The following is a 72,089-nucleotide window of genomic DNA, read 5'->3' on the forward strand; positions in this document are numbered from 1 at the left end:
CTAAACAAAGGTGCGTACGTGACACCGAGGATGTTGACGGACTGAGTGATCTTTATTCATGCATGTGCCAATTCCGAGCCATCCCGTCATCATGCCCAGTAGGTCACCAAAAAGAGGTACAAAAAAAAACAAAAAAAAAAACACCTATCTACTTCAGATCGAGGTCAAATTACGTTAAACGGTTTCGAACAGTCCCTAGTGGTTCCACACTTTGTGGCACAGCTAAAAGTGCTTTCATTCCAGAGTTGTGAGATTACGTTCAGTGGTTTTGCAGCCCCACAGTGTTCTTATAGTAGGGCTAAAACGACCAGTGGGAGGTAGAAGTGGTCAGATTTGTCAAGAACGTGGTCCTGTTACTCATTGGACTGCGATCTACCGTTTTCGAAAGCGAAATATGTGGGATTCAATGCGCCAAGGGAAGGGGAGATTTCAGTGACGCCCTTTATTCCTTCCATGAGGCCTTTTCGCGCCGATTCTCAGTGGCGGTGCGTCTGATACATTTTCCTCGCCCACTCATAAGAAAAATGCGTGACTTTTACGGTAGGTGTCGCGGCTATGTGGTGCCTGTGTAACATCATATCATCATTAACATACCTTACAGCTCATATGAAGTTCTGAGCCGTCGCCTTTTTTCGTATCTGTCGACACCCCGCTGTTTGGAGCGTCGCCCAGCTGAAGTGTGAAGTCATGGGGCGCTACACTTTTGCACGATTATAGAGAATGGTTGTAGGCACTTTTGAGCCACATGTAAAACTTACGTGTCTCAGGGGGAGACAATTACGGGCTTTCGAATATGTGATCCTTTAATTATCTTACGCAGTGCAGTTTTACGATGCGCTAGTTGCCTGATGAAGCCGTGTCGAAAAATTCAACGTCATTTTCTCGAAAACTCTTGAGCGTTGGTATCGCTATTTTCACCCTTCTTTCAGAATACCAGGTTTCGACTCTATCAGACAGCGACTTATGGTGGGTTCCCCATGTCAGATACACGATACGCAAACATTTAGAATTGTGTCTCATCCTTGCGCAGAGAATTTACTTCATACGCAGACAGACTGGGTGCACAGCTTCTGAGGAGGGAAGCGATGAATAGGAGACTAATGACCTTAGCTGTTTGGTCTCTTTATAACACTCCACTGTGGACGTTGAAGGAACCGTAAATTTAATATGGTTAACTGTTTAGTTTTGTTTATTTCTGTGACGTACCATTAAATCACGTTCCAGTGTAGTGAATGTTTCAATAAATTTTAGTTAAACGTAGATCTGTAAAGTAAACTTCTCAATCCAAGGAACTGAAATTAAATTACAGTTACTACATCTACATTTACATCTACATATATACTCCGCTAGCCACCAAGCGGTGTGTGGCGGACGGCACAATTCGCCCTATAGTCATATTTCCCCCCGTCTGTTCCACTCGCTATTCGCGCGAGGGAAAAACGACTGTCTGAACGCCTCAGTACGAGCTCTTACTTCCCTTATTTTTGAATGGTGATTATTGCCCGATTTGAAAGTTGGTGGTAACAATATATGCTCTACATCCTCGGTGAAGATCGGATTTCGGAATTTAGTGAGCAGCCCCTTCCCTTTAGTGCGTCGTCTATCTGCAAGTGTGTCCCACTTCAAACTTTCTATGAGATTTGCAACGCTCTCGCGATGGCTAAATGTACCAGTCACGAATCTTGCCGCTCTTCTTTGGACCTTTTCAGTCTCTTGAATCAGACCCAACTGGTAAGGATCCCACACAGACGAAGAATAAGACTGGACGAACTAACCTATTGTAAGCTATCGCTTCAGGATTCTACCACTAAACCGCAATCTATAGTTCGCCTTACCCGCTACTTGTGTAATCTGATCATTCCATTTGAGATCATTTCGAATAGTCACACCCAGATACTTGACGAACGTTACCGCTTCCAAAGACGGGGCCCTTAGTTTGTATTCATACATTAAAGGGGATTTTAGCCTTGTTATACGCAGTAGATTACACTTACTAATATTGAGAGATATCTGCCAGTCATTGCACCATGCATTTATTTTCTGCAAATCCTCATTGATTTGTTCATAATTTTCGTGTGATACTACTTTACTGTAGAGTACAGCATCATCGGCAAACAGTCTAAGACCGCTGTCAATATCATCAACAAGATCGTTTATGTAAATCGTAAAAAGCAGAGGACCTATGACGCTGTCCTGGGGCACACCTGAAGTTACGCTTGTTTCTGTTGAAGTCACCCCGATCAGGACGACATACTGCTCCCTGTCTGTTAGAAAACTTTCTATCCAACCGCATACGACATCGGATAGACCGTAAGCGCGCAATTTTTGTAGCAAGCGACAGTGTGGAACCGATTCGATCGCCTTTCGAAAGTTGAGAAATATGGCATTAACCTGGGAGACGGTATCTAGAGCCTGTTGTATATCATGCACAAAGAGGGCCAGCCGTGTCTGGTATTACCGCTGTTTCCTAAAACCGTGCTGGTTTCTGCAGATGATCTTCTCAGAGTCTAGAAGGTCATTATGTCTGAACACAATATGTTCCATGATTCTACTTCAAATCGATGCCAGTGAAATTGTCTGGTAATTGTGTGCATTCGATTTTCTACCCTTTTTATAGACTGCTATGACCTCGGCATTCTTCCAGTCCCGTGGAACTTTCCGCTGTTCCAATGATCTCTGATAGATGATGGATAAGAATAGTGCTATATTTGTAGCATAATCAACATAAAATCTTACGGGGATACCGTCTGGGCCAGATGCCTTCCTGGCGTCTAAGGATCTTAATTGTTCTGAAATCCCAGATACACTACACACTATGTCAGCCATCCTTTCGTTTGTTCGATAATTGAAAGGGGGAATGGTGCCGCAGTCCTCTACCGTAAACGTGTTTTTGAAAGCTAGGTTTAGAATTTCGGTCTTCTGTTTATCATCGTCAGTTACATTACCCGTACTGTCTGCAAGAGAAGGTATTGAATTATTTGTAGCGTTCATAGATTTTACGTACGACCAAAATTTTTTCGGGTTATTTTTAGAATCTGCAGATAAAATATTGCTTTCAAATTTGTTAAAAGAATGTCTCATTGACCTTCTGACAGCTGCTTTCATTTCGCATGATTTCTGTTTGTCAGTGGGGCAGTGACTACGTTTAAATCGACTGTGCAAAATTCTCTGCTTTCAATATTGCGGACCATTAACCTTCAAGTCAAGGTGTGTTACAAAAATGGCTTCAGGCTGGTGACTGGCAGCAGCATCAGCCCATGTTTTAGGTAGACTGATCAGAGTCACTTATTAAGACCTCTCGATGTCTGCTTCTCGCTTCAGTACCTCACATTGTAACGTTGTTGCCTGTACTAAAACAATCTCTAGGCGCTACTCTACCTTGACGTATTTACACGTTAGTACCATAATACAGTAACATGGTGCTTTGCGATCTTCAGATAATATACTAATATAATCGACATTACACCCACGTGGTCTCATTTATCTTTGAGTGTGGAGAATTTCTCGAACAGCTGGTACCACACCACCACTAAGCCAATATTTTGCTCTTCGTACTTGAATGATGCCTTCGTCGTCTTGTTCCATTATGAAAAATAAATCAAAAACGGTTACTTTACGCTCACACTGCTAACTTTCGGAGATAAAGCACGTCTGGTCGAGGGTTTCCAAAAATTACAGCTTATTAACTCACTTATACATTTTCATCCTGTGTGTTGGACGTAATTATTTCCATCGTTAAGTATGTGTTAACCACTGGGCAGTTCAGCTGCAGTGCATGTTTACACTTATCCGTATATGAAAATGTCTTTTTTTGTAAAAAAAACAACGGTTTGAACCTTAAAGCCGATTCAGGGTTGTTCCTTTATTGTTTTTCGTTTAAATAGGTACTGTCTACAAAAGGTCATTCTACATTTAGCGGCAATTCTATTTCATTAGTATTCATAATCAGTCTTGCACATAAATGATGAGAAATATTACTCAATTCGTTACAACACGGTGACGAGCTTCCTTCAGTAAATATATCTGGGTTATTCCGCACTTGTATCTGCGATTATTATACGGTGGCAATGAATTCTAATTAGTTACGAATTTAAATTACAATTACGTTTCTTGGCCTGACCATCTGCAGATGGGCTATCTTGCGTCTAACCCTCCCGTTATTCCTGTCTCTCTCTCTCTCTCTCTCTCTCTCTCTCTCTCTCTCTGCCTCCCCCACTGCCCCCACGTCTCTCTCTCTCTCTGTTTGTCTCCTTGTTTATCTCCTTCACCCCTTTCTGTCACTCTGTCTCTCTTCCTGCCTCTGTCAGACACCAATGCCTATCATATTAGACGCCTTTGTAAATCTCTGCCGGCCGCGGTGGTCTAGCGGTTCAGGCGCTCAGTCCGGAACCGCACGACTACTACGGTCGCAGGTTCGAATCCTGCCTCGGGCATGGATGTGTGTGATGTCTTTAGGTTAGTTAGGTTTAAGTAGTTCTAAGTTCTAGGGGACTGATGACAACAGATGTTAAGTCCCATAGTGCTCAGAGCCATTTGGAACATTTTTTTGTAAATCTCTCAAATGCGAATTACTGCTAGGTCTAGTGGCACTTTGTGATGAATGTCTGGCTTAATAACTGAATTAAAGCAAGGCAGTGGCCTTGCATTGTTTTCGGTCGCGCTGAGGCTCTATGTACGGAAACGGTCTTCTGCAGCTGTTTCTTCGGTCTGTTCAATCGTTGAAGTTATATACAACGGTCAAAGGAACAGTACTCGTATGTGTGGCTCGACGCGGATACACTGAAAACTGTGAGTATAATTTCTCTATAGCCTGAGACTGCCTTAGTACTTATGATGGCTTGGGGACCATGCGTGCTTTTAATGAACGAAGGACTGGCAGTTAACTAAGTGGAGGAAGCTGTACTAAATCTGTCTCGGCACACCATATGCGGAAGTAGGAGGTAACATCTCACATAAAAGTACAAGAAATATTGATAACATTACGCATTTAAAACAAGAATAAAGGAAACTTCCTGCCAGATTAAAACTACGTTCCTGACCAAGACTCAGTTCGGGACCTTCCCCTTTCGCGGACAAGTGTTCTAACGACTGAGTCACCCAAGCGCGACTCATGAGCCGTCCTCACAGCTTTTCTTCCACCAGTATCTCATCTCCTACCTTAGCAGGATCTCTACCCGGGGTGGCCGAGCGGTTCTAGGCGTTAAAGTCTGGAACCGCGCGACCGCTACGGTCGCAGGTTCGAATCCTGCCTTGGCCATGGATGTATGTGATGTCCTTAGGTTGGTTAGGTTTAAGTAGTTCTAAGTTCTAGGGGACTGATGACCTCAGAAGTTAAGTCCCATAGTGCTCAGAGCCAATTGAACCATTTGAAGGATCTCTACCTTTGCAGGACAAGTACTCCCGGAAAAGTATTAGTCCTCCGATTTCCGCAGGAGAGTTTCTATTAAAACAGAACTGCCTGGGTGTAGTGTTATTCATGTGAAAGTGATCAATATTTTCGCAAATGTTTGCGAATCATGGAAGTGAGGCGGGACTTGGACACCAGCTCAGTATTAACCCATTGGGATGTGGAAATCCGTCTAAAAACCGTATGTGGGTTGGCCAGCACACCGACCCACGCCGTTAATAAGACAGGCGGGTTCGATCCAGGGTGGCACACCTCACGTGTACTGAAGCCACACTTTAACACGCACGGCTACCAAAAGGGGTGGAGTGATCGGAATAACCTCAATGAAAAATACATAAAACGAACTAGAATGGATAAGCATCCAGTAAAACCACAAGCCAGAAAATACTAGTAGTAATACAGAGCACAAAAAAAAAAAAAAAAAAAAAAAAAAAAATCCGTATTTTACATTGATGTGCTATTGTCAAGACTACAGTACTCTGTTTCACGATAATGTTACATAACATGTAAAATACAATGCCCTATTATTTGGTACTTCCGCCCCCGGTAGCTGAATGGTCAGCGCGACCGAATGTCAATCCTAAGGGGCCGGGTTCGATTCCCGCTCAGGGGCTGGGTGTTGTGTTGTCCTAATCATCATCATTTCACCCCCATCGGTGCGCAAGTCGCCGAAGTGGCGTCAAATCGAAAGACTTGCATCCGGCGAACGGTCTACCCGACAGGAGGCCCTAGTCACACGACATTTTATTTTATGTTCTAAAAGGAGCTGGCAACAAAGACGGCCGGTAACTTCCGTGTATTCGGTCAATAACAGGAGCAGGTTATTAGTTTTATCAGTGCAAAGAAATAAAAAATATGTAAGTATACTATCAAACAGTACTTATCGATAAGAAGTTGATTGCTAAAATTTCAGGTCTCTCCTCTAATCAGACAAATGAGCTTCGTAATCAGACAGTTTGATTAGACGTTCAAAGCATGTGATGTGGCATTCCCTCTCGTCGAAGGTGCAAAGGACAGCCTCTTGTAATTAGAGAAGTGGCTATATAAGAGGCGGGGAATCCGCTGCGGGGCACCTCGTCTCCAGACTCGCAAAGGTCCATCATGATGAGGCAGACCGTGCTCGTGCTGGCGCTCGCAGCCTGCGTTCTTGGTGAGTGTCCAACGCTCTCTGTTTTGCTGTACATTTAGTTGTACGTTAGTAATCTGTTGTCAAGACATGTGGCCCTCTTGCTGCTCAATGCGTAGTAGCCGCTCTTCTGCTTTCCAGTCCCCATCGTTTCCAGGGACATTGTAACCACTGTATGTCACACTCCATATTATTTAGATGCAAGGAATCGAATTGGTTAAAACACAAAATTCATTTTCAGGAGGACGATGGTTCAAACTGTTGTCTGGACATCAGTATTAAAGTTTACCGTGATTTCTCTAAATCACTAAGGGCAAACGTTGGAGTGGTCCATTGAAAAAAACACAGCTGGCACTTTTCCGACTCTTCTCCAATACTACTAGCATGTGCTCTGTCTCTAACGGCCTCATCGTTGACGAAATGCAAAACCCAAAATTCTTACCTTCTCAGCCCTAGCTCTCAGCGAGAGCAGGTGTGCAGGATAATTGCGGAAACGACTTAGCGGTAGTGGAGTCGGTTAAAAATGCCACCCGTCCAAACAATGCAAGCTCTATCGTTACTCTTTCCACTTTTTAATTTATCACTTACTTAAGTCATTCTAAGACATTAATGACTGACTGAAAAGGGGCCCGATGAGAGATTTAACTGATCGTGTGGAGAAGATTTTTATGGCACTGGTCAAACGAATTGGGGCAGTAACGATGTTATTTCTCGATTGTTTTATGTAAAGAATCAATGTTTAGAAAAAACTTCAGAGTAGACCACATGCAGTGTAATATGAATGGGCTTTCTGAATTCTTTATTTGAAAAAAAGTTTTAATGGTTGTACTGAATTGAAAAGATCTAATAGTATCCGATTTTGAAAGCTCTTATACAATCTCAAATAAACCGTTCTACACAACATTTTGAAAAATAACTATGGCATCAAATACTTTTATTTCCTTTTTCTCAGAAAAGAAGACACATACTACCATTAAACAAAGTATCTGGTTTGAACTCGTGTCGAAAGAAAGTTAACATTTTGTGACCAACAATGTACTGGAAAATTTCGTAAGTTACAAAGTAGAAGTAATTGCTCACAGTACGGTAATTTTGATTATGAAATGTTCAATAGCAGGTCACCGAACTTTAAATCGAATGACGTATGCATAGATACGATCTTGTCGAATCATGAGTGGTCTCGAAATTCTACGCCAGACACACATATACTTCCTTAATTAAAGCACGAAAACTACGATAGAAATGCAAGTAAAAAATGATGAAGAACAGCACTCGACGTCCCATTTATGTTTGAGTTTTCAGCATGTTTAATTTTTAAAAAAGATTTTAAAATGGCAGATTTTGATGTTATTTACTATCTCTCAACAACAAAATTTAGCAATGCTGGGGATGAGATCAAATCTATCTCGTAATTTTTGCCACATGCAAAATCGGTGGAGACAAAAATGTTGTGATGGAGTCGTTGGGACTAATTTCGTATATGAAGTTGAAGTATTGCTAACGTGGGAGAGATGATGTGTGGAAGGAATGCATCTTGTAGAATACCATTGTCAGCTTACTGTAACAATTAGGTGGGCTGCTGATTTGATGATGTCAGGTGGTAGCTTCGTCTCCAGTGCATAAGAAAGTTTGTTAAACAACTTTTATCGAAATTTAAGAGAGACTGAAAAAGGGGAAAGCAGGGAAATAATTAAAATATATAAAAATATACATAAAGTCCATTGTGTCTTCAGAAAATCTTTGTAAAAACTTTAGTGTCTTTAGCCTTACGTCATGAGGGAGCTGCTCAGAAATGACACATTTTTATAGGTTTCACTTTAACTATGTCACTGCAAAAATACGTAAGCAACGAAATAATAATGAAACACTATATGTGTTTTTCCAAGTACATGGGACAAGAGAAACCTACATATCAAATCCCACAGAACGTACATTTGTGGTCACATTATGTTCTAGAAGATGGATGTGTTTAAAAGTACGATCCGCCTGCATGACCAAGGTCTTTAACTGACGCCCGTGTGGCAGCGCTCGAGTTGGAGGTAAGCTGGTTCGAATGCTGATGCTGGTTGAGATTTTCGATCCGTATATTTGGCCAGAAAGGGAAAAGAGAGATGTTACTGTAATGATACTGAACATGAGTCTTAGCGTCAATGTCCTGAATTAAATTACAAACCACTCCGCAGTGTCTCGTGACGTGAGAGAATGTGGCTCAGGTGATGGTGTCCGTCCGTCAGTGGGGACGTTAGTGTTGGCGACCTCGCTGCTGCTGTTCGAGATTTGGTTGATTTGTGGTGCGCTCCACTGCGCGGTCATCAGCGTCCGTACAAATTTCCAATTTTTTTCACAGTCCAATTTTTTATACAGTCTAATCGAGCCACTGTCACGAACGATGATGATGATGAAACGATGAAAACACAAACACCGAGTCCCCGGGCAGAGAGAATCCCCCAACCGGCCGGGAATCGAACCCGGCATCCCGTGATCCAGAGGCAGCAACGCTAGCCACTAGACCGCGAGCTGCGGACACCGCTATTTGGGAGGAGTAGGTTATTTGCTGGCATCGGATTTCACTTTCTCCCTTCCCTCATGATCATCATCATCATGATTAACACAGAACACAAACATAACGTTACATTATGCACGGATTCATTACATTCACCTACACTCTAAAAAATACATATGCGGCACAACTCGCACATATCCGCTAGGAAAGACGCCAGTGTGCACGGAGGCAGAACACGTTCTGCGACAGGCGGCTGAATTAACATCGACCGAGCGAGGTGGCGCAGTGGTCAGACACTGGACTTGCATTCGGGAGGACGACGGTTCAATCCCGCGTCCGGCCATCCTGATTTAGGTTTTCCGTGATTTCCCTAAATCGCTCCAGGCAAATGCCGGGATGGTTCCTTTGAAAGGGTACGGCCGACTTCCTTCCCTAATCCGACGAGACCGATGACCTCGCTGTTTGGTCTCCTTCCCCAAAACAACCAACCAACCAATTAACATCGTGATTTACGTCAGTCAACTATGACACACATCACCTACATTTTTAAAGTATTAAGATTATTTCTGTCGTCAAAGAGGGAGGTTGTTTGCATGTTAATGTTTTGTTTGTGTTAATACCACAATGACAATGGTTTCTATTGTGTTGCAGCGGCTGAGCTGCCCATCCGCCGTCTCCCACACAGCGGGCCCCACAGGAGGTTCGGCCTGAAGCACGGCCGCATCGTCGGTGGTGCAGATGCCACCCTGGGTAAGTCACTCCAATGGCGCCTGTCTGTCTTCTGATGTACTAAAACGTGAGCCGTCAAATGCAGCAGGTGGAAGAGGCTTTTGCATGTGAACGAACTGAGTTACCATAGCAGTGTGTGGTTGTCGTACTTTAATAACGGGGAAGAAAGAAAAAGAAATCGACTGAAAGTCTTTGAAATACGACGTCTGAGGGACTTAAACGTCAACGGTATTGAATGTAAATGGAAAATTTAAATTTTTCGTGAGGGTTTCCGGAAAGTGCAGCGGATCCTAAATAAGATCTGTTAAAACTTCCTTTCATTTCAAGCAACGAAACAAATTGAAACTGGGAAAATATTATTCATATTGGCACGAGATTGCACTGGTGCGGTGCATCCGTTGAAGGAACAGCACACAACACACTAGTGCGGCCCATTCTAGAGAACAGCTACAGCCTTACGTCTATTAGCAGGCACGGAAGGAGATCACCGGAAGATAACGGTATAGCCTGTGGATCAGCGTAGGAGAGATCTTAAAACGGAATTTTCGACAGGCAAGAGTCGTGATTCTCGCGAATCTGTGTTAGCTGTATTTCGGTAGACTTTACAACGGTTCAGCTATTTCCATGATATATCATGTGTAGGATGAAAAAGAGATTAGTGTGCACGATGTAAGGTGTGTTCTTTTCAGTTTTTGTGGTAATTATTTGCTTGGTGCCCACGTGAAACCAGTCTGCTGTCTGTCGTATCAGAGTTGGGCGGAATCTGCTTGATCGCCACTGACTGATTTAACGGGAAAAACCGAACTGTGCTTAGTTTACTCAACTGGTTTTCAAAGTTGCGAATGTGTACCCTGTGGTGTCCTAACAGGGCCTCCTTGCGTGTATTATGTTCAAAATTTTTAAAATAGCTTCATTTTCACAGGAGACAGGAAACTGAACGCACTTCGTTTAGAATTCTAATCAATAAAACTATGAAAGCTAAATAACTCGTGGTATTACTCAATGAAAACGCCATGGCTCCTGTGTTGAGTGCATAATACAGGGTGATTCAAAAAGAATACCACAACTTTAAAAATGTGTATTTAATGAAAGAAACATAATATAACCTTCTGTTATACATCATTACAAAGAGTATTTAAAAAGGTTTTTTTTTTTCACTCAAAAACAAGTTCAGAGATGTTCAATACGGCCCCCTCCAGACACACGAGCAATATCAACCCGCCGGCCGAAGTGGCCGTGCGGTTAAAGGCGCTGCAGTCTGGAACCGCAAGACCGCTACGGTCGCAGGTTCGAATCCTGCCTCGGGCATGGATGTTTGTGATGTCCTTAGGTTAGTTAGGTTTAACTAGTTCTAAGTTCTAGGGGACTAATGACCTCAGCAGTTGAGTCCCATAGTGCTCAGAGCCATTTTTTGAATATCAACCCGATACTCCAACTCGTTCCACACTCTCTGTAGCATATCAGGCGTAACAGTTTGGATAGCTGCTGTTATTTCTGGTTTCAAATCATCAATGGTGGCTGGGAGAGGTGGCCGAAACACCATATCCTTAACATACCCCCATAAGAAAAAATCGCAGGGGGGTAAGATCAGGGCTTCTTGGAGGCCAGTGATGAAGTGCTCTGTCACGGGCTGCCTGGCGGCCGATCCATCGCCTCGGATAGTTGGTAGGTTTCATAACTAACCTTTTTCGTAGGACTCTCCATACAGTTGATTGTGGAATTTGCAGCTCTCTGCTAGCTCTGCGAGTCGATTTTCTTGGGCTGCGAACAAATGCTTGCTGGATGCGTGCTACATTTTCATCACTCGTTCTCGGCCGTCCAGAACTTTTCCCTTTGCACAAACACCCATTCTCTGTAAACTGTTTATACCAACGTTTAATACGCCACCTATCAGGAGGTTTAACACCATACTTCGTTCGAAATGCACGCTGAACAACTGTCGTCGATTCACTTCTGCAGTACTCAATAACACAAAAAGCTTTCTGTTGAGCGGTCGCCATCTTAGCATCAACTGACGCTGACGCCTAGTCAACAGCGCCTCAAGCGAACAAATGTACAACTAAATGAAACTTTATAGCTCCCTTAATTCGCCGACAGATAGTGCTTAAATCTGCCTTTTGTCGTTGCAGAGTTTTAAATTCCTAAAGTTGTGGTATTCTTTTTGAATCACCGTGTATATCCTAAACACTGTGGGGAAAGTCAGGCGGTCGGTGAGGTACTTCGCTAGCTACGGAGTTGGACTGAAAACATGCGAAAGTCACTAAGTGAAGTTGCCGTGGAAGTGGCTGGCCGGCAAGCCCGATCTGTCTGGCATATCAAAGCAACGTTCATGTCCCTTGCAACTGCACGTGGCGCACACGCCGCTTACAGTTGACGTTGCTTCCTGGTACTGGCAGACATCGTACTTGGTGAGGAGTGCTCCAACAGCAGGCGCTGAGCCGGCGTGTTGTGTGTGCAGGTCAGTTCCCGTACCAGGTGTCGCTGCAGTGGGTGCTGCTGGGCATCGCGTCGCACATGTGCGGCGCCTCCGTCGCCAGCGCCAACGCCCTCGTCACCGCAGGCCACTGCGCAGACCCGCTGTTCGTCGGACACTACGAGGTGAGTGGTACACCTAAGCACTAACATTCTTACGTGTGCGTCGACTGCAACTACAGAGACTAATAGCAGTACAAATGAATTGGCTTGCCATGACGTGTAGAGCAAAGTCTATTGTTTCTAGTAGTGGTCGTGTTAGTATCGTCTTCAGTCGTTGTACTGTAACATTTCATACGGAACATGAGACGTACAAGATAATGAAGATGGACTGGCAGCCTATATTCACTCTCCAGCAAAATAAATAACAGACCAACAACGATTTATAAAGTTTTCTATTTTTAATTTTAATTATCAACAGCAATAATCTAAATTGAAGGTGGAGGGGAGGGGGGAAAGGAAAGGAAATAGAAGAAACTAATGACATCATAGGTACTTTATGCGGAATCAGCGGCGTCGAGTGAAAATGTGACCCATACCGGAACTCGAAACTTGGGTATTGTCTTTGCTAAGCGGTTGTATTAACCAAAGCGGATGTATTAATCACCACGCCACCTGGACATGTTATTTATCGCACATCAAGAAGAATATAATAGTTCCAATACCAAAGAAAGTAGGTGTTGACAGATGTGAAAATTACCGAGCCGGCCGGGGTGGCCGAGCGGTTCTAGGCGCTACAGTCTGGAACCGCACGACCGCTACGGTCGCAGGTTCGAATCCTGCTTCGGGGATGGATGTGTGTGATGTCCTTAGGTTAGTTAGGTTTAAGTAGTTCTAAGTTCTAGGGGACAGATGACCTCAGATGTTAAGTCCCATAGTGCTCAGAGCCATTTGAACCATTTTTTTTGAAAATTACCGAACTATCAGGTTAATAAGTCACAGCTGCAAAATACTTACGCCAATTCTTTACCGACGAATGGAAAAACTGGTAGAAGCCGACCTCGGGGAAGATCAGATTGGATTCCGTAGTTATGTTGGAACACGTGTGGCAATACTGAGCCTACGACTTATCTTAGAAGACAGATTAAGGAAAGGCAAACTTACGTTTCTAGCATTTGTAGACTTAAAAAAAACTTTTGACAATGTTAACTGGAATACTCTTTTTCAAATTCTGAAGGTGGCAGGGGTAAAATACAGGGAGTGAAAGGCTATTTACAATTTGTACAGAAACCAGATGGCAGTTATAAGAGTCGAGGGGCATGAAAGGATAGCAGTGGTTGGGAAGGGAGTGAGACAGGGTTGTAGTCTATCCCCGATGTTATTCAATCTGTATATTGAGCAAGCAGTAAAGGAAACATAAGAAATTCGGAGTAGGTATTAAAATCCACGGAGAAGAAATAAAACTTTAAGGTTCGCCGATGACATTGTAATTCTGTCAGAGACAGCAAAGGACTGGAAGAGCAGCTAAACGGAATCGACAGTGTCTTGAGAGGAGAATATAAGATGAGCACCAATGAAAGCAAAACGAGGATAATGGAATGTAGTCGAGTTAACTCGGGTGATGCTGAGGGAATTAGATTAGGAAATGAGACACTTAAAATAGTAAACGAGTTTTGCTATTTTGGGAGCAAAATAACTGATGATGGTCGAAGTAGAGAGGATATAAAATGTAGACTGAGAACGGCAAGGAATGCGTTTCTGAAGAAGAGAAATTTGTTAACATCGAGTATAGATTTAAGTGTCAGGAAGTTGTTTCTGAAAGTATTTCTATGGAGTGTAGCCAAGTATGGAAGTGAAACATGGACGATAAATAGTTTGGACCAGAAGAGAATAGAAATGTGGTGCTGCATAAGAATGCTGAAGATTTGATGGGTAGATCACATAACTAATGAGGAGGTACTGAATAGAATTGGTGAGAAGAGGAGTTTGTGGCACAACTTGACTAGGAGAAAGGATCGGTTCATAGAACATGTTCAGAGGCGTCAAGGGATCACCAATTTAGTATTGGAGGGCAGCTTGGAGAGTAAAAATCGTAGAGGGAGACCATAGATGACTACACTAAGCAGATTCAGAAGGATGTAGTTTGCAGTAGGTACTGAGAGATGAAGAAGCTTGCACAAGATAGAGTAGCATGGAGAGCTGCAGCAAACCAGTCTCCGGACTGAAGATCACAACAACAACAACATGCGTGGACTATATCGAGACGCTCCCCGGCTGACTCCCACTCCCACCAGGCGCCTCCTATCCGCAGTCCCCATCCATGTCCTCCATGCTCGCAAATCTTAGATTCCCGCTGGAGGTCGAACGTAACTGAAGGCTGTGAATTCACAGTCCAGTGTGGTGCATCAGTTACATGAATGTGTGGTGTCTGTTATTTAGCATATGTCCGAAAGAACAGACACTATGTATCTTATAATTAATGGAAATTACTTATAACTTGACTGTATGCACTTTACGATGGTAATGTTTATAACCTGAAAACGTTGCAGTCAAGACGAAAACTCAGGCAATAACAAAGAGTCATTTATTGCCTTAAAACTGCAGTACAGTTGGCTTTTGTACAGAGAGTACAATATTTCTACTTTTCTGAAGGTCGTTCGGCACGTTGGTATGACATTGACTGATATCAAAACATAGGGTGTACCTTCGTAAAAGAGAGACGTTTTCAGCAGACTTTGTTTGAGTCTGTATCCCGAATAAAGGTAACACTCGAAATATAATGGCATCATGAGTAACTTTAGGGAAACATAGAACCACCTAGATAGTCTATTGGCGTTGTGTGATAGTGAATAGTAGCTATCCCTACATATGGTTAAAGTAGAGGATAATTTGAAGGAGCAGAAGGCAGATTCCGGTACCTTTTGAGTTCTGTGTCGATCTCTAATGATCTCGTTGTCGACGGAACTTTAAACGATAATTTTCGTTTGAGTACCGTCATGATTGTCCGTCCTAAACTCGGACACTTCGAGGAAAATGGTTAACTACAACGTTACGATGAGGAATAAAATCGGAGGAGCGTATGGGATCGATTTTAAGAAGGACAAATCGACGATTGAAAGAGAGTTCAGTAGTTACAAGATAAAATGAGGAATGCAACTTTTTATTTACACTGCTGATCTGAGAGATCTTCGGCTTGTCAGATTACAGGAAGATCAATCAGCAGAAATGTCTCACGAAGTAGTAATGTGATCACATAACGTAGTCATAGAATAAAGACAATATTCGTTGCGGAAAATGAATTGAGTATATGTAAGTAATTTTGGTTGAATCTTGTCTTTAATGGTGAACGAAAGGGACGAACAAATAACGACAGATCTAGAACCGCGCGACCGCTACGGTCGCAGGTTCGAATCCTGCCTCGGGCATGGATGTGTGTGATGTCCTTAGGCTAGTTAGGTTTAAGTAGTTCTAAGTTCCAGGGGACTGATGACATCAGGTGTTAAGTCCCATAGTGCTCAGAGCCATTTGAACCATTTGAAATAATGACGGAAGGGTCGTCTGCCAGGCAATCTACGGTAGGTGCCTTTGTATGTCTATACTGTATACACGTGGAGAAGGTTGTTAAATAATATGCACAGCCATTCTACGAGAGGTAGCATGGCTTGTTCATGACGTAATAGTGGAATTAAGTATGGTCGTTGATATAGGTTGACAAATGCATATCGAAGCAGCATCTTGAAATCAAAGACATCTTGACACATCTCCCAAGACCGTTTCTCTGTTGTTTCAGTATGTAGTCTTATTACACTTCTTTGCTAGCAAAGGTTAATAATAAGACTCAATCGTAATGTCTGAAACTTGTTCCAGGCCGTCGCCGGTATCAACTCCCTGAGCAGTGACTCGTCCATCGAGCAGAGGATCCAGGTCTCCGAGCAGATTGTGCACCCGGACTACGAGATGGTGGGGTAAGTCTCAGAGCCGCCGCTCTTTGGAAAGCGTGTGGAACGTGAATTCCTGACCTGCCTATACAAAAAGTTCCAAAAATAGTGATTCCAAAAACAGTTGTGGTATGTGTGGTGTCACCGCCAGACACTACACTTGCTAGGTGGTAGCCTTTAAATCGGCCGCGGTCCGTTGGTATACGTCGGACCCGCGTGTCGCCACTGTCGGTGATTGCAGACCGAGCGCCGCCACACGGCAGGTCTAGCTCTCATCCCAGTTGTACAGCCGACTTTGCTTGCGATGGTTCATTGTCTACATATGCTCTCATTTGCCGAGACGACAGTTTAGCATAGCCTTCAGCTGCGTCATTTGCTACAACCTAGCAAGGCGCCATATTCAGTTACTATTCTGAACAGATAATATTGTGAATCATGTACCGTCAAGAGCGACTTTCATCATTAATGGATTAAAGTTAAGTATCCAACTAATTACGTCCGCTTTCTGAATTGTAATTCCCTGTCATGTTCCAGACCTCACGTCAGTATAGTCCTCCCCTCCTCACGCCAGCCTGCGTGAGCTAAAACGCGTGCATTTCGGCCTCCTCTAGTAACACGGTGTTGGCTCTTCAGCCAACACAACAGTATGTACCACAACGAAATATAGGAAGTTGCTGCCATTGTATTAGTCGACCCCCTGCAACAAGATATGTCACTCAAGGGGCCATTGAAATATTAACTATCTTAAGGCTGTAGCATTTGTGACAGGCAAACAGACTGACAAGCTATTTCAATGTCTGGACGAACATACATTCTACGGTTTTCCATGCCCGTGAGAAGAATAAGGCACATTAATTACTAGAGATAATACATTTAACTTGCAAACCTACCTCAGTCACTTTTTTACTTTGTTGATTGCAGCTTAGTACTTACTAAAATCTGTCATATATTATTCTCGACTGAAACAAACAGTTATCAATGTGCTGGTTGCCAACACCAGAGAACTAATGAAAACTTTAAGTATCGCTCCTACAACAAATAATATCAAAATGTGCCAGAAAATATTACTATCTCCATAACTCCTGAATCTGAAAATCAATTCTGCCAGCCCTCATGTTCGTCACGAACATTGAAGTCATTTTTATCCACGAGCATCGTCCATGAAAAGGAATGCAAAGGTGATGGTTCCTTTTAAAGGGCACTGTCGATTTCCTTCCACATCCTTGACACCATCCGAGCTTGTGCTCCGTCTCTAATGAACTCGATGGCGACGGGACGTTAAACCCAACTCTCCTTCCTTCTGCGCCACTACAGGGTGTTCGTCTTAAAACTTGCTAAATTTCTACTTACAACGTAATGTATCGTGATTTCACAAAGTCCCATGAGACAAATCTGCGTTGCTGAAGGGTGTGAATATGCACGCTGGTCAAATATGTTAGATAACATGAGCTATCTTACTTAATAGAAGAGTAAGCTTAGATTTATCACAAGGAAATGAATTTCTGCAGCGACTCACCAGAAGTTCATTTCCTTACTAGAAATAATCCCATATTCATACAGAGGTATTAACTGTCACTCGTACCATTTTGTTTTCAGACACAGACAACATTCTTCAACAAACTGTTGAAAATGTTCTGTAGTTCTCATCTATAAACCTAGAGACAAGCAAAATAAATTAGAAACTGGAGACGGAACCATAGATAACGGATATGAGTAGAGGGTTTTACTGAACTGCCGGTCAAACGAAAGCCGTTGCATGCACGCGCGTACTGCAGCTCATTAGCAGGCTGGCGACAGTGTAGTGGATCCACTCAAACGGAAGACTGGCGTGCATGGTGTGAGGAGGACCACTCTAATGGTAGTACCACCAAACACCCCAAATCCAATGACACCACGATTACGTGTTGCGCCTATCTATTGGCAGACGGCCTCCGCAAGCGTACACAATCTCCGAATATTGTTTTATTCCTGTTACTGAGTGCTTTAGCGGTCCAAATAGTGAGAATGACAGATGAACTGGTTCTGTGATTTGTGCGTAACAGGTTAACTCATTTTTCTACACAGGTGATTGATTTCTGTGGCACATTCGTTGCCCTATAGTTACGGACCAGGTTGGCGCATGGCACGCAATACACCCGTGTTCACGAACGTTTTGCTGGAATAGCAGGTGGTGTTAAGGTTGTTGGGTTGTGCTCTGTGTTGCAGCACTGTCGCCATCAACGACATCGCCGTCTTCCTACTGCAGTCCAGCCTGTCTCTGAGTGGCAACGTGCAGGCCATCTCGCTGCCCACCGCTGGATCCGTCCCCACTGGTAAGTCCGCAGGCCGTGTCTGATGTTGTCATCAGTCGTTGTTACTGGAATGCAGTAGCAATAGACCACATCCACAGTGTAGAAAATACACTTTATATATGAAGACAGTAACTGTTCTCGAAAGAACAGAATACTGTTGATGACCGTGCAGCTTTTCCCTGGAATAAATGATGATTAACTGAAACCCTAAGCTGCCGACAGGTGTTGTTGATATATCTCGATGTGAACAGCTGAAAATGTGTGCCCCGACCGGGACTCGAACCCGGGATCTCCTGCTTACATGGCAGACGCTCTATCCATCTGAGCCACCGAGGTATATCAACAACACCTGTCGGCGGCTTAGAAATTACTATTGTTTACAGAATACCTTTAATGTAAAGCAGCAAACTATCCACAAAATGTAACTGGGTGAGGTTTCCATTAAAAAATATGCCGTATTATGTAACAGCGTAGGAATGTTGTTTGACGAAAAAGCAGTCTACTCTTTCTCTAAGATATTGTTCTCCCATTTATTTTCATATTTTCTGTTGAGCGGCGTCATAGTCTAGTCATTTCTTTTCCGTTTGGCATGTAGTGCTAGTTGCAGAATAAACCATAGCGATAAAAAATTGCTTACAAGATCAACAACTTATTTTTTACGTATATCTATATTTTGATTCGCTGGTTCAGACTGCCTATAACCATCTTTTGCTGTCAGAGGTAATCGTGCAGGTTCAAATTGGCTTTCCTGTTTACTCTGTCAGAGACATCTTATTATAATTATCTTCTCGACCGTATACCTGTTCAACAGTGTTAGTGTCAGCCTTGCTATGAAATGGCCAACTGTTGCTTCCCATGTTACCGTTTCATTAACAGGGAACAGCCGATTTGCGCATATTTTAGCTGTGATGCCACACAAAGATATGTGCATGTAAGTGACTGAGCTGGAGTGAAATAGACACGTGTCACGCAAGATTAGTTCAAATTAGAATATATAGTAAGAACTGACCTGAAAGTAATAGCTTGATTCTGTTTGATCAGAAATAAAAATACTGTTTATCCAAAAACGTTTTGCCATAGTTGGATGAGGGTGATGTTTTACCGTTGGATGATGTAGAGGAAAGTTAATCACATGATGCTAAACATTTTTGCGGTTTGCAGAAACCATCTTTATTACAAACGAGGATATTATCTAGCTATCTATACTATCGAATTTTATTTTTCCTTTCTCTTTCTACCCCTGCGTTTCACTGTTAACTGTTTTATTGCCTTATAAATTCATAAAATGTTTATTTTAATAGAGTGCTGTGATGCTGTCTTGCAGACATGTTTGTTCATGATTGTCTCTTATCGTTCCTTTCCCTTGACAGCTAGATAATTATCACCATATGGCGAATTATTGTAAGTCACTTGCTGCAGTTTGTGTAAACTAAACTGATAGTTACTACGTGGCTCCTTTCGCCTCTACAGATATCTCACTTTTTCTTTGGGTGGCTGCATGATTGTCGGTTCCTGTTTAATTCCTGTAAATGATCATAAGTAACGGAACTTAATGTCCACCTTAATCGGACCTGGGTCGTTCTATAATTGCAGTCGCGATCACGCGCTTTAGGGCATCACCGCAGAGTCATTCAAAACAAATGGGTCTCCTGACTTAACAAGTACAAACAAGTTCAAAGCGTACTCCACCATGCAAATCCCACCTGTCACCTGTAAACTACTGTAATTTTTTCTGCTAATATCAACTTTGGTTATGAGCACTCGCATTTCATGAGATTTGAAGTCACTGGTTACACGTTCTAGAACCCTAGGTTATGATGAACGCTGCAGTCGATGGATGAACATTTAAGGAATGTGGCGTCGTTCTGTGTTACCGAAGATTTTACAGCGTCTTCTACATCTTCATCATACTCTGCAAGCCACCTAATGGTGTGTTGCGGAGGCTACTTTTTGTATCGCAGAGCCCTCCAACCCTGTTCCACTCGCGAATAGCGCGTGGGGAGACTGATTGTCGGTAAGGCACTGTGTTGGATCCAATTTATCGAATTTTCTCCTCATCGTCTTTACGCCAGACGTATGTAGGGGGAAGTAATATGTTGTTTGACTCTTCCCGGAAAGGGCTCTCTCTATATTTGAATAGTAAATCTCTCCGTGATGCACAACGCCTCTCTTGTAACGTCTGCCAATGGAGTTCGTTGAGTGTCTCCGTAACGCTTTCGTGCCGACTAAATGATTCCGTGACGAAACGTACCGCTCTTCGTTGGATGTTCTCTATCTCTTCTATCAGTCCGATCCGGTAGGGATCTCAGATTAATAATACTCAAGAATCGGGCGAACAAGTACCTTATAAGCCACTTCTTGCGTGGATGAGTTACATTTCCTTAAGATTCTTCCTATGAATCTGTCTGGCATCTGATTTTCCCACTATATGTTTCATATGGTCGTTCCACTTAAAGTCGTTCCGGATCATTACTCGCAGATATTTCAAGGCAGATACTGTTTCTAGTGGTTCGTCATCAATAGCGCAGCTGTACATCAGTGGATTGATTTTCCTATTTGTGTCAAATATGTTACATTTATTTACGTTCAGGGTCAACTCCCAGAGCCTGCACCATTCAGCAATTCTCTTGAAGTGATTCTGCAAATCGCTACTATCTTCCGGCGTTGCTACTTTGTTATAGACAACCGTATCATCAACGAACAGACTTAAACAGCATCCGACGCTTTATACCAGGTCATTTATGTATATTGTAAACAGTAACGGTCCAACCACACTTACTTGGGGTACACCGCAAATTACCTCTATATCTACCGGTTCTGTGTCGTTTGGAGCGACGTGACGAGCTTGACCTTTCGTTTTGCAGCTGGATCGTCTGCGATCCTGTCAGGCTGGGGTAGCACCAGCTCTGGAATCCTGCCCGAGGTGCCCGACATCCTGCAGTGGGTCGAAGTCAGCATCGTCAGCAACACGGAGTGCGCAGAGCTGCTGGGCGACAGCGAGCTCAACGACGACAACGTCTGCACCGGGCCCGTGACCGGCGGCATCTCCGCCTGCTCGGTAAGTAACCTGCCGGAGCCTCAGGCGGCGCCTCTACCCCAGGGGGGACACCGGTATTAGCGAACAATGGGATCTGTACACGCACCACAACTTCAGACGTCTTGCATCAGTTAACCCTTTTAAAACTTTCCCTTCAGGTATGCGAGTGTTGTTAGAATACATACAGGGTGATCAAAAAGCCAGTATAAATTTGAAAACTTAATAAAACACGTAATAATGTAGACGGAGAGGTAAAAATTGACACACATGCTTGGAATGACACGGGGTTTTATTAGAACCAAAAAAAGTTCACAAAATGTCAGACAGATGGCGCTCGATAGCAAAACTGCTACCGTGACGGGAGAGAGGTACGCCGATATGTTGTAGAATCGCATCATCCCCAGCCTGGCTGATAAACACCTGCTGGATCGTACGATGTTTATGTAGGATAGCGCTCCACCCCATATTGCTAGACGCGTGAAAGATCTCTTGCGCGCTGCTCAGCCGCCACTTTCGTCATGCTTGGTCTCCCAGGTCCCCAGACCTCAGTCCGTGCGATTATTGGCTTTGGGGTTACCTGAAGTCGCAAGTGTATCGTGATCGACCGACATCTCTAGGCATGCTGTAAGACAACATCCGACGCCAATGCCTCACCGTAACTCCGGACATGCTTTACAGTGCTATTCACAACATTATTCCTCGACTACAGCTATTGTTGGCGAACGATGGTGGACATATTAATCATTTCCTGTAAAGAACATCATCTTTGCTTTGTCTTACTTTGTTATGCGAATTATTGCTATTCTGATGAGATGAAGCGCCATCTGTCGGACATTTTTTGAACATATGTATTTTTTCGGTTCTAATAAAACCCCATGTCATTCCAAGCATGTGTGTCAATTTGTACCTCTCTATCTACATTATTCCGTGATTTATTCAGTTTTCAAATTTATACTGTCTTTCTGATCACCCGTTATTTTACCATCACGAAACTTAGAAACTGGAGTTCACTGAAGAGATAGTTATCTGCATCAATGCTTAACTTCTAGTTCTGTAACAGAGGTAGGCAGTATTGGGAACAGTCAACAGCATTCACAGTTGGGCTACTGGTGGCATTCAAACTGATTGCAGTTTCTGGATCATTGTGATAATAGATCATCATTTGTACGATACATGAAAGATACTCGAACGTACAGTATCTTGCAAGATAAGCAGTTACGTGAAAAGACTTAACGAACAAGATACTCTGAACTGCTCTAAGCAGTCACACACGCATGAGGTAACTGATAAAAATCTTAGTTTAAACATGCAGAAGAGATCAGTCGCTCGGAGTGGCCGCGCGGTTTGAGGCGCCATGTCACGAATTGCGCGGCCCCTCCGACCGGAGGTTCAAGTGCTCCCTCGGGCTGGGTGTGTGTATTGTTCTTAGCAATAGTTGTTTAAGTTAGTTTAAGTAGTGCGTAAGTCTAGGGACCGATGACTTCAACAATTTGGTCCTTTAGGAATTCACACACACAAAAGAAAAGATCAAGAGAATTAACGGAGTAGTAATTCAGATGCAATGGCTGCTAAGAGGACTATTTTTTAAGTAAGAATTGTTGTCCTGACACTGATTCTTTCTTTTGCAACTCAGGAGCAATTGGTAATCGCCGCCCGGGATTAGCCGAGTGGTCTAGGGCGCTGCAGTCATGGACTATGAGGCTGGTCCCGGCGGAGGTTCGAGTCCTCCCACAGTCATGGGTGTGTGTGTGTGTCTCCTTAGGATAATTTAGGTTAAGTGTTGTGTAAGCGCTGGGACTGATGACCTTAGCAGTTAAGTCCCATAAGATTTTACACACATTTGAACATTCTTTTTTGAATTAGTAATCACCGGGTACTAGATCAGTGCTACACCTTTTCTTGGGCTTCTACATAAACTTTCTGCACCACGTCTTCATTGATGAATAATGATCGATCACTTTGCAATTCATTATGAACGTTTATAAAGCCATATTTAAACGTCTGAACAGTTTTGGTAACCATTGCATTTACTGTGGAGGTTTCTGCTTAACCTTCACTAAGGATTCGATGAATCTCGACCTCTTTGAGGAGTCTTGCGCACGGGGAACGAATTACGACAGGTATTTGACACTATACAGAGGAGCAAGCCATAGTTAAAACGACGATAACTAAAAACAAAAACACACCTTGTATAATGATCACCAACAGACGTACATAATTACGAGCCCAGAATCTCTCTAGCTGATAAATCCACATGTAACTGGGTGTGCCGCATGCTGATTGCTTGACTGCTTTCTCTGCAGGGAGACTCCGGCGGTCCACTGGCCCAGGACGGCACCCTCATCGGAGTCGTGTCCTGGGGAATCATCCCCTGCGGTTCTGTCGGAGCGCCTTCCGTCTTCACCAGAGTGTCTGCCTTCACAGACTTCGTCAGCCAGTACGTTTAAACCCTTCACGGTGGACCTGTGATCTTGCTTGATTAATGCATAATAAAAATACTAAAAAAACTGCAGTCTTATTTGTTCCCCACAGTCTGAATCCGAGGCTCTTGGACAATGATGAGCCGCACTGCTTCTCACTGAAACATCAAATAACTGGTCACTCCGTTTGGTGGAGCTACAATGTCTTACTAACACAAAATTCTAAACAAAACTACGGAACGATAAAGTTCGAATGCCCGCGACGTTCTTCCTAGATGAACGGAACTTTTCGCAAAACAGGAAAATTATTAGGGAATGAAAGGCTTCAACATTGATTCTTAAATCTGCAAGGATCAAGACTCCTGACGTACTGCTATGAATGTCATTAGCAGCAAGCTCTTCAACAAAGACGTTTACGGGTGAAGCTTTGCACTCTGCTTATTTCCATCACCACGTTCTGAAGAACACATATGACGGGCTTATTTCAATAGTGGTACGAGTCAATTTTTATTCATTCTGAGATACAGAGTCCTAAAGTTAAAAGAGAGATGAAAAATCTGCAGTTGAGATACCAGAAATAATCAAGCATATGGCTTCTTGCTAGAGATGAACCTTTCTTTCTGTTTGTTTGCATCATTGATTTCAGAAGAATTATAGGCAGAAAAGTGGAGGTAATGGACTTGTACCACTATTGAAATAAACCCTTCATATCTGGTTTACCACTAACAATTTGAAAGGAAGATTTTAATAGCATCAGTGACTTCTGAAAAGCAAGGATTACAAGACTCAGCTTTGTTACACACGTGTACCGAAGCTGCAGGAAGGCAACGGGCAATTTAATAGTTAAGTGTCCTAGACGAATTGGTGACTAGAAGCAGAAAGCTGACTCAGTTGGGAAAGGATGAGACGAAGAGCAAGATTGGTCTTTTTGAAGGAACTTATCTGAAGTGATATAGCGAAACACTGGGTAACCTGCCTCTGACTGGACGCTGCTTCACTAAAGTGCATGTCTTGTGTACTAATCGACTTCACTACCTGTAATAAATCTATGCCAGGAGTTAATTTACTATTCAGTCGACGTTTGATGCCTAGGAACGTAATTCCTTCAATTATAATCAGCAACTTTGTATGTGGACTGTCCACTGTTTTCAGTGTCCTACGATAAAGCTGTAGTTCTCTTTCAGTTTTCGTGTAGTGTTGTGCACTCGTAATTTATGATCAGGCAACATCGGCAATTAGTCTTATTGAGAAAATAGCGCGATCAACATTCTTCGGTCACGGCGTCGCTGGTCTGCACTTCCAACGTCTGAAGTTCTTTCATGATCACCTGAGGCACAACCTCACAAGCCGCTGTAAGAGCTACTAGACTGGCAAGACTTGACACGCAGGGACATTCACAAGGTGACTGACGTACCTACATCTATATGATTACTCCGTGTTCATACTTGAATAACTGGCGCCGGCCGGAGTTGACGAGCGGTTCTAGGTGCTTAAGTCTGGAACCGCGCGACCGTACGGTCGCAGGTTCGAATCCTGCCTCGGGCATCGATGTGTGTGATGTCCTTAGGTTCTTTAGGTTTAAGTAGTTCTAAGTCTAGGTGACTGATGACCTCAGATGTTAGGTCCCATAGTGCTCAGAGCCATTTGAACGACTGGCAGAGAGTTCATCGAAACACCTTCATGCTGTTCCTCTACAGTTCCACTTTTCAACAGCACACGAACACTTAAATCTTTCCGTGCAAGCTCTGATTTCCCTTACTTCATTGTGATGATCATTTCTCCTTAAGTAGATGCGCACCAACAAAATATTTCCGCACTCTAAAGAGAAATTTGGAAGCTGAAATTTCATGAGTATGGCTGGAATTAAGATATCAGAGGAGAGATAGCGTTACGGGATTCTAGTTAACTAGAACAATTACCCGTGTTCTCCGTTCTGTAAGCTCCAAACCGGAAAACTGTGTCCTCAACTAAGTACAACACTTAACGCTGAATGTACGTTTATTACAGACATGAATGCACAGACAGAACAGGACAGAACTGTCTCGATGACAGAGAATTTTGATATTTAGCAAAACGTCGAATACTCCTGAAAATGCAAATATTACAGACATAACAAATTTTGGGAATCTTCTGCTAAGGATAAATTCTGAATAACAATATTTGGTGTTGATCAGATTTGAATGTACGAACCGCAGTATCCGAACCACTAGACCACATTGCTTGCTCCGTCTCCTGGAGACACAGCGACCCACTGTTTTAAAAGTTCACAATGGAGCCGACTACTGCAATCTAGATCCTCTGTGGTCCTCTGTATGTAAGCGCTGAAGGATACTCAGGTTCCTCACGTTCGCCCATGCTGTCACATTCTCTTCATTATCAGGAGTAACGAAGATAGCCCCTCCTGTTGAAGCTTCGCAATCATCAAGTGGGCCTTCAGTTTCGGTGAACATGTAGCCTCTATTGTCGGTCTGAACCTGAAGACTATAGTAGAGCTTCATATGGAGGATATGGACGATTTATCGGCTGTTCTACCTGTCTCCTTTATGAAGGGTCACAATCCTGTAGCTTCTATGTGGTGACCAACAAGCGACGAAGGATATGATAGGGTCAAGAGTCGCACTTTAATAACATTCTGGTGGTTCCACATTGCGCACAGACACAAAAATTCATATCAGGTCTCCCGGGCTGTATCTCAGTAACCGGTGTTAGGGGTTAAAGCGCTCTCACTTCTTCTCCTGAGGGTCCGGAGTCTGCATGCAGGTTAGCAGTATAGCTTCTTCGGTCTTGGCCAAGGGGTGTTTCACAGTCAACCTCAACAATTACTTAACAATAAAATTGGTCAAACAGTCATGCATTTGAAATGTTATTTTATTTTACTTTCGCTGACAGTTTTGGCAGTTCATTATGCCATCTTCAGGCCCCACATGCACGGCCGTTTGGCGAATTTTATTGTTAAATATTTGACCAGTCGTTGTCCAATGTCCACAATGGATCAATCGTCTGATTGGAACAGTGTATGCATTGTCGCTTCGGCCTCGCGATAATGGAGCAGGAAGAACTGTTTGAAGTCTGTAGCGTCATATGCATACATAACTTTTGGCGGTATCACAGCCCAATCTCTTTGTTCGACATGAAAATATGAGCTCATCGAGAACAAATAAGTCTTATTAAAGCGTTCTGTGAGACCACTCGTCATAGGTGGTAGGCAGTGTGTCTTCGTGTGCCCGATGCCGTAATGTGAAGTTACCTTTGACAACAGTCTCGACTGGAAAAGTTTTCTACAATCAGTGAGCATCACAGGAGGTGCTCCGTGTTTCACAGTGATGCCTTCTACAAGCAACCTTCGATTTTCGGAGTTCCGGCAGTCGACCCAGCTTAGGTGACAGTGTAACGCTGAAGTAGTCAGTGTAAACTATATCCATCGACTCCTGTTTGTCGACTTCCAGAACATCCCCAAGAGATCGATCCCAGTCCGATGTAATGGCGCTGCTGCTGGCGGAATTAGAATCGGATGCCCTGCAGGTAATACGGTTCGTGCTCCTGCCGCTGCATTCCTTACTGTAGCTCACATAGTGTCTAACGAATCAGTAAGGAACTGGCTATTGACACCAGCGTCTAATTCTGTCTGGAGTCTTTCCGAATCACGCGTGACCAGATATTGGAGCGTCATGCTCCAGGACAGCTGGCCATAGATGAGTTGGGATGACTAGCAACCATTTCAATGTCCTTGGTCCATATTTGCTCCCATACTGTATTCCGCTTATTAATTGGAGACGTCCTTGTATGTGTTCCTCCTCCTTAAGCAATTCTACAGTTTTCAGCACAGCTGAGCCTTCCTTCTGTTCATCAGTAGTGTCATTTCATGCAGCGATGACTGAGATTTCATTTACGCTGTTATGTTCCGCAGGAACCCATGTCCGGAAACAAGTCTTTGGTGTTTGAGCAACAAGGTTGATTAGAATTTTGCAGAATACACCGACATGATCTTTCTGTATGACGAAGGTCACTGTAATGGAAGAGCTGCTCGTAGCCTTTATTGAGATCGTTATCCACAACCTCCGACTCCATCGCATACGCTTTTCACTACAAATACGGAACGGTTTCGAAAATGGGTGCCTTCACCGTCAGCAGCAATGTCTGTGTTGCTCTGGGTAGACGCCGCACTCCCGAATTGCAAGTTTAACTGCAAACAATAGTTTCACAAGCTGCGACATTTTCGCGAATGAAACAGTGACCTGTATGTACAATAAGTTTCCTTTAATTTACGTCTATGGTCACAGACTCTTTGTTAACAGGTAATGACCATCATCAGATCTGTTTTATAAAAACAAAGTCCTAATGTACTGCAGCCATAGTGGCATTTAACATTTGACGATGCCACTATGGCTGACGTACATCAGGACTTCGTTTTTGTAAAACAGATCTGATGATGGTCATTATATACCGAAACCGGTAATCTGTTAACAAAAAGTTTGTGACCATAGACGTAAATTAAAGGAAACTTACTGTAAACAACAGTAGTTGTGAAAACTGATTAAGCTGCCTTTTTTTTTTTCTTTGGTTATTAATGAGTAGAATTGTAAAACAAGTGATGTACCGGGTCACGCCTAATGACTTACTTGTACAAGTGGTTGCGTGACCAACATGTTTTCAAATGGTTTTAGGATGGAAACGGTACGTTTCCGAACATGTGCTCAAATTTAAAATTTTATTTGCTCAGTCCCCTCTACATGTCCTAGAAGACTGTAAGAGGAATTTTAGGGCCCCCTGTGTTGAGCTATGACTTGGAACTGCGCCAATAATGTCTTTGGGAGTTGAGAGCTGGGTTTCATTGACTGACAGTCCGTTTAACTGAATGTTTCTCTCCAGTCACTTGCTTGAATTGTTGCAAGGTGGTTTCCTGGAATACGTTTACAGTGAATGTTTTTTACCTTTTATATTTTAACAAGTATTCTAAATACTTACGTTTTTAATATCTTCAGTATATCTCTTACACTTTAAAATTTATCCTTTTATATCAACTACCACACACAGTTGACTATGAGACAAGGAAGAGCGTTTGAGGTCGATGCAGCCATATTTTAAAGTTTGTCCTTGTGCTTTGTTTAGTTGTAAAACTGTAGGTCGAAGTAGAGAGTATATAAAATGTAGACTGGCAATGGCAAGGAAAGCGTTTCTGAAGAAGAGAAATTTAACATCGAGTATAGATTTAAGTGTCAGGAAGTCGTTTCTGAAAGTATTTGTATTGAGTGTAGCTATGTATGGAACTGAAACATGGATGAGAAATAGTTTGGACAAGAAGAGAATAGAAGCTTTCGAAATGTGGTGCTACAGAATGCTGAAGATTAGATGGGTAGATCACATAACTAATGAGGAGGTATTGAATAGAATTGGGGAGAAGAGGAGTTTGTGGCACAACTTGACAAGAAGAAGGGACCGGTTGGTAGGACATGTTCTGAGGGATCAAGGGATCACAAATTTAGCATTGGAGGGCAGCGTGGAGGGTAAAAATCGTAGAGGGAGACCAAGAGATGAATACACTAAGCAGATTCAGAAGGATGTAGGTTGCAGTAAGTACTGGGAGATGAAGAAGCTTGCACAGGATAGAGTAGCATGAAGAGCTGCATCAAACCAGTCTTAGGACTGAAGACAACAACAACAACAACAACAACAGGCTAATTTGATTGGAAATTGCAGTCTTTTAAATTGGAATGGCAGTTCAGTAGAGATCAGTCGTATTCTGTGAATAAATAACGTGTGCCCTTTGCGCTTCCTAGTCGCTTCTGAGTAGTATGATCGGAGATACACTTTTAAGTCACAGTGCCATCGCCTATTGTAAAAGTTGTTGAACAAAATGTGCTGTTATTTCATCTTTCGATCGTTCAGCTCTCACCTTTTGTTAGTCGCAGTATTTTTATGCGTGGCCAGAGATGCGATTCTTTTAAGGATACATTAATCTCGTCTACTGGTGTTGACTTGAGGATAATTGGAACTGTTTGTCAAAAATCTCCTGAGAGTATGGGTAGAGCTCCTCCCACCACTTCAGAGCTTCCTCGCAAGTCCATGGCTTAGAGTGATTTTTTATGTGCCATTGTGCTTTCTTCTCAGAAGACAATTTTAGCTTCCTTCAGAAGCTCACCCCGTCAAGATGCTCTTGAGATTTTGCGTACCGGGAATTGTTCTTCGGCTATATTCAATGGTAATTGTACGACGGAATGGGCAATGCGTTCCCCTCCCATAAGTGTGACTGGATGATACTAGCGCAAGTGGGATGCTTTTTTTAGCACGTATTTCCGTCAGCAATAGATTTATTGTAAGCGTTTTCCCGGCGCCACCTGGTGCGCCCAAGTAAAAAAATTCCATCAGTGTTGTTGTCGGTCCAGTCCATGATATGGTTGTAAAATTCCTTTTGATTGTCGTTGAGGAGCGGTTTGTTGTAAGCAATGTATTGAAATAGTTCGTTGATGCTGTAGCTTTTTAACTTTGTAATTTCTAACTTTAGCACACTGATAGCATCCTTTTGTGGTGCTTGAATTCCAAATTGTACTACGGTCCGGTTGTTTATCTTTAAACATTTATCTTCTACGCGAATGAATATTTCATTCAAGAGGTCGTTGAATTTGATGTTCAGTTCAGGATGAGAATGCCGGATTTGGTACTTTATCTTCCCTCATATTCTCTTTGAAGGAGTCCCATAGCTGTTTTCGATTCTATGGTATATATGTTGTTAGAATTATGGCGACTAAGTCTCTTATTTATTCAGCTGAGGCTGTGAGATAATCTTCTTGTAGTGTTAACTCGCAGTCGTTGTCGTTTTCCAGTGGTCCTAAGCGTTGGCATGCTTCTCTCTACGTCTGGCATAGGTAACCATCAACAATTTTCAGATCTGTGACACTTGTTGGTCCCCGTATTTCGCGTAGCAACATCCGGAGATAGAAACACATGACGTTGGTTCGGATGTACGGTGTATACTCGGCTAGTGCGCCAGTTTTCATGATTCCTGGGCGATCTTATAGTGGAGTTCCTTGTTTTCGTCGTCGTCGTCGACATATAGCAATGTTTATGCGAATACATCCGTTTGACACAGTTGGTAAAAAGCTGTTAACGTTGTGTTCTGAGGTGGTTCGCTTGCAGTTTTTCTTGCGTGTTGTTTGTGAAGTAAGCTCTCTGTCCATTCTCCAAATGTCCGCTAGATGTTGCACTGTTGGTTCTCGTTCGTCTATGGAAAAAATCGAAAACCTGCCACGCAGCTTCGTTACTGTTGATATATCTTCCTCTTTGATATATGAGGATCTCGTTTTTTCTGTTCTGCTATTCGCTTTGGCTATTTGAATTACTGCCATGTCACTGCCTTTGTTCACATACTTACAGGTATATTTGACAGACTTCGCTGAATTGCAGTAGTCTACGTTCATGTGTGCTTGGAACATTTTGGAAAAAAAAGTGTGTTATTGTGGCCCTACCCACTTATTATCTATTTCCATTTTGTCGCTGCCTTGTATTCGCATTTTTGCTGTTGAGCCACCGTTTATGGGTGATCGTCGTCTGTATTTTGGACAGTCATCAACTCCGGTTTCTGTGTCGCCCAAGTATGGTTTCGCGTATCTTTTTGCACATTTTCCATCGCTCATGCATGGCTAATTGGGGTTTAATGGCCGCATGGCTCTAGAATCATGTTTTTCATTACCATGTCGTACAGTTCCGGATCTTCTTGTGGATTGGGAAATTCAGCTTGGATGATATGCACTAAGTACACTTTATGCACTTTTCACACATTATTTTCGATCCATCAATCACTGTATGACTGTAACGAGGCACGTCTCATCGTTAATTTTTATTCACTCACTCCTCTACATTTTCGGTTTCTCGTTTCGTTACTGCTAAGGAACTGACATTAGTACCCACGACGAGTCTTGCTTTATATACCCCTACCAACTGGTAGCTTCACCACTGGTGAATTCTAGAACATACCAAAATTGCTTCCAATGGTCCACAATGTTAGAGTGTCCTGGAATGTTCTACAATGATCAGGAATGTTCCGGGATGTTCTCGAACATTCTGGACTCTTCCCAAATATTCCAGACTATTGCCGAACGTTTCAGAACATCCTGGATCGATGTGACACATTCGGGAACATTCGGGAACATTATGGACTTTTGTCAAAAGCTCTCGAAGTCTCTCGAATGTTCTGGAATGTTCTACAAATTTCTACAGGGCGAAACTTCCCCGCCCCTACATCTTCAAAAACACGATCTTTAGATAGAAACGGGAACCTTCTTCATGTATGGGGGATGGAGAGGTACCACACCATATAACTCTCTTGAACTTACCGGAACTCCAGAATGAGATTTTCACTCTGCAGCGGAGTGTGCGCTGATATGAAACTTCCTGGCAGATTAAAACTGTGTGCCCGACCGAGACTCGAACACGGGACCTTTGCCTTTCGCGGGCAAGTGCTGTACCATCTGAGCTACCGAAGCACGACTCACGCCCGGTACTCACAGCTTTACTTCTGCCAGTATCTCGTCTCCTACCTTCCAAACTTTACAGAAGCTCTCCTGCGAAACTTGCAGAACTAGCACTCCTGAAAGAAAGGATACAGCGGAGACATGGCTTAGCCACAGCCGGGGGGATGTTTCCAGAATGAGATTTTCACTCTGCAGCGGAGTGTGCGCTGATATGAAACTTCCTGGCAGATTAAAACTGTGTGCCCGACCGAGACTCGAACACGGGACCTTTGCCTTTCGCGGGCAAGTGCTGTACCGTCTGAGCTACCGAAGCACCACTCACGCCCGGTACTCACAGCTTTACTTCTGCCAGTATCTCGTCTCCTACCTTCCAAACTTTACAGAAGCTCTCCTGCGAACCTTGCAGAACTAGCACTCCTGAAAGAAAGGATACTGCGGAGACATGGCTTAGCCACAGCCTGAGGGATGTTTCCAGAATGAGATTTTCACTCTGCAGCGGAGTGTGCGCTGATATGAAACTTCCTGTAAAGTTTCTGTAAAGTTTGGAAGGTAGGAGACGAGATACTGGCAGAAGTAAAGCTGTTAGTACCGGGCGTGAGTCGTGCTTTGGTAGCCCAGATGGTAGAGCACTTGCCCGCGAAAGGCAAAGGTCCCGAGTTCGAGTCTCGGTCGGGCACACAGTTTTAATCTGCCAGGAAGTTTCTTACCGGAACTCGTTTGAGTTTTAGCGGCACGCACATTGCACACTTACTTATATAATATATATTGACTTAAAAGAAAGTAAGTCCGTTCGTGTCTGCGGGACGCCTTCCTCCTGCTTCCAGGGGACAGTGACGGCGCAACTGCAGAATTTCTCCGGGTGAAATGAAACCAGACACAACAAACAGGTTACTTTGAAACAGAGGAGTGTATGAATAATATGGCCATTTCAAACTGGCAGACTCCTAACGGTAACGGGTGGAAATATTTTAAACATTCAGTAGAATGATGAAACAAGGAATTTACATGAATTCCAACGATTTATACAGCTAATTAAAATTTTTCAATACTTTATAAAAAAACGCATTTCCCTGAAACACAAAAACAACTGCTTTAGAATAATGAACTTCAAATTTTTGATAGATAGCGTCCTTGAAGGCTTGGTAACGAATTTGCCGCCTCTCAAAATTTTACTAATCCGCACTCACCGCCAGACTCACAAACACACCTCACAAGATGGCACAGACGGGTAATCAACCCAAGTAACTACGGCAGCGACGACAGGGAATTACCTCCTTGCTGTATCATCTGGGTCAATCAAGTGCTCATCGTACTCGGCAATTTCGTCTGTGTTGAGAATTCTTAAGACAGTGATTGCACACCTGCTGGGGGGGAAAATTTGTTGTTGTCGTTGGTCTGGGTGTGACTGATGGGTATGTTACAGTCATTTCGTCCTTGATGGGGATTTTCTCAACCTGTTATGGTTGAATATTACGTATGGCATAAATAAGTTAGTGCTATACATTCGCCATGTTTAATTGTAACTGTATCCTGAGGAATAAGAGATGTAGCTCTGTTTGTCAGTGGTAAATATTGTTAGTATGCTGACCACTATTTAATTACAAATTAATTCTGGACTTTAAGAATCAGGTGAGTCACACTCATATCTGTGTCGGAAGAGAGGGGGCTAATGTCCACAGTCAGTTATTGTACATTTAGTATTCCCGGTGAAAATACCTGAGAACAAATGTGTTACAGCCCGATGGCTTAAGTAAAACTTAGTATTAATGGTCACTACCGGCTCCTTAGAGATACTTAGTACGAAGTTAAAAATCATCTAATGCACACTACAGAATATACACTAGTTGTATAACAACGTAGACAGTGGCTGTAGTGGTGGAGCTGTGTTTCCAGTAACTTTAATAACTGAAGATATGGCAGAGTTATTGTGTGTGGTCTTATCAAACTTGTTGTTGATGTTTTGACTAGTGGTTACTTGGGCTGATCATCCGTTTGTGCAAGCTGGTGGAATGCGTCTGTGACAGAGGTGGTGAGTGTCGACTGGATAATTTTTTGAGAGACTGCAAATTCATTATTACGACTTTAAGTATGCCACGTTCATTCTACCTGGTAGTTTTCCACCCGCAACAATTCTGTAGTTGATCCGTCGCTGGCCCCAGGGAACACTGAGAAAAAGTCTGGAATACAAAAGCGGACTTACTTTGTATTAGATATTTAAATAAAAGAACCATTGACCATAACCTGATGTCATTCAATAAAATCCGTCACCCCACTCCCAATCACATAAATGGAACCACGCTCTACTACTACAGTTGCCGCGCGGGATTAGCCGAGCGGTCTGGGGCGCTGCAGTCATGGACTGTGCGGCTGGTCCCGGCGGAGGTTCGAGTCCTCCCTCGGGCATGGGTGTGTGTGTTTGTCCTTAGGGTAATTTAGGTTAAGTAGTGTGTAAGCTTAGGGACTGATGACCTTAGCAGTTAAGTCCCATAAGATTTCACACACATTTGAACATTTTACTACTACAGTTGTGAGCCTATACCCATGTTGCCACGACTAATTCGACTGCGACGCAGAAATTTTGCTATGAAGCCGTTTACACATCCACCATACACCACCAATCTCTCCCCATGCAGTTTTCATATCTTTTGAGCACTGAAGAAAGACGATGAGGCCGTCGATTTGTTTTGGATGAAGAGGTGCAAGCCTGGGTACAGCCAATGACAAACCGTTTTCCATGAAGGCATTTATAGCGACCTATCAGTACTTTTTTCTTCTGCTTGTAAAATTACTTTCACTAAATATAATGAATGAAGTATGCACTGAGCCATCAAGAAGTAACTCTTATTTATAAAATATGGATTTATAGTGTTTCAAAATTTAGATAAATAGGTATAAATTGCAATGTCTTTGTGAAGTTATCTGCATCATTTTTTTTTTAATTTCTTCTTCTGTCACTTCATCATCTCTTCTCCTCCTGGCCTTGGCCTGTTAAGATGTATGTATTTTGTTTTATAACTTCTTAACATTAGCCTCTAACATTTTACTGAGAGCTTCCGAAGTGGAAATATGGATGAGTCTTGTTGCATAAGAGCGACCAACCAGCTTGGGCAATATTTGTTTAGCCGCCATTGCTGCCATCTCATCGAGAGAACTACGAACTGTAGTAGTTGCTTAGAACCTGCATGTCATTTTTGATTAAAAAAGTCCGACTGTCCACTGGGAAGGAAGTTACCGCACTTGAAAGATTCCAGACCTTCATTGTCACGAAAATATGAAGCCAAGACAGTTATTCCAAGATGATAATATTTTGTGGCCTACAAATTTTAATACGCAGACGTTTCGTCAGTTTAACTCGCGCTGTGCTAAGAAAGATGATTTAAACATTGACCGTTTTGCCTCATGGTGGGGTAAACGTATTACAATTGAGATAATGAACAGTTTACTTATTTTTCCCCTGCTCTATGTAGTATACGTAACGTTGCTTATAAGTTTAAACCGTTCTTGCTACGACGTGCCGGCTCGCAGTGATCAGTCTATTGCTAGATAGCGGCAGCGGGGCGCTATCTTTGATTCTCCGCGCGATGAGCTTTGACCGGCATGATGGAGGACAGTTAGAATTTGAGGGCCAAATTGGAAACAGAACTTGCGGGCGGCATGGCCGGTTTACCTCCGCTGTCTCGAGCCGGTAGTAAGCGACTTTGGCAGAGGACAGACGTCATCCAGCGAAGACGGTATTTGGGGCTGGCTGTGGCGGCGATTGGACACTGAAAACTAGCATGTGCCAAGCGTGTGGAGATTGTGAGTTGCACTTCGCTACCGATTCATCAAACATTTTGTTCAGACTCATTCTCTGGCTTCTGGGTTTTGTTTTGTGAAAGTCGTAGTGCTGCGAGTAGTTCTCCTTGCAGGAAAGACTGCTGTTTGACGTTCATGGAGGTTCGCTCCAAAAGAACTGAAGTTTACCTTCATAGAAACAACTCTGTTTCATTACAGACATTAGTCCAAACTGTTTGTGAAATGTGTGGAAGTTACGTGGTCTGTGTTACAGAGCTAGTTGAATTTTATTAATCAGAACTGCCTGTTTAAATTGGCCATATTTCGACTGGCTTACCGTGGACCATGTTGAGTGCTGAACTGTGTACAATTATTTCTTTTAAATACATTGAAATCTAACTTAAGCACAGTACCTTTTCACTACAGTCATTTTAGATAAGTATTACATTTCAGTGGGATTAGTCTAATTCAGGGCTTCACAACATATGTGCTCGCGGAGCAAGCTGTGAGCAGCAAGGGGCGAGCACTGAGCAGCGCGAGCACGCTACCCCCACTACCGGACCAGAGCGGAGAGTGTGGAGAGTCACGTGGGGTACACAACAGCTGCCGCCAGTCGATGTAAATCCGCGGCCATGTGCAGGGATATCACTCACGAATTATTACTGCTACAAATGAAACAAATAAAGGAGAATGTACACGTGCCACATAATTTTATTAGCGTAGTGTATGCCTCTACCATCTGTAGACACTGAAACTAAAGAATTCCACGACAATCCTATATTTTCAACACTTTCTTCAACACTACTTAAAATATCACCTCCGGTTGTAGTGTTCTTCATGGCTACTACATCGAGGAGCTCCTCCCTCACCCGAAGATCTCTGTTAACACCTCTAATAAATATGGCAAGCTGCGCTGTTCCAGTGATATCAACACTTTCGTCCAGAGCTAGAGAATACGCCATAAAATCTGAACAGATATTTGCAAGCTGGCTCTGGACGTCGTCTGCCACGTCCTGTATGTGATGCATAATGATCATGTTAGATAATGGCACAATCCGAAACTGTTCAACTGGAGATGGACACAAATGTTCCGCTGCAACTACCAAACATTCTTTTATTAAATCGCCAAAGGGGCGCAGGGATTTTGCTAAAAGCAAAGCAATTTTGTAACCCACTCTGAGAGCTGCCTCAGGTGATTTTTCTTCGTCGTCCAGATCTTCTTCGGATAGCTTCCTTTTATGTTTAATAACTTCCTGTGCACGATCTGGCCAATCACATTTTCCACGTCCGTAGTCTTTCGCGTGGTACGACATATAATGTCGCTGCAAATTAAATTTCGTAAAAGAATTCAGCGTTTTGTGACATACTAAACATTTTGCAACACCATCTTTTTCAGTGAGTAGATACAATTCCTCCCAACGGGGGTTGAACTGTGAAAGCATGGTTGGGGTTACACAACGGCGACTTCACATGATTCTTAACCAGCGAAGTGACTGTTAAGAGCTGATCGTAGTACTTTAAACGTTACCCAGTCGGTGTGAATTCAATAGGCACGCTGCAGCCCTATTTACACGTGCGCGCGCATTTCCCCTTCCTCCCCTCCCTCCGTACTCCGCGACCTTGCAGCTGCTCACGGGCATGTGCCTGAGCAGACGCGAGTACTCGCGCTCAAAACCGGCCAGTTGTTAAGCCCTGGTCTAATTTAATCACAGTGGATTTTCATTGTAATCATTTCTGTTAAGCATTAATATTTTAATGGGGTGACTCTAATTTAATCAGAATGCCTTTTCACTGTAATTATTTTAGGCGCCATCACATCTTATTTACCCTCCATGAATGGGGCTTCCATGGCCCCTCTTCCGATTTTTATCCATGAGTTTTTATCGCACCCCCTCTTGCAGGTTGAGTTGGCACTTCACTCAGCGCCCCTCGGATTCAGGAGAACGATCGCACATGGTTCTGTATTGTGACACTCTACCTCTTACCCATTAATGAGCTTATAAATTCCGTTGGACCTGTGGTTACCCTGGCTTTGCATTTGATGCAGCTCCCACTCAGTAGCATCTGCTGAGCACCGACTCCAAGGCGCCATCTGACAGGCGTCTGCAATTGTTTTGTATTCAACAAAAAATTTTGTCCTCAGCGTGAAGGACCGCCAATGGGGTCACCAATTAGTGGCCTCCTAGGTAACATATTTATGAAACACCTGGAGAACATGATGTTCAGACACATAACTACTAAATTATATACTGTCACCATTACGTCAATGACACAATATGCCTGATTGATGAACCACACACACACACACACACACACACACACACACAGAACAGCTGCATAATGAAATAAACAACTTACACCCAAAAATCAATGTCACATTAGAAACTGGAACTAACAACACTCTACATTTTCTAGAGCTCACCATACATAAAACAAACAGCACACACAATTTCACAATATCCAGGAAATCGAAAATCACAAGCACCACCATTCACAACCTATCGAACCAATCATTGGCACATAAGCAAGCAAAGTTCACATTCATGCTCCATAGATTAAACAGAACACCCATGAACAAACAGAACTACACACAATAACTAGTTCAATGAAACAAACATCAGTAGAAAATGGTTATAATACCCATATGGTAGACAAATTAAACCAAAAACTATGTAAACAGTACAAAAATGAACTTACCACACACACACAATTCCTCACCCAACACAGAATAACACAAAGCACAAACAATGACCACACGCAAGACACAACAGAGCAATAACACACACAGAACAAAATGGCACATAATCACCTACAATAACAAGACTGTTCACAGAATAGGCAACATATTAAAGAAACAGAGATTTCAAACAGGATACAGGACAGGGAACACAACACAGAAAACGATCAGAACACAAGAAACACCCACAGATAAATTTAACAGATCAGGAATATATGAACTTATATCCAACACTTTCCAATTAGTGTACATAGGACAGACACGCAGAAACTTCAAAACCAGATATTCAGAACACCTCAGAGCTTTAAGAAGCAACAGCTCCCATAGCACATTTGCTGACCACCTAATAGCCCACAATCATCACCCAACTACATTAGAAACAGACTTAAAAACACTAAAACCCACCCACAGCCTATACAGGAAACTGACCATTGAGGAAAACTTCCACATACATAAGGCAATAGCACAAAGAAAACAGGTCATAAATGAACACACTACACTCTACAAGGGCGCACTATTTAACACATTAAAGGAACTTTACAAAAAGACAACACCAACAGCTAAAAGTCTACACACACACACACACACACACACACACACACACACACACACACAAAGATAATATGTAAACAAAATTCAAATTTGGTGCCAAACTCACTGGTGCTCTTACGACCTTATTCCTGATAATACGTGTTATGTTTACGAGTGTTTCACATCATCTCACCATGATGCTGAGAGTATAAGGGGTTGCCATATTGCCATACAAAAACGTAAGAGAAGACGAATATAGGGGCGAAATATCGCCACAAACTACAAGTAAATTACTTTTAGTGTATTAAAATGATGGATTAACTCCTAACAAAATTTCTCATCAGCATCGTTTGGTTGCAGATGACAAGCTACCTGTAAAAAATAATGCGCAAGTGGCCCTGAAAAACCCTGCAAACCGATTGTGAAGGTACTAACAAAAAGAAACGAATTGTTGTTTGAACTAAATATCATTTGTAATCATTTAATAAAAATGTTCACATTAAAGATTAAATAAAACAGAAACCCAATGATGATGGCACAGAGGTTAATAAACATGTTTGGGAACTTGGGAAAAACGGTGTTTTGCATAACTGGCGGACCTCACATCGAACAATTTTAACTGCATACACCATAAACACAAGGAGCAGCAAATCCAAATGATGAGTATTTAATATTTTTCACGGCTGTGTATGTGTATTTATTGCTCATAGTGACTATGCATTTCAAATTTAGAATATAGTTACACTCTTTACGCATCTTTTTGATAAATAATACAGGTCGTTCGGATATTTTTGAAAATAGTGCAAATTCCTGATTGTTAAGATACTTTTTAACATGATTCTGCTTTACGCAGAACAGGTGAATGAAGATCACGTACATTTTTGGTAAAAGATACAGACATGGAAATACTGCGGTAGTGCGATTACATTTACATATTTTATTCTGGTCGTTCGGATGCTTTTGAAATCCACCCTAATAGATTTGCATGTAAAGCACTGCTTCTAGGATGGAGAAATGCGCTGGCCCTGCATCAAATCCGCCCAGAGGATTCACAACCACAGTCAGTGTGCCATCTAGTCTGTATGTTGTTTCTAGGTGGTTTCCCTCATCCCACTGTGCAAGTATTACGCTGGTACACAAGTCATACCTAAGTTACAAGATTTGGAAACATCTAGAACGCTTTTGTTCACTTTTACATTAATGAAACTGCACGTAGTTGGGTTACATATATTGTGTCCCATTGGGAGGAGGTTAGGGGATAATGATGTGCTCACGCGAAAGGCTTGCAGCTGCTCCTTAAATTAACATTGCCAGATCTATTACAAACGACACCGACCATGTGCCGATGTGGGGAAAAGGTACAAGAAAGAGAAGAAAATTAAGTTACGATTCTTTTCAACTGATTGCCTTGATTGTGATGTCAGAGAGTGTGCAAATCAAAACTGTGGTCACCTCGAAAATTCTTCAATTCCCACCATTTTATAAGTTTGACCACTGGGCTAGTTTCTCCACCTTCGATTCTTTTTAGATTTCTCACCATCACCATCAAGGATATTTCTGAAATTCCCTCCACTACCATATTATATTTTTGAATTTCTAACACCACAGTGTTGGGTTCTGGCGACTGCAGTGCTGACTGAGGGTGGCCACTTGAAGTGCGTTCCATAGGTCCTATAGTTATATTACTCCCAGAATTTTCTTTTTTACTTTAAGGTCTGGGTTAGCTACTGGTAGATTTCGTTTCGAGGGGAACACTCACTTTAATCTAATCTGCTTATTATTCCTAATTGATTTGTTGATCATGTAATTTTGCTGCCAAGGTAACAGAATACCTCCGGATCGGGTAGTAGATGCTTTCCATTCACCAGATCCAATAATTATTCTTGTATTCATGATGTTAAATCCTTTGCTTTTAATTTCACATGAAGTTTTTTGATATGTGTATATGCTGAAATTGTACTTCCAACAACCATTCCCTTTTCGATTTCTTCACATTTTTTCAGCAAATTAAAGTGTATGATTTGCGGATATGGATTATTCTGAAAATTAATAACAAGTGCGCACTTTGCGCGACAGTTATATCTCTGCTACGACAGAAGCTATATTCATTGTTATTGTAGGGTTTCTCGCCACTTCCCATCTTCCCACGCTGATTCGTTACCAACCTGGAATGTAATATGTTTCGAACTCTCATTTGTTTATTGCTCATTCTACTCTCTTCATTCTTATTTGCTCAAGTATGTTGTGTATTGATTACGATACAATAAAATAAGTTATCAAACTTTCACTATTCATTATTATTTATCGACCAATAGTAATAATGATGATTTGAAAATTATAACATATCACGTAATAAGCGAAGTCATTTGAAGAGCCTTCAACAGTGTTGGGCATTTCCCTTAACTGATATGTATATTTTACAATTGTATGACTGTTAAGCTACATTAGTTGGAACGTGCACACTTCTTCATGTGTCAGATAGCCAAGACTTTTTCTGTCATCATAATTCCGAATTTCCAAATACTATTAACACGAGGTAGGTGAAAGGGTATACTATAAACGATTTGTATTTAGCTTCCCTGCGTATTGCACGTAAATTTGTTTCTGTTTGTTCTTACACCTCCTCACCATACATGTTAAAAGGGTTGGGTTTGGAGGAGAAATGGTCAACTCGGGGAGAAGCTAGATCGTCTCCGTCCATTAATTAAAAAAAATAAATGTTTTACTGTCCCCCCAGGAAAAACACACCCCCAGAAATTTTATCCCCCCTTGGTTGCCCGGAAAGTAATTCACCGCATTTTTTTCTCAGCTGAAAACAATGCTGCGACTGCGAAACGTTACATATGTATCATTTGATGTCTCCTGAGTGCCACTTCCGACAGATATCGTAGCTACATGAAAGTTTCAAAATGGCGCCTGTAGGCGATGTATGTTACAAGCAAAGTGCCGTCATTGAATTTCTCACTGCAGAGAAAGAAACTGTAGGGAATATTCACAAACGCTTGTGCAAAGTCTATGCAGCATCTGCTGTCGACAGAAGTACAGTTGGTCGCTGGGCACGGAGGGTGAGGTCATCAGAAGGCGGTTCGGTGGAGCTCCACGATTTTCAGAGGTCAGGGAGACCATCCACGTCAGTTACCCCTGACACTTTGCAGTGAGCTGATGTTTGGGCCATTAAAGGATGCCATTCGTGGAAGGCATTTTGAGGACGATGAAGAGGTGATCCACACAGTGAAGTACAGGCTCTGCTACCAGGACAAGGACCGCGGTGCATTAGTTTCCGCGCGACCCCTGTATTACATGTATGTTCTTGTTTGCTATGGTTGCCGAATCTTCTAGATTTTGGACGGGTGATCAAGATCTTTAGCGTATAAATTTTGAGGTGCAGGTTTGCCTACACCTGTCAGGTAAAACAGCGTGCTGCGCTAAGGAAGTAGGGTTGGCACGTAAAAAAGCACGAATATGTCAAGAAGTTTTGATTTAAATGTCTTTGATGCTGCCAGATAACTCGAAAAACTAGTTCCTTTCTTTACATCCCTAACTCTGCCCTCAGGACATATTCGCCCCTTTTTAGTGCTACGACAGAAGCATTTTTCATTGTTTCCCAACTTTCACTCGTCTCACTCTTTACATTGACATTAGACCGCCTTATCTTGCCAATTATGAAGATTTTTGTTGGCTCAGGTGACGATTATCCGGTATAGATCTTTCTTGAAGGCGGTCGGTGAAGCTTGAAAGGTGGCTACACTGAGCCACAGCGCCAGAGATCGCTAGAGAGCATTGTTCCGCCGCCTCCACTGGCAGTGATTATTGAGATGTCGTAGTGGGCAGTGCTTGTCGAGGACTCGTAGTAGTCAGTTCGTGTTCAGATGTGCTAGTAGGGAGTGCTTGCTGAGATGTGATACTGAAAAGTTCTTGTTGAGATGTGGTAATAGCGAGTCGGTGTGGAGATATATTGTAATGACTAGAGTGATTTTGGTCAATATATGAAGGTAACGAAACTTGATTTATTTTTCATTATTTCCATGTTTTAAATAATGCGTCATTACAGGTTCAGTCAACAAAGCATCTGGCTTGTGTTCTTGTATTAGAGTGTAATTCTGGTTTTCTTGAGTAATTATGGTATCTTTATTTTCTTTAATTAATTCAGTATAAATGATATTTAAAATTTCTTGTGTTATTGAAGAAGAACCGTGCCAGATGCGTACGTTGAGTTATACTTCCACACGCAGAACAGTTACACTTGTTCTTTGGTTTCGTAGGTTTTATAGTTGCTGGGGACTTAATTAATTAATTGTGTTAATGAAAATTTCCATTTCATTCTTTGTTATTGTTCTAAGCAGTCAGATTGCGTAATAATACTAGTCAGGGCCAACCGTTACGAGACTTCGTAACCGAACAGACAGTTACTGAAACAAAAAATTAAAATTATTTTCATTTCATTTAATTAAGCCCCTATGCACGTGGCGACCGCTGCTTCGGATCGTCCCTTGGAATCTTCTGATTGTAGAAATAGTAGACAGTAGGATTGTTGTAGTAATTTGTAGTTTAGTAATTGTAGTCTATATTGCATGTGTAGATTTGGTAATTGTCATTCTTCTAATGGTATTTTTTTTTTTTTTTTTTTTTTTTGCAAATTTCATTTCTGTTGTCTTGTCTACGGGTTTGACAATTAGTACAATTATTTCAATTGTTCGATGATCGTGTTTGAGGGAAACATCTCGTGTGAATGATATTGTTGATGATAAAGTGTCATTGTGTGTAATTTTTTTATAGTGACGAGTTTTGTATATTTTGTAAATGATCACGCGATCAATGAAAAAGGCAAAAATGATGGATAGTGAGAATGACGAAATTGTTAACATGGCGAACTCGCCAACAGAGGAAAACAGTATGATGGATAATGAAGTGGAAAACAATGTAATAAGTCGGGAAAATAGTCCGGAACCATTTTAAAATTTTTCTCAATCAGAAAATTCACAGAATAAGAGATTAACGACAGAAGATTCTGTAATAGTATCGAACACAGATAGCTTTACAGCTATGACGAAGGAAACTGGTTTTGCGAGAAATGTTAGGGGCGAAAAAAATTTCGAACCAGATCATACGGAACAGTTGATGAGTGCAATATTAAATTTGGGATCACAGTTACGATCTGAATTAAAAACAGAGATGGGAACTTTGGCAACACGGTTAGACTCACAAATGGAAACACGGATGGGAACAATGGAAACTCGGTTAGGATCTGAATTAAAAACAGTGGCAACACGTTTAGAAACAGAGTTGGAAACAATGGAAACACGGTTAGACTCACGAATAGGGACATGTTTCAAAAATATGAAAGATGAGTTAAAGAAAGAAATCAGAGAAGAAGTACAACCGATTTTGAATTCTCACAATAATAGATTAATTGCAGTAGAGATTAGACAAAGGGAACAGGATAGAGAACAGGAAGAAAGAGATCGCGTGATAGTACAAAAATTTTCAGAGTTAAATTTACAACGTGCACACGATAAGAAAGAAATATTTGAGAGAATCGAGGAATCCGTACCAAATGACAGAATAAATAATCTAACACAACAATATGAACAGTTAACTACCAAATGTGTCAACACTGAAACCCGAGTCGCGACACTTGCGGAAGACGTAAATAAACAGAAAGAAAAAATAGGTGACTTATCGGAAAGAGTTGAGGAGATTTCAGATAAATTGACAAATCTTAGTTTACATGGGGACAGAGATTCAGATGATACAGCACCATTGCCATTTGCAGAAACCGAAGAGTATCAGAACATAAATAAGCATGTTGAAAATCAGGGAAAATTTAATGAACGCGTTAAAAGGGAAGTTGAGGCATTACGAAAGCAAGTCAAACAAATTGAAGGCGAAATCGTAGGAAAAGACAGCAGAAGAAATTTAGAATCACAGATAGCAGAGGGCTTTGAAGAAGATAATTTGTTTCATTTACGGGACGCAACAAGAGATCGCCAGGCGCGCGAACTTGACAATAATCGACATTCAAACTGGGACAGACGCGGTAGGTCTTTGTCGCCGCGAGGCGGAAGCTTTGACTATAAACACTTTTTGACTGTTCGGAAATTTAAGATCTTCCGCAATTCTAAGAATGACATACATCCATGTTCATGGTTAGATCAATTTACGTACGCACTCCCACCAAATTGGCCACTAAGTCACAAACTGGAATTTATGTGTGGATATTTAGAAAACGAACCGGCGACGCGGATGCGCGCACGCATTAGAGAGTGTAATAATCTGAATGATTTTTATCATGCATTTCTATCGGCATATTGGTCCGAAAACACACAAGACAGAGTCAAACATAGTCTGATTATGCAGCGTAATTTTAAACAGTCTGAGTTCCGCACACCGGCAGAATACTTTGAAGACATGATTCGAAAGAATCAGTTCCTGTCCAACCCCTATAGCCCGACTGAATTAATTCGAATTTGTTTAACTAAGCTGCCACAATCCATAAGACAAATTGCTTTAGCTGGAAGATGTAAAGACGACATTGAGACTTTTAAGACTTTATTGCATGAACTTGAGTATGACAACGACGACGGGACTTCTTGTAACTTTTTCAGTAACAGTAATTACAATAGATTTTCAGAGAAAAGGGATAGTGATCGGAACGGGCGTTATATGGGTAATTTTGAGAATGACAGACGTAACAGACAGGACAATAGATACCAGCCTTATGACAATAACAAACGTTCTAACAGAAATTACACAGACAATTATAATAACGGTAATTCTTACCGGAATGATCAATCATACGGAAACAGTAATCGGTATCATCAAGACAGAAATTATCCATACAATAATAGAAATTCTTACTACAGAAATGACCAGGGTAGTAGATACAACAATAATTACAGAAGTGACAGTCGAAATTATACAAGAAGTAGTTATGAAAACAGACGTTCTAACAGAGATTACACAGACAATTATAATAACGGTAATTCTTACCGGAATGATCAATCATACGGAAACAGTAATCGGTATCATCAAGACAGAAATTATTCATACAATAATAGAAACTCTTACTACAGAAATAACCAGGGTAGTAGGTCTAACAATAATTTCAGAAGTGACAGTCGAAATTATACAAGAAGTAGTTATGCAGACAGACAGGAAAACAGAAATTTTAATAACAGACACAACCAAGAATTTGCATCTAACAGACAGGAAGGACCTAATTGGCATCCTCCGCGTGACAGAAATTCAGAGAGACAAGTGGAAATAGTAGAAATTGATCCGCGAAATGTCGGGAATAATCAAAGACGTGACGCAAACAATCGACAATGACTAGCAGCTTCGGCTTCTGGCAGCAATATAGACGGTTCAGAAAGTAATGACACTACGACTTTACACTACGTACGCCTGGAAGACATGAGAGACATTTTGTTAGACGAAAAGGAAAATAATGTAGACGCATTTTTACATCCTGTTATTGAAGTATGTGTGGGTAAGAATAAGTTCACTGCAGTTTTAGATTCTGGGAGCCCATTGAACGTCATTAGTGAATCAGTTTTTCGAATATGTGAAAGAACTATTGCCTGTCCTGTGTTACCTATTTCTAAAACTACAATTCGAGGAGCGATTTCTGGAAAAAGTGTGGAAGTTAAACAACAGGCTAATCTAAATTTCATTTGTCAAGGATACGAATTTTCTGCTAATTTTATTATTGTTCCATTACTCAACACACAAATTAAATTAGGTATGGAGTTTCTTAACACACATAAGGCAATTTTGAACTTTAAAGAAGGAAGTGTGAATTTGACTGTTGCCGGAATGCCGAAATGTTTGAAATTTTTCGAGTGTTTAGCAAGATCTGAATCAGATACAAAATGTTTAAGGTTTCTTACTTCTGATGTTTTTGTTGAGCATTATGACGACAGTGTGTTTATTCATGACAATGACAATAGATACAGAGACGCGATGGAGGATATAATTAATAGCGAAGAATTAATTAATGAAAAGGTTAAAAAAGCTGAAGTGCCAGATGACGTTGCAAGAGAAGAGCTGCACCATATTTTGACTTCACATGCTACAGTGTTTAGTCATCACACAGGAACTATACAAGGCTTACAATATTTATTTAAAGTAAAAGAACACACACCATTTCGCGGGAAAACGTACGCTATTCCTTTGGCTTACAGAGACAAGGTTGAGAATGAACTTCAATACATGTTAGATCAGGGCATTATTGAGCCAGCAGTCAGCCCTTATACCAGCCCATTACACGTTGTTCTTAAAAAGGATGGGTCAATTCGTTTGGTTCTGGATTCCAGACAGATAAATAATATTATTAATCCTGAAACTGACCGTCCACAAAATTTAGATGAACTTCTTCAACATTTCCATGGAATTAAAGTTTTATCCACGATTGATATGCGCGCAAGTTTTTGGCAAATAGAACTCCACCCTGATTGTAGAAAATATAGTGCCTTTTTAGCCTTTGGTAACTGTTACCAGTTTCGGAAATTACCGTTTGGACTTACTGTATCTTCTGCAGCATTATTCGTAGTTTAAATGAAATTTTACCTGTTTATCTTCGTGACAATATTACTTCATATGTTGACGATATTCTTATTGCTAAACGTTCTTGGAGTGAGCATAACAAAATTTTGGATTCATTATTACGTATTTTTGCACGAGTTGGCATGACAGTGAACTTGGAAAAATCTGAATTTGGTCGTTCTCAGGTGAAATTTCTCGGTCACATTATTTCTACAGAAGGTATTCTTCCTGATCCAGAAAAACTAGACGCTATTCGTAATTATGCTGTTCCTACCACAAAACGTGATGTTCGTAGTTTCCTTGGTGTCTGTAATTTTCTTAGACGCTTTGTTAGATTGGACAATTTGGCCACACCTCGTTTATGTGAACTATCTGGAAAGAATTCTAATTGGTGTTGGGATGAGGAGGCTCAATCAGAATTTGAACAACTTCGTGACGCTTTAGTTGCTGCTCCACTTCTTTCACATCCGGATTTATCTAAAGATTTTTGTTTGGCGACGGACTCATCGTACAAAGGCCTAGGTGCACATTTATTTCAAGAGATAGAAGAAAACGGCGTTGTAGTACAGAAAACTATGGCATTTGGCAGTCGTGTTCTCTCTCAATCAGAAAAGAATTATTCGATAACGGAACTTGAAGCTTTGGCTGTTGTATGGGCTTTCACAAAATTTCGCACATTTTTGTTTGGCAGACATACTAAGGTTTACACCGATCATCGAGCTCTGGAATTTCTTATGTCGACAAAATTAACTCATGGCAGATTGTCACGATGGGCGTTGTACCTACAGGAATTTGATTTTAGTATTGTTTACATACAGGGATCTTCAAATATTGTTGCTGATGCTTTATCACGTGCACCTATGGGTTTGAAACAAAGTGCTGAAGAGGACTGCAAGGGAAACAATTATTGTCTGATGTACATTCAAGGTGTTGCGTTTGAGAACTTTATTTCGTCTTCGCTCCAGGACATCGCTAAGGAGCAAAATAAGGATCCAATCTGGAAGGACATTAAGGACAAGTGGAGGAGAAAGGAAAGCGTAGCGATTAGACAGCATTATTTAGTTCGCAATGACATTCTTTTTAAACGGAAATCGGTCGACAACTCTGTTTGGTTAGTTTGTATTCCTGATGAGTGGGTCAATAAATTGATTTGGTACACACATTTCAGTTATGCGCACTTTGGTCCCAGAAAATCGTTTCATAAATTACGAGAAAATTGCTACTTCAATAATATGGAAAAACGTATTCGATCTGTTCTGGCCAAATGCAAATTATGTCAAAAGGCTAAGCCGCCAACAATTTCTCACAGAGCACCGTTGTTTCCTATCATTCCAGCGAAATTAAAGGAGATGGCTGCAGTCGATTTGTTCGGTCCAGTGGTTCGTTCTACTAATGGTTTTGCCTACATTTTTGTAGCAGTAGAATTGACATCAAAATATGTGTGTTTTACACCGTAACGCAAAGCAACAGCTCGTTCAGTATCTAACGCTTTCATCAAACATTTTCTTAAAGAAGTTGGTCATGTTGATAAGGTTATATCAGATAACGGATCACAGTTTCGCTCTAAAATTTGGCTTCGTACTCTACGGCGTCGTAAAATTAAACCAATTTTCATTTCACTTTTTCACCCCCAGTCTAACGCTTCAGAAAGATGGATGAAAGAAATTAATAAATTGTGTCGTCTTTATTGTCATCAGAATCACAGAACGTGGGATCAGTATCTTCATATTTTTCAAAACATTCTGAATGAACTTCCTAATGACTCAACTTCTTTACCGCCTATACTGATATTAAAAAATAAAGTACCAACAAATCGCATTTCTGAAATCGTCCCTTTTCCGCCTTCACGGAAACTGCGGCATTCTGAAGTTGTCAACCTGGCTCTACGAAATATTGCGTCTGCGGCTGCAAGAAGAGAGAAATCAGCTAAACGTCCTGGTCGTTTAAAAATTTTGTCAGTTGGTCAAAAGGTGTTAATTAAGTTTCATCGTTTGTCTCATAAAGGAAAAGGCTTATGTCGCAAATTTTTTCTGCTTTATAACGGTCCATACAGAATTCGCAAAATTATCCATGATAACACTGTTGAAGTAGAAACTCTTAAATCTCGACGCTCTAAGGGAATACATCACATATCTAACGTTAAAATTTTTGTGGAATGACATACTTTAGAGAAACTAACAGCTACATGTAAACATGCGGAGAATACAAGGATACCGCGCCGTGTTCCGGCGGCGGCGCGTACTCAAAGCAACAGTGAAGTCTGCGTGCCGCACAAGGCTGTCGTTGACCGCAAACAATTACTTCCTACGTCACGCGCCTACAGCTGATCGAGGGCTCAGTGCGAATGCACTGACAGCCGTAAATAAATACACAGTTTAATTTCTCCGACTAAATTCTGTATAAAGCTATAGTGACTTGATAAATTATGTTATTAACGTTCAGTATTTTTCAGGATACGGTTGTATAAAATATTTAAGACCTTCAGGTAAATTCTATGTGTGTCCGACGTTAAGAGGACTTGCTATGGAGAAAATTTCAAGAAGAATGTAATTAAAAAAAAAAAGGAAGTAAAAAACCAAAAAGGTAACGATTAATTGAGTTTATTTTTCAGGTAACATATTTCCACTTAGGTACGTACTTTAGACGTAATTTGCTGCTCGTGATTACGTGATTCGTACTTTGTGCTAAATTTCATGTTCTATGAATTTACTAGTGAAGTGACGTGCTTGCGCACATTAACTGATTTTGACAATGATTGACTAATGAACAGGGTTGTTATTTGTATATATTATGCATTGCTTGGCTGCACTGCTTTTTCACTGATGTCATATTTTTTAATTATGTGCCTGCTGTGCTTATTTATTTAAATTGTAATTGTCACCTGATTAATTGTGCTGATATGGTTATGTATGTAAGTTATACTTTGTGATTTATCTGCTTGCGCCTTCATGTTTACTTATTAAGATTACATACGAACATTTATTTGCTTATGCTGATATGATGCTAATGACTTGTTTATCACGTAAGATATATGTTTGCTGCTTTTTGTATGGATTGCATATTTACACATTTCTGTTTTGTTGTCATAACTACTCTTCAATTTAGAATATAGCAATGATGATGTACAGTGTACGAACATAGAGTTTAGGTTACACTGTGGTATTAATTATAGATTGTTCGCTTGGCAGAGCCTCGTTGTAGGAATTGTGCTGCATCCACTTGTTGACATTCTGTTCTCTACTGGTATATTTACTCGCTATTGCATGTTTTGCTTATGCTCAGTGCCTTATATTTTTAAGATAAGAAAATGAACTGCTATAATTCGACGAACGACATTAGTACAAGAAAGTCATAGAAGTCACATGAGCTGAGGTTTTATGGAAGCTGTATAAATTTATGCTAATAGGAAGGAAGCTAACGACATGACATACCAAAACTAGGTTTAGACCATTGACAGTATTACACTGCATTTTTCGTGAGCAATTGAAATAGGAAGTGACACTTGACACAAAAAATACTCCACATGTTTGCTTCTGCTATGATTCTTGAAGTGGTGTACACACTGTGTAATATTATGATCATTCACACTCCGTAATCGTACTTAATTACTGAGAGTTATTCGAACTAAGTCTGTTAGAGCTCATGTATGCATTTCTTTTATTTAATGATGGACAAGGAACCAAAATGTATCTTATAATTTATAATGAGTAGCAGACTTGGATCAGATGGATTACACGAGAGGTTGTGTGTTGACATTGTGTCTTCGGATTGTATGAGATGATGAATTGAAGTTTGCACTAGAATTTTGTCTGTACTTGTTCGAGGAGACTGACTAGAGGAAAGAGTTATTATGGAGGTAAAATGATATTGGTGCTAAGGTATATATGTATTGACGTATTGAAGAGGTATTAGTGAAGTATTGAGATTATGCTGATGATTATTGGAGTTTTGGTGGATAAGAGGTAAAGTAAGTGAGGAGCATATTTTTTTTGTTGGTCCATATGGAACAAGGAGGATGAAGATGGCAGACTAGAACACTCAAGTAGAAGGAAGATTGTCTACACACACACTTTGTCAAATCACAAAGCAGTATATACTTTTTTTTGAGAGAGGAAGCATTTGCATATCTTGGTACACTGACAGTTGTTCAGCAACCGTACATTTTGATCTGGCTTGGCAAACATTGGTCTTGACATGATGACTATGACGTTGACTTAACTATTATTGACTGTTATACATTGCTGCCACTACTACTTGATACACATGATGAACATAAAATTTTGACAGAATTGCATTTACACAGTTAACACTATTCAATTACACAGTAGCACTAATGTGGATGAAAGATGAGTGAGTGTGTTTTGTGTGTTTTCCTTTCCTAATCCTACCCACCTATCTCCTAAATATCATTTTATTTGTTGGTAGTGGCTTGCACTGACACCCATAAATGTTATAGGTTTACTGGTATTTGTGTATTGTAATAGTTAATAGGACAATTATCTGATATCATTTGTGTGTTTGTTATGATTTGTATGTTTAGTGTAAAAGCATTGTATGTGTATTCAAACTATTGTTCATGCCTGAACTGTCTGATTAGTGATGGTGCTGCACTTTTCAACATGATGTGTGACATTTAGTCATGTTTAATTTCTGCTGATGAACTGTGTGATCAGTGATTGTAAAAATTATGGACTGTTACTTGTACCTTTTCTACATGATTGGTGCCACTAGGACATGTTTAATTTCTGCTTATAAACTCTGATGAACAGTGTGATCAGTGATACTGAATTTTATGGAACTGCTTCTGCTGAGAAATGTGACTTGTTGCTGTGTGTACCTGCTCAACATTGCTGGGTACCACTGATGGACTGCTTCTACTGAAATGATGTTGCTTCTTGCTGTCTGCACCTGGTCAACATTACTGGGTGCCACTGATGGACTGCTTCTACTGAAATGGTGTTACTTGTTGGTGTCTGCACCTGGTCAACATTACTGGGTGCCACTGATGGACTGCTTCTACTGAAATGGTGTTACTTGTTGGTGTCTGCACCTGCTCAACATTACTGGGTGCCACTGATGGACTGCTTCTACTGAAATGGTGTTACTTGTTGATGTCTGCACCTGCTTAACATTGCTGGGTGCCACTGATGGACTGTTTCTACTGAAAAGATGTCACCTGTCGCTGTCTGCACCTGCTCAACATTGCTGGGTGCCACTGATGGACTGATTCTACTGAAAAGATGTCACCTGTTGATGTCTGCACCTGCTCAACATTGCTGGTGCCACTAATGGAACTGCTTATAGTGAAATGGTGTTACTTGTTGATGTCTGCACCTGCTCAACACTGCTGGGTGCCACTGATGGACTGCTTCTACCGAAATGATGTCACTTGTTGCTGTGTGCACCTGCTCAACATTGCTGGTACCACTAATGGAACTGCTTATACTGAAATGGTGTTACTTGTTGGTGTCTGCACCTATTCAACATTACTGGGTGCCACTGATGGACTGTTTCTATTGAAAAAATGTTACTTGTTGGTTTTTGCACCTGTTGACCATTGCTGGGTGCTACTGCTGGAACTGTCAACTGCTTATTCTTGAGCTATGGAAAGCGTTTATGTGAATATTTGTATAAACTGATTTTTTGTGTATTACTGGTTGTGAAAAGTTATGAGACTTACCTGCACATATTCGTCATTGCTGACGCTATTGATTGAATTGTTTAACCACATAATACTTGTGTAAACTATTATGTAAAGTCACATGTATGAAAGAATTTGTATTGCTTACTGTATTCTATATAATAGGTTATTGAAAGGTCAGTGCAAAGCCAAAATTTTATCTAGTTATATGATATTTACGTATTAATATTATCTTTTATTTTTGTCTGTATTTTTTTGACGAATTTGGTGGTATTTTCACCACCAATGCTGGCAAAAATACCATCAAATTCTAGCCGTGGAGGAAGGGCATATGAAAGGTGGCTACACTGAGCCACAGCGCCAGAGATCGCTAGAGAGCATTGTTCCGCCGCCTCCACTGGCAGTGATTATTCAGATGTCGTAGTGGGCAGTGCTTGTCGAGGACTCGTAGTAGTCAGTTCGTGTTCAGATGTGCTAGTAGGGAGTGCTTGCTGAGATGTGATACTGAAAAGTTCTTGTTGAGATGTGGTAATAGCGAGTCGGTGTGGAGATATATTGTAATGACTAGAGTGATTTTGGTCAATATATGAAGGTAACGAAACTTGATTTATTTTTCATTATTTCCATGTTTTAAATAATGCGTCATTACAGGTTCAGTCAACAAAGCATCTGGCTTGTGTTCTTGTATTAGAGTGTAATTCTGGTTTTCTTGAGTAATTATGGTATCTTTATTTTCTTTAATTAATTCAGTATAAATGATATTTAAAATTTCTTGTGTTATTGAAGAAGAACCGTGCCAGATGCGTACGTTGAGTTATACTTCCACACACAGAACAGTTACATTTGTTCTTTGGTTTCGTAGGTTTTATAGTTGCTGGGGACTTAATTAATTAATTGTGTTAATGAAAATTTCCATTTCATTCTTTGTTATTGTTCTAAGCAGTCAGATTGCGTAATAATACTAGTCAGGGCCAACCGTTACGAGACTTCGTAACCGAACAGACAGTTACTGAAACAAAAAATTAAAATTATTTTCATTTCATTTAATTAAGCCCCCATGCAAGCTCCATAGATATTTCTTGTCTTTCGAACCATGTTTGTTGAGTTGGGTATCGTCAGGATGGAAGTTCTACAGTTACCTGGCTAGTTTGGTTGAACCAGTCCTGTTTAGCTGACCGTGTCAGAGAACACAAGCCGCACCACCACAAAAAGGTCACGTTCCCAGGGGAGGTTTTCTGCTTTATTTCCTCATATTTTTTATTTTTTATTATTTTATTTTTTATTTTTTAATTTTTTAATATTCTCTTTAATTTTTTAAATTGTACTTTGTTTTAAGGTTACAAACATTTTATTCATATATGGATGAGACTGTAAACGTAAACATGAAAAATAACCATAAGTATTTAATACAGTGCGCAAAACAGCAAACATAATTACGGAACTGAACGAAGTATTAAATATTATGTGAACTTTATGGAAATAATGTTTGTAAATAGTTCATATTAAGTAGATAAACTTACGACACAAACACCTTGTAAAGTAAACATATTTAATAGCTTACTATATCGTAAGCTGTTCGATTCATACAATAAATAATAAACTATTGAAAAGTATACATTTTGTTACTATGTCTTATTTTAAAATTCTTGTCATCATTTATTTAAGACATGCAATAAAAAAACCTGAAAGTTAAGAAACCGGCTCTAAAGAATGGATGTGAATGATTTTCGTGCGAAATGTTGCAACATGTAGTATGAGAATGGTTGGCTGAAATAAGCAGAAAAACTGCGAAGAAATATATGTACTACGAAATACCGTCAGATTTTCAACCGAGTGCTAACACTGACGAACTTAATCTTGTTTTGTCCGAAAATAAATTTTCTGCAAGATAACATAGTAGTTTTTGAACAAAACGCAGTTAAACATTTTCTGGTTGTTAGAAATAAGGTGACTTTTTTTTTTACATGTATTACTTTCCATGTCCAAAGATATTTCGACTATTTTAAGCCACTGGTGAATAAAATATGATAAATCAAGGTAAGGTAATCAGATTTAATTATCAGTTTCTTTAATTATATCCAAATGCAGAACTTAAAATGCAACATTGTTTCATATGTAGACGCGTGATTGTTCGCGCGTAAAACCCGAACGCCGAACGAATTTTGGAAAAGATTCTTACAATTATCGAAAGAATATATTTATTGTAATCTGTATCACTTTAAACCGTCCCAGCACGTGCAGTTCGCGCAATACTGGATTTTGCGTGCATTTTATGTCCTACTATAGACCGGTATGCCATGGCCACGGATAATGGTTTCGTAAAAGAACAGGACGGCCATTAAATATATGTTTTTGTCTACCTTCTTGCAAACATTTTATCCGGTTTGCACAAGCTTGAAACATAGGAGTGTTGCACGTAAGAAAACGCAAAAAAAATTTTTTTTGCACCTGAAATACGAATTAAGCTAGATTTTTGAAACTGAGTTTCAATTTTATGTTAAGAATGCATTTTTATTTATTTATTTGATGTATTTTAAACAGTTTCCGAGCGTCGTATTCAGGTAAGAACGAATTTTAGTGTATGGAAAGCAGTCTATGTTTTCATTTCGATATGCTAATAAATTCGTATTAGTTAAAATATCGTCTTAATTGGGGAACTAAGCCATTTAACTGACTTATTTTCAAACCGACATTTTTTTTGAGATAGCTCAATAATTTGAAATTCTTGTTGCTAAGAAAACGTCTGTAGGATAGTTCTCATACACAAATTAAGTGAAATTAGCTCATGGATGCTATTCTCACGAAACTTGTTCCCCCATTGTGCCAGTCAATAAGCGTTAGCAACATTAAGCATAACTTAGAAAACTAAACCAATCGTGAATACATGAACCATATGGCTACATCTGATTGAACAAATGTGTGTGAAATGTTTCTTACTGAAAGAAATGGGAAAATTAAAGAATTACTATTAAATTATTTGATCAAGTGAAAGTTTATTTATACAATGTTAGCACAAACCATTAGTATGGTTAAATTTAGATCCGTAGTAATAGTACCCCAGAATAGTAGCAGTAGTAGTAGTAGTAGACCTCTTCAAATATTCTCACACATTACTATGACCAATCAAGCAACTTCTGCTGAAATCTGCGCTAACTTCACATTGACACTATTTTTCAGTATAGTCACAGAGTCTCTGCATAGAATGGTCGGAATTTTATATCATGTAATTCAATTCGTCGACGATGGAACTCCGACCCTGGGTCACAGAACTGTTCGAGATTCGCGGAGTAAACGTATTCATCTCTAGAAAATGTCATTCCCTGCTCGTGTTCTTTAAGCTTGCCGGAAATATGAAAAATCGTATGGTACAAGATCTCAACTACGTACATGGTGGATGCTTCCAAACCTCCCATCGAAAACGTCGAAACAAAGCTCATGTTGTGCACACCGTGTGGAATGTTGTGCAGTAGAAAAATACCCTTGCTTAATTTTCCACGTCCCTCATTCTTTATATTTGGCCCACAAGAATCGTACTGTTCCGCTTACTTCTGTTTTGGAGTACGTTACCAGATGCTGCGCACATTTCGTCGCACACTGTGATTTACCTGTTTGTCCGTATCGCAACAGGAATTTACTTCAGAATTAGAGCTTCCATACTTCCCATATGTTTCCTGCGTGCAGTGCAACCTCGTCTGTCTTCTCAGTTCCCGTCACTACCTGTGCTATAGATGTTATACATGCCATTTTGGCTGATATCGTGATACTAGTCGTAAGGTTTAGCATCCATCTTGTGTATCACAGCTTTCATTTTTGCTTGTGTGAAAAATGAGACCACATCCCGTCATAAAGAGTGATATGCAACTGATGTGCTCAGAGAGAAAATAATCTTTAGTGTAATATTCTAAAAAAAAAAACATAAATTGTGAAATGGTACACAGGTTTTATTAGTATTTACGTGTAGTACTTTATCAATGCATTTCTACTCTGCGTTATGTGAGTCTTCATTGCAGGTAAGGATTGCTTAGCAGGAACTTAAAACTGCTGTTTCAAGTAACTTTGTTTTAGTAATATCTTTAATATACTTAGGCAGTTTTGTATACAATTTTATTCCCTCACAGATAACACTGTTTTGACGTATTTTGTTGATAATTTTGTGGTAAATCTAAGTTCAACTTACATTGTGTTCAGTGGTCAAGAACAGAGCTTTTTAAACAGTAATTGTTAACGTTTTTTATGTCCATAAAGGCTTGTTAAATACAGTCACATGCTGCAGATAGAATCCCCAGTGTGTTAGACAGATTTTTAATTAAACCAGTTACGATTTTGGGTTGTTATTTTGATGATCCTTTTCTATTGTTTCAATGCTGTGCTCATATTTTGTGCATTCGTTCAAGAAGAAATCTTTGGGTAAGAACTGAGGGTATACACAAACAGAATACACATGAAAGCTCCTGGATGCTACATACTAATGGCTGTGCCCTACAGGTATTACATGCTGATGACTTCCCAACTAACATCTTTGTGTGTTCTAACTGCTTCAACTATCAATAAATATTTGGCTGTAGAAATATATTTCTTCCACTTTAAAGAGGTCCACTTTGCATTTACCCTCTTATAACTGAAATATATGGTCTTTTTTGTAAGTTGACTGATTGTAATTTTCTTGAGGTTTTAAAGTGATTGTTTATTCAGTGACTTTATTGCTGCTATGATCACTGGTGATAATATTTCCACCATGACTAATATAACTTTGAAAGTCGATGATGTACGTCACCAACGTTATTGATTCTAACTTCCTGCCATGAGGAGTTTCAGTGGTAATGCTTTGCGCTTCTGATAATTGAGGTTTACGTTGTTGCACTCGTTATACTCTGTCTGCTAGATGAACGTATATTAGCATGTATTTCATTAAGTAAGTAATCTTTGCAGCTCACCAGGCACTTGAATTTGTTACCTCACATCAGTGAGGGTTTTCATTCATGTTTCGTCTGTTTCGGTGTTCGACAAATTAGTCTTCTGTCTGTGCACTGTCTGGCAATTGCATTGACAAAAATAGGACGCGGCTGAGACTTCTCCCAGATTAAGACAGTTAAATTACTTTACTTTACATTTTAAAAAGCTGTTTACGATGATCAGGGGCATATCAATTGCAACATATTTGTATATGAACAACTTCATTGTATTTATCAAAACAACGTAAAATTATGGCCACAGCTTTCTCATTGACATTTAATCACCTTCTCTCATGTTGAAGAAAATGTTACTCATGTCATGACGTTCCGCTCTGTGCCACTGCCACAACGAATACGTAAAGTAAACTGGTGATAGGATAGGCCTCATCCTCGCCGATAATCGTAATAAAAGAGCCGCATAGAAACACGATATTTAAATGAAACTAACTGCTAGGCAAACAGTTCAAATCATTCAAATCTCGTATTTATGCTTTCAAATACTTTTTTGGGAGGGGGGGGGGAGGAGCTGGAAGTGTGATGTGTATCAACGGACACCACATAAACAGTGGTAAAAGCCTTGGACAGATCTCAATGTATGACAGTGACACACTAATTGTTGTCAAGCTTATGGAGTAGATTCGCTTAAATTTTACTGTGAATGAGTCTGTTTCTAGCACTTCAAACTGTAACACACTTTTAAAAACTCTTATTGACTATAACTATTTGTCACAAAAATGACGTTTTTAAATTCTAGGAAGACGTTCTGTTATTCATTTAGTTATGTGAAATATTGTTTATGAAGGTTAAAAATAATGTTTTTAATGATCAGTTAACTTTTACTCTGTATAATATAAATATAGCTTTTGAAAGGGATAACAATGAGAACAGACTTGAAATAACAGTTTAAACTTATTTTACAATTATTCATCTTTGTAAAATGGTTAATGTAGTATTGTCATATCTCTAGTTTCGGCACCAGTTGTGCCTCCTCCATATAAAAATGTTTTAGACGAACCTGCAACAAAATCACCTTGGAAACTGTATCAGTATCATCGGTAAACATCAAAGATATGTAATTTCGGACGTCAAATGCAAAATTAATACAATGCATAACTACAGTTATGTTAACTATATTTTATATCTGCATAAAATTCATCCCAGTGTCATGCTAGTTTGCTTCAAAAAAATTGCATTCTGACTTTTGATTAATGTAAGCAGTGTAGCAACTTTTTCCAAATCTAATCTCTGGCGGAATTGGACCCGAGGCTGCGCTGGTATCTCAGCTTTGGCACTATATCGGTCACATGCGCTAGCTGCTGCTGGACACATGAAATTCGACACAGAACTTAGTTCATAAGCTTCGTCTCTATTAACGAACTTCTCGTCGAGCCTTACTCTTATTGATAATTTTATTATGCTTTCCGAATAGCTGCTGGTTCGGCATAGCAGCCTGGTGACTGAAGCTATCTCTTATTTCTGTGTGGGTCGCAAACACACTCACATACTGTGTTCCCTATGGAGACCTGTTTGTTGATACCACAGCTGTAGGATGTTGCACTTTGTTGATTGAGCCACAACCTCACCTTAGCTTGCACCGCTTCATCAATGTCAGTGATATCCTCGAAGGTATTCTTCAAGTTTTGGAAACAGATGAAAATCGGATGGGGCCCAAGTCGGGACTGTGTGGAGGATTATCCATGACAGCGGACCCAAGGCGTCGGGCTGTTGTAGATGCCGCAGCGCTCGTGTGTGGTCTGGCGTTGTCATGCTGAAGGAGATGATGCCCCGACTGTGGACTAATTCTTCGTGTTTGAAACTGGATAACAGATTGTTGTTTGTCACACACCGACATAGCAGCGTTACACATCACCATGTTACACGGTACAATTCGGAGTGCTCTAGCAGCAGAGGGTTGCAGATATGCAGACATGAAGAATAAAGTTGTAGAATGTTAATAACTTTTGTTTTATTTAAAGAGTTTCGAGGCCTTTTAAACTAAGAATTCGAAAGCAATAGTTTGCAGCATGTCCTCGTAATATAGGCTCTGAAGAGACAGCAAAGTTACTCAGATACTATTGTATTAGGTTTTGGACATCTGGTGCCACCCATCAAATTGTACCAATTTGCGATATAACCTTAATGAATATTGTTTTTCTTATTGTCTTGCTACATTTCTGTTATAGTTTTCCCTGTCACACAACTGCTCAATTGCAAGTATGAAAATCAGCCACTGTTAATAAATGATAGAAGGGAAACAGTTTACCTGCTACTGCAACCCTAGCCACTAGACCACGAGCTGCGGTCAGAGCCCTGTATGCCTTTGCGGCGATTGGGGGCAGCTTGTAGCATGGAGATACAGGTATGTGCGTGTCTTCTTCCTATAAACACAATGGTCTACCGTACGAACAGACTTATTTCTTATTACGATATGCGGGAAAGGAAAAAAACCTAGTTCCATCGTGAATGTAGTATTTTGATTGACGTCTTCCTTTGTCCCCTCTGCCTTCCAGCCCTCTCTTCCTTTCCTCTTCCCACATCCCACCTGTCGCAAGAGAGTCACCCTCGGAGTGGAGACGAGGGTTGCTCCCGCTCTCTTGCAACGCCCACAGAATTTCGACACTTCGCTAGAGATGATGAGTATGGCACTCTTTGAAATGTCGCGCAATCGTAATACTTGTGCCAGTCTGTAAAGCCGAGAGTTTTAAATTTTCATATTAAATAACTGTCTAGAATAGGCTGAGGTTCTTGTTCTTGCTGCGTGAGAATGGAACGGGGAATCAGGTTTCAGGCCAATGCCACAAACAGCAAAGTGGAACATGTAACGTAGGGGGTTAACCGAATGTAAATCTGTTCATTTTCGTTAAGCAGCCCATATTGATTCCATTCACAGGCTAGCTGGAAAAATATTTTGCCTGTCCCTCTGACGGCAGTTCTCTTAAGAGGAGACGTATGAAAAAGTGGAGGGGTTCATATAAGCTAATGTAACTTTTACTGTTTGAGAGATCATTGAACCAAATTTTGCACATGTGTGTTCCGGACGTCGCTGGATATTTTTGAAACGCGTACTATCACATGAACCTTTCTTAGAGATTACCTTACTTATCACTTTTAAATTGTGGTATGTTATTCTTAGTAATTAGATAACTCATATATGTACTCGTCTTTTAATACCACCCTTAGAAATGCAACAATTTTTTAAAATTCATGTGTGTGTTACATAAAAATTTTATGCCACAAACATTGAAATAAATTTGACAGTGATTAACTTTGAAAAATTCTGTACCAATGGAAGTTGTCTTACGGTATGCACAGAGTTTATAGCAAATTTCACCTTTTAAAATGGACTGGTTCACCAAAACTGTTCATAGTACACCGAAAAGGGAAAGCTGCGGAAAATACAGAAAAAGGATTTATTAGCATTTACGCCAGAAACGATACCTTCGTGTCGGCTACAGCCATACATTAGACTTTTTTTGTCTTTATGTATCTCCTTCTTTCTGTCTAGTCGTTCTGGCTTGTCCTTTGGCAATATACTTCACTTCAGAACTAGCAATACGTACATCACTAATCTTCTTCAGTAGGTTTTCAATGAAGCAATCAGCATCAAATCCTAATTTTGTGATGGTCCTGAGTCTTTTAGTGTTGCCATCATTGAACACCAGACAAGCAACATATTAGAAAATTTTAATAACATCGTTTGAGTGAAATATTCTCCTTGTGCGTCTCTTCTAAATGGCATTTCTAACATGCTAAAAAAACTATCTGGTATGAAAAAAATTAGCATTTTCGACAAATTTTATATAAAGCCAGCATAACTTAAAACTGGTTTTAGTGTTGGTTTTCGCATAATAAGCGCCAACAGAAATACGATGGTAGTGGGTTAAAGTGGACAGCTTTCTCGATTATTAACTACCGATAGCTATGGTGAAGGAGATAAGTTACTTGTAACGATAGAGATTTGGGAGCTGAGTGCCAGCTAAGTATCACGGCTGGTCTGATAGCCTGTGAGACTATCACGCTGCGACACGCTGCTGCTATCTCGCAGCTCGCCAGTTCCCACGGGATCAGAGCGCTCAGGTGCCACACGTGTGAGGTGTCTCAGTTGATTAGACGGCCACCTGCTCGTCTTCACTGACGTCTCAGTCGATAGTACAGGTGTCATTCAGTGAAGAATTTTTTTAAGAGTATAGCACTGAAGCTCAGATTGTAATTTAATTTAAGCTTGTAACCTCCCAACAGAAAATTTTATAAATATTACGAATAATATTCTCAATGTAACCTCCCGACAAAATTTATTTTCATTTGTAACCTCCCTACAAAATTCTTTTCACATTAACCTCCACACAAAATTCTTTCTCATTTAATCTAAGCTCAAAATTCATTCACATTTAGCGTAACCTCAAAACAGAAAAATTCCTAAACCTCTCAACAGGAAAAATTATAATTATGTCGTTCACATTCAGTGTAACGTCCCAATAAAAAACGAATTCAGTAACCTAGTAATAAAACAATGTAACTAACCTCTTAATTAAATTGTCACTCACTTATGACATTTCAATAATTCACTGTGAATTTAACCTGGTAAATTTTGGACGACAGCAGTGCTGCGTCATAGCCCTGAAAGATCATTCTGAATAAAAAAAGAAAAAATTCTTACCTCCATGAAGTCGCCAGATATATCTGCTCTTACAATAAATTTTTCCGGCACAGCTCTGTGCAATGCTGGCCGACCTATCTGTCATTTATGAAAGGAAGCAACTGATTTTTCTATTGCAATAATCGGGATGATCATGGATGGGAGAAATTACTAAATTCTTTAAATTGAAATGAATGGTTGTTAAAAGTTACTTTTTATGAGAAAGATTATTATTACGAGATTTTTAAAACATTTACATGGGACTTGCATTAATACTCAGGCTCCGACATCGCTGCACCGCGACCGGGCCAGCCAACACGATACACCATACGAGACCAGATCACACTCCAGACTAGCAACAACTTACTGCTACAGCTACACAGTTCCTACTGCAGTCAACACTGCTCTCTGGTCAGAGATTTTCTTATACCTTGCATATTGCAGGAGCAATACACCTCTTACATAACCCTCCACTGGGGGGGGCAAAAATTTGACAGCGATGGTGAGTCAATTGGACTTGCCATGAGCAACAAATGTTTCTAAAATCTACTTAATTAACTAAGTTGACAGTCACAGAGTATATATATATATATATATATATATATATATATATATATATATATATATATATATATATAAGTGCAGAACATGAAATGAAATGAGTGCACATGCACTGAGTACAGAACACATCAAGAAATGACAAAATGTATACGCAATGAGTACAAAACATATTAACAAATGACATAAAGTGCACATGCACTGTATATATCTCTACCATTTTACAAGAACTAGGAAAGGAAAGGGAAGGATTGCATCATGGTTGTAGCATAGTAGGTTGCACTGAAAGTCCATATCTTTCTACAGAAGCACAACACCAAGTGAGACTGAAGTTCTCTTCCCTGAAGTATTAATCAGTGTAGCCAAGACACTGAAATGTCGTATTAATATTCAATGTTATCATTTTGGTAGTACATTAGGTACACCAAACAGTGGGACCATAATAACATCTCCATCGTTCAAGGTGGTGGACAGCATGATGTTTCAACACCACACTCCTGCAGAATTGATACTTTTTACCAACATAGAATTAGTGCAAAATCCAAATATAGTACTCCATGATCAAGAAGGATGGGCAGGACAAACGAAAATTGCATTTAGGTCAGAAGGTGAAGGTCATTAAGTCTTACACTAGTCATCATAGAGAATTACACTAGTCTATCAACCGATTTGAGTAATTGTTGGCACTCACTGCCTAGTTACTAAACATTTCTGTACTATGTATGGAGTATTACAGAACGGTATTCATAAGTCACCTGATTACACTAAATATTGGCACTCATTGGCCAGTTACAAATCATATTTATGCATTGTTCAGAAGTCATCATTCAAAGCAAGAGTTAATTAATGGCATACCATTTACATAATTCATCTAGTTATAGTAATCATTGGCACTCATTGGCCAGTTACGAACCATTTTTATGCATAATTCAGAAGTCATCATTCAAAACAGGAGTTAATTAATGGCATAGTATTTACATAATTCATCTAATTATAGTAATCATTGGCACTCATTGGCCAGTTACAAACCATTTTTATGCATAATTCAGAAGTCATCATTCAAAACAGGAGTTAATGAGTGTAGCATTAAGCTACTGGTATTCATATATGATAGCATGTAAGTGATATAAGACAAATTTAAAAATATAAAAAAAACAGTGGCATTCATTGGCCAGTTACAAAGTATTCATATAGTTTTACAAAACATTATTCAGTATTATTCAGAAGTCATCATTCAAAATGAGAGTTAATTTTTGGCATAGCATTTATAGAGTATAACAAAATTATTATTTACAGAAATTATTGGCATAGTATTTATGCATTATTACAAAACATCATTCAGTATTACTCAGAACTCATCATTCAAGTGGCATAGGACATATTTAAAATGTAACACACTGTAACTGTTATTCAAGGTCTATTTTTTGTGCTAGCAATGCATTGCGTTGGGATCGATAATTAATTACTGGGGCATGAAAATATTTGCTTTTGACTTATTGCTGCAAATAAGGATTAGTAACGTCATTCGTCATGAGTCAGCTGTAACAAGGTTATGAAACAAGTAGAGTATATGTGATCACATTCATGAATGACACACACAAATGGTAAAAAAAATGCAAGTACTAGAACAGGTTTAATAACTAACTGCTTATAGCACATTAATTTCATGAATAGCTTCTCCTGTAAAAGATACAAAATGGATTATTCAGCTGAAAGAAGAATCGCATATTATGCTGAAAAGTAGTGAACTTCGAATTAACAGGTAATGAAACGTGTACTCAATATGTATGTACTCCAGCTGTCCTTTCCAAAACATTCAGTCATTATACCATGCGACATAAGACATACTGTCAAAACGAACTGCAACAAATACTTAAATAACTACATAGCATCTCTTAACTAATATATAAACTTCATCATTATTCTCATCTGCAAAGAAAAACTTAAAAGTGGTGCGTTAAGTGGCCATATAAAATTCATCACTATCATCACCTGCAAAGAAAAACTTCATTATTCATATTAGCATATTCTTCATATAACTATTCATCATAATTCATTATCATCTGCAAAAAGACACTTCATTATTCATTATTCATATTACCATTTACTACATATAACTATTCATAGTATACAGTTTCTTATTTCTATCATATTTCATCACTAAAACTAAGATGTGTAGTTCTTGTCTGACAGCCTGCATCAATCACCTCGTATTCTGAAAGAAAAAAAAATTAGTTAAGACTGCTATCATACAATGTGTATAGTATATTCTTGTTAATGCTTGTTAATTCTGATCCATTTACTCTTCACCACTAGGTATTCCATTTTCTTTCGTTCATTCCGAAGGTCAAATTCCCATTTCATAGTAATCCACTGTGGTTTGTTCAATTTATTTCTTTTACACGTTATTGCTTTCTGAAAATGATGAATAGGGATTAATATCTTGCATTTAAATCATATACCCATTAAATAAAAACTTGTTCCTACAGATATAATTAAGCATACAGCATAGCATGACAGAAAACGTATTATGTCAAAAAACATAGACAGTTTTCAAGTGCAAAAAATGTACACAGAGTATCATAATGTAGTAGTAAAAAAATGTAAAATAGTCACGATGTTGAGATATCATAAGGCAAAATGTCAAAGTCAACAGGTGTTTTTTATATCTGAAAGATTTCGTAGTGCATACAAACAAAACAGGAAAACAATCATACATACACGTAAAATGGAAAATGTGCACGGTCTGATATATAACGACAAGAAATGACTTTCTTTGTGTTCAGCTTGTATGTTGTGTAGTTGATAGAGGCGAGAGTTGAAGACTTCTTTCTCCTTTAAAGAATTTGATAAAATTAATATGTTACTAGATAGAATTGCATAATTGGTCATAAAATATGTAACTTTATCTGGAAATGATAATCATCAGTAAGTAGTCATATAAATGTAATTGTATAAGTGGTCATAAAATATGTAACTTTATCTGGAAAAATGTGCACGGTCTGATGTGTAACGACAAGAAAAGCGACCTGCTAACCTTACCTTGCCGGGCACTTACCAAAAAAAAAAAAAAAAAAAAAAAAAAAAAATCATAATCATCAGTAAGTGTTCATATAAATATAATTGCATAAGTGGTCATATAAAAATCAGGAAATGGCATTACAGTGTGATAAATCATAAAGTATGTTCATTCAATAAAGGGTTTAATATTGGAGACATGGTGATTGCCCTTGCTTTTTCTGGTTCTCAAAGTTTCGACGTGTACTACATTGGGGTGAGGAATACTGCGAATTCGATATGGACCTGCGTATAGAAGCTCAAATTTACTACATCTACTCTTTCCTCTGTTGGATAAATAATGTGTGCGTACTAATATCTTCTGTCCAATGTGAAAGTCACGGCGAGTACAAACCTGTTTTTGCTGTCTTCTCCGGCGCTCTGCGGCACGTTTGATGTTGTTGAGTGCAATGTCAATTATTTCATGGTGTCGTAGTCGACGACATGTAGGAAAGGATATTAATTCTTTAATTTTGTTAGGTGGTTCAACATTTTTCAGTATAACTGTCGGAGATAACATAGTAGATTCATTTTGTATGGAGTTAATTACATCCTGGAATGACAGTATGTGTGTATCCCAATCAATATGTTTTTTATAGCAGTATATTCTACATAGTTTACCAATTTCTTTCGTTAGTCGTTCACAAGGGTTCGAAGAAGCGTGATACCTGGATATATAGATCGGAGAAATGTTTCTTGTTCGTAACATACGTGTCCATATAGCAGATCGAAATTGTGGTCCATTGTCGGAAATTACTTTCAACACATGCCCTACATGAAATAGAAAATGTTTTACAAATGCTTTCGAAACAGATTTAGCAATAACTTTGCGTAACGGAGTGAAGGTTACAAATTTTAAAGTGAGTTCAACAGCGACAAAGATGTAGCAAAAACCTCTATTAGTTCTGGGAATCGGATCAAAAATGTCTACGGCGGCCATATGTCTCAATTTAACAGGTACAATGGGATGTAACGCAGGAATATGTGAAGTCGTGTCTGACTTAGTTTTCTGGCAGATTTTACATGACGCTAAAACTCGTCGAATACGTTTCTCCATGTTGGCAAAATAACAGTTCTGTCTCAGTATAAGAAAACATTTTCTGGCTCCATAATGTGCGTAACTTAAATGAGTATACCAAATAAATTTGTTAACAACCTCGTCAGGAATACATAATAACCAGTTGTTGCTGTCAGGGTGAGAGCGGCGAAACAGAATATTATTGCGTACAGTGTAATGGTTTCTGATGGTAACATTATTCTTGTCTTGCCAAAGCTGTTTAATTTCTTTCCATACGTTGCCTTTACTCTGCTCTTGTGCTATGTCTCGTAATGACGACGAAATAAAATTTTCAAATGCAACTTGTTGAATATACATGACGCTAAAATTTGCTTGGCAGAAGTTGGTTGCGATGTCTTGCTGATTGTTGCTGAGAGAACGGGATAGTGCGTCTGCTACAATATTTTGTGTACCGGGAATGTGAACAATTGTAAAATTAAATTCCTGTAAATAAAGTTTCCATCTGCTTAACCTATCGTTTGTAAATTTTGCGGAAAGTAAAAACTGTATCGCTCTATGATCTGTGTAAACGGTCGTATGTCTTCCATAAAGAAAATGCCTAAATCTCGTAAATGCCCATACAACACATCATGTTTCAAGTTCTGTAACAGAATAATTGCGTTCAGCAGGTGACAGAATGCGACTTGCAAAGGCGATGTTTTTAATTACTGTAGAACCATTTTCTTCAATTTCCTGAAAAATGTGTACGCCTAAAGCTGTGTTAGAACTGTCGGTGGCAATGGAAAAATTTCTAGTAAGATCTGGGTGTGATAAAAGTGGTGCATTCATCAAAGCTTGTTTCAGATTGACAAATTCAGAATGTGCTTGGCTATCCCAGGACCAAATAGCGTTTTTACCCGTCAATTGACATAATCTAGGGGTGTCTAAAGCAGAGTAATGAATAAATTTACGAAAAAAGTTAATTAAACACAAAAAGCTGCGTAGTTGTTTCTTCGTCTTAGGTACAGTAATGTCACGTAAGGCTTGAAGTTTTTCCGGGTCAGGCGCAATGCCTTCTGCTGAAATTACATGTCCAAGAAATTTTATAGAAGTTTTGCCAAAGTGTGATTTGCTAAGATTAACTGTGAGTCCTTGTGCATGAAAAGTTTGTAACAGTTGTTCAAGAACCGAATGGTGTTCAGACCAGTTAGCTTCTGCAATAAGAATGTCGTCTACATACGTTGTGATTCTGTCTTATAATTCTGTCGGAAGTATAGTATTCAAACCGCGAATAAATGCTGCTGAAGAAATAGTTAAACCGAACGGTAATTCGCAAAATTGATGTCACCAAAACAGAGAAAAGCCGTGTACTTTCTGCAGTTCCGATGGAGCTGAATTTGCCAAAATCCCGATTTCAAATCTAATGTGGAATAAATAGCAGTACCATGAAATTTCTGTAGAAGTTCTTCTAGTGTTTGAGGGCGATCTGTTTCATTAATAATAATGTCATTGATGTTACGCGAATCAAGTACGGGGCGAAGTGAACCATCCTTTTTCTTAACAATATGGAGCGGGTTTATGTACGGACTAACTGCCGGTTCAATATTCTGTGTGAATATACGGAATGGAATAATGTTTGGCTTTAAACGTGTCGTGCTGTTTAACTTGAAATTCATACATAAATCCGGACATAGCACCAGGGACGTTGTCAAAAACTGGAGCTTGCTGTAAAAGAATTTTGCGTAGCTCTGAACGTTCGTCGTCTGTATTTGCACTGCTCTGTTTAATTTTATCAGTAATCATCTGTATAACGTCATAATCGCCTTCGTCTGGAGAATTATAGTTGTGTACGTACGTATCTGTGAACAATGTCAAATGACAGTCTATATAACGCGATATAGAAATGACCTCTGTACGATTAATTGTTTGTTCTTCTGCAGATAAAGAGTGTTGAAATTCTAAAGCATGTTGTACATTTTCATCCTTTAACATTGAATAGGAATTTTGAAAGTCAATAATTGCGTCGTGTTGTACTAGAAAATTCGTACCTAAAATAACGTCTGTTGTCAATAAGGGAACAATCCAAAAATTTGAGTGAAACGTATGACCTGCAATACAAAATGATAAGTGTGTCTGTAATTTTACATCTACTCCTATACCAGATACTGCACCTTTTACTTTAGTTTTGCTTAATGGTAATGTAGGATAGGTATTCTCTTTGTTACATTCGTTGAAAGTTTCCTCATTTATAACTGACATAGGTGATCCAGAATCTATTACTGCTGAAAATTTGGATGATCCAATCTTTACTTCAATGACAGGGTGTGAAATGGTTTTTTGAATAACTGGTTTTTCCTGCGAAAGAGTGTCTCGGATGTTGTCCAAAGTAATAACATTTTCGTGAACAAGATTCTGTGTGTCAAAAGTATTGCTTGCGTTGCTGGAAGATGCAACCTGTACTGTATCTAGTCAAATTCTATCTGACGTGCTAGTATTTGCGGGAGGATGCTGTGGCATTTTGACTATTTGTACTGTTCTGTTATTTCGTCCTGACGCATTAGGTTCGGGATGATACCGACCGTCTGGTTCATTCATGATAATCTGTTGTTGCGGATGATTTTGCTGCTGGTAAGACCGACTCTTATTAAACGTACGCTGAAAATTGTGCTCATTACTTTTACGTCTGTCATGATAGTCATTTCTATACGGTGCATTGCGATATGAGTTGAAATGGTGTGTTTTCTGTACGTACTGATTTCCTTGTTGCTGTGCGTTACTATTTGGTGGAGCCGACGCTATACGTGTAAGCTGCGAAACATTAAAGCTTGGTTGACCTTGCACATTACATTGTTGGTTAGGTATGCTAACCGGCTGGCTTTGATGCTGTTGTGGAGAAAAACCTGTATTGTTACCAAAATGTGGTTCCTGTTGCTGATAATTTTGACGATACTGATAATTAAAATTTTGTCTGTTATTAAAGTACTGGTGGTTGTCGTTCCTGGAGCGTCTGTTACCTTTGCTATTGAAATAGCGTGGCTGATCGTAATTACTGTATGTTGGTTGGCCTTGGTTATGATGGGAAAAATTTTTGTTTATGAAGGAATAATCTCATTGCTGAACTTCCAAAAGCTGTAACAGATCTCTAAATGCCGAAATATTTTCTTTCTGCTGACCTGTTAAAAGTGATACTCTTAACGATCGTGGTAATTTAGAAATACATAATTGGACAAGTGCAGATTCACTGTGTGGCTCACTTAAGTACTGGTTTTGTTGGACCATGTGTTCAAAAAATTGCGTGACAGTGGAAAAATTTGAGTTCTCATAATTCGGTAAACTAATTAATTGATCCTTGATTCCGCGCTGTGTAGTCTTCGACCAATACGCTGACAGAAAAGCATTCTGAAATTCTTCTACCGAATAGCATTGTCTTGCGATCGGTCTCATACGAGTTGCCGGTTCGCCTTCCAAAAAACTGCAGATAAATTCAAGTTTTTGTGTTACGGGCCAAGTTGGTGCAAAAGCAAAGCTAAATTGTTGTATCCAATCCAAGGGGTGAATCTGTGTTCTGTCATTTTTAAATACTTTAAATTTCCTAACGGATAGAAAGTGCTTGTAATCAAAATTTTCGTCTCTGAATGTCTGAACAGGTTCAGGATTGTATGCTAGTCTGTTTGTCTGTGACTGTTCGGAATCTAAGTCACGTACTCTCTGTAAATTACCTTAATTATACTGGCTGTGTGAGTGTGAGAAATGTTCCGAATGTGGCGCATGCTGTGCCGTGTTAGAGGCTGAAATATTTTTCATCTCCGTCAATTCGTGCTGTAAAGTTGACAATTTTCTACGTAATGTATTATTGGACGAACCTATCTCACTGATCGTCTGCTGTAAATTTTGGAATTGGGGTGTTTGGTTAAACGAAACAGGTGACGTATCGTCTGATTTGGTGTCATTATTACTTTAGATAACGTCAATACGACTGGCCAATTCATCATATTTTTCAGTCAGTACTTTTACCTGATCATCGTTTTTAGTAACACAAGCATTAATTTGTTTTTGTATTTTACGTGTGGTTTTGTTCAATTTTTTAACGTCTGCTTTGATGGCATCGTGATCCTGTATTAGTTCCAACTTTTCAAGTCTGTTGGTCATTGTCTGAAAGTCTAATGTGTGTGTGTCTGTTTTTGTTTTAAGATGGGAGATTTCATCATGCAATTCGGTGTTCAACTGTTTGATTTCGTCCGATACTGTAGCAATATTGTTGTCTACGTATGTTTTTGCTTTCGTAAACAATTTACGCTTATCTTCCTGTCTCTGTGCAGTAATTGTTTCCA

At 40.1% G+C, this 72,089-nt stretch overlaps 1 protein-coding gene and 1 non-coding gene across 2 annotated transcripts; one reads left to right on the forward strand and one right to left on the reverse strand.

Annotated features, from left to right (window-relative positions):
• The first annotated feature begins 6,400 nt into the window (after nt 1-6,400).
• On the forward strand, nt 6,401-23,950 carry LOC126199548 (trypsin-1-like). The gene is made up of 7 exons (XM_049936472.1): nt 6,401-6,557; nt 9,688-9,786; nt 12,224-12,363; nt 16,045-16,142; nt 18,321-18,427; nt 21,271-21,464; nt 23,747-23,950. The coding sequence occupies exons 1-7, from the start codon at nt 6,509-6,511 to the stop codon at nt 23,888-23,890; spliced, it is 831 nt and encodes a 276-aa protein (XP_049792429.1). The 5' UTR covers nt 6,401-6,508; the 3' UTR covers nt 23,891-23,950.
• Trnat-ugu (transfer RNA threonine (anticodon UGU)) lies at nt 18,669-18,742 on the reverse strand. The gene has a single exon. It is a non-coding gene; the product is annotated as a tRNA-Thr (tRNA).
• Nucleotides 23,951-72,089: the final 48,139 nt, after the last annotated feature.

This window comes from Schistocerca nitens, chromosome 1 (assembly GCF_023898315.1).
Source record: "Schistocerca nitens isolate TAMUIC-IGC-003100 chromosome 1, iqSchNite1.1, whole genome shotgun sequence".
In the NCBI taxonomy this organism is placed as follows: domain Eukaryota; kingdom Metazoa; phylum Arthropoda; class Insecta; order Orthoptera; family Acrididae; genus Schistocerca; species Schistocerca nitens.

What these genes read in the sequence shown, in the direction of transcription:
- LOC126199548 (XM_049936472.1), top strand. Translation starts at nt 6,509, where the DNA reads ATGATGAGGCAGACCGTGCTCGTGCTGGCGCTCGCAGCCTGCGTTCTT. An exon ending in CCGGACTACGAGATGGTGGG is followed by an intron (nt 16,143 to 18,320) that starts GTAAGTCTCAGA and finishes TCTGTGTTGCAG; the next exon opens with CACTGTCGCCATCAACGACA. An exon ending in CGCTGGATCCGTCCCCACTG is followed by an intron (nt 18,428 to 21,270) that starts GTAAGTCCGCAG and finishes TTCGTTTTGCAG; the next exon opens with CTGGATCGTCTGCGATCCTG.